We start from the raw sequence: 72,089 nt of genomic DNA on the forward strand, positions 1-72,089 counted from the left end.
ACCGCCACTGTTGTCAATGGCGGCGCCACTGTCACCGCCACTGTTGTCAATGGCGGCGCCACTGTCACCGCCACTGTTGTCAATGGCGGCGCCACTGTCACCGCCACTGTTGTCAATGGCGGCGCCACTGTCACCGCCACTGTTGTCAATGGCGGCGCCACTGTCACCGCCACTGTTGTCAATGGCGGCGCCACTGTCACCGCCACTGTTGTCAATGGCGGCGCCACTGTCACCGCCACTGTTGTCAATGGCGGCGCCACTGTCACCGCCACTGTTGTCAATGGCGGCGCCACTGTCACCGCCACTGTTGTCAATGGCGGCGCCACTGTCACCGCCACTGTTGTCAATGGCGGCGCCACTGTCACCGCCACTGTTGTCAATGGCGGCGCCACTGTCACCGCCACTGTTGTCAATGGCGGCGCCACTGTCACCGCCACTGTTGTCAATGGCGGCGCCACTGTCACCGCCACTGTTGTCAATGGCGGCGCCACTGTCACCGCCACTGTTGTCAATGGCGGCGCCACTGTCACCGCCACTGTTGTCAATGGCGGCGCCACTGTCACCGCCACTGTTGTCAATGGCGGCGCCACTGTCACCGCCACTGTTGTCAATGGCGGCGCCACTGTCACCGCCACTGTTGTCAATGGCGGCGCCACTGTCACCGCCACTGTTGTCAATGGCGGCGCCACTGTCACCGCCACTGTTGTCAATGGCGGCGCCACTGTCACCGCCACTGTTGTCAATGGCGGCGCCACTGTCACCGCCACTGTTGTCAATGGCGGCGCCACTGTCACCGCCACTGTTGTCAATGGCGGCGCCACTGTCACCGCCACTGTTGTCAATGGCGGCGCCACTGTCACCGCCACTGTTGTCAATGGCGGCGCCACTGTCACCGCCACTGTTGTCAATGGCGGCGCCACTGTCACCGCCACTGTTGTCAATGGCGGCGCCACTGTCACCGCCACTGTTGTCAATGGCGGCGCCACTGTCACCGCCACTGTTGTCAATGGCGGCGCCACTGTCACCGCCACTGTTGTCAATGGCGGCGCCACTGTCACCGCCACTGTTGTCAATGGCGGCGCCACTGTCACCGCCACTGTTGTCAATGGCGGCGCCACTGTCACCGCCACTGTTGTCAATGGCGGCGCCACTGTCACCGCCACTGTTGTCAATGGCGGCGCCACTGTCACCGCCACTGTTGTCAATGGCGGCGCCACTGTCACCGCCACTGTTGTCAATGGCGGCGCCACTGTCACCGCCACTGTTGTCAATGGCGGCGCCACTGTCACCGCCACTGTTGTCAATGGCGGCGCCACTGTCACCGCCACTGTTGTCAATGGCGGCGCCACTGTCACCGCCACTGTTGTCAATGGCGGCGCCACTGTCACCGCCACTGTTGTCAATGGCGGCGCCACTGTCACCGCCACTGTTGTCAATGGCGGCGCCACTGTCACCGCCACTGTTGTCAATGGCGGCGCCACTGTCACCGCCACTGTTGTCAATGGCGGCGCCACTGTCACCGCCACTGTTGTCAATGGCGGCGCCACTGTCACCGCCACTGTTGTCAATGGCGGCGCCACTGTCACCGCCACTGTTGTCAATGGCGGCGCCACTGTCACCGCCACTGTTGTCAATGGCGGCGCCACTGTCACCGCCACTGTTGTCAATGGCGGCGCCACTGTCACCGCCACTGTTGTCAATGGCGGCGCCACTGTCACCGCCACTGTTGTCAATGGCGGCGCCACTGTCACCGCCACTGTTGTCAATGGCGGCGCCACTGTCACCGCCACTGTTGTCAATGGCGGCGCCACTGTCACCGCCACTGTTGTCAATGGCGGCGCCACTGTCACCGCCACTGTTGTCAATGGCGGCGCCACTGTCACCGCCACTGTTGTCAATGGCGGCGCCACTGTCACCGCCACTGTTGTCAATGGCGGCGCCACTGTCACCGCCACTGTTGTCAATGGCGGCGCCACTGTCACCGCCACTGTTGTCAATGGCGGCGCCACTGTCACCGCCACTGTTGTCAATGGCGGCGCCACTGTCACCGCCACTGTTGTCAATGGCGGCGCCACTGTCACCGCCACTGTTGTCAATGGCGGCGCCACTGTCACCGCCACTGTTGTCAATGGCGGCGCCACTGTCACCGCCACTGTTGTCAATGGCGGCGCCACTGTCACCGCCACTGTTGTCAATGGCGGCGCCACTGTCACCGCCACTGTTGTCAATGGCGGCGCCACTGTCACCGCCACTGTTGTCAATGGCGGCGCCACTGTCACCGCCACTGTTGTCAATGGCGGCGCCACTGTCACCGCCACTGTTGTCAATGGCGGCGCCACTGTCACCGCCACTGTTGTCAATGGCGGCGCCACTGTCACCGCCACTGTTGTCAATGGCGGCGCCACTGTCACCGCCACTGTTGTCAATGGCGGCGCCACTGTCACCGCCACTGTTGTCAATGGCGGCGCCACTGTCACCGCCACTGTTGTCAATGGCGGCGCCACTGTCACCGCCACTGTTGTCAATGGCGGCGCCACTGTCACCGCCACTGTTGTCAATGGCGGCGCCACTGTCACCGCCACTGTTGTCAATGGCGGCGCCACTGTCACCGCCACTGTTGTCAATGGCGGCGCCACTGTCACCGCCACTGTTGTCAATGGCGGCGCCACTGTCACCGCCACTGTTGTCAATGGCGGCGCCACTGTCACCGCCACTGTTGTCAATGGCGGCGCCACTGTCACCGCCACTGTTGTCAATGGCGGCGCCACTGTCACCGCCACTGTTGTCAATGGCGGCGCCACTGTCACCGCCACTGTTGTCAATGGCGGCGCCACTGTCACCGCCACTGTTGTCAATGGCGGCGCCACTGTCACCGCCACTGTTGTCAATGGCGGCGCCACTGTCACCGCCACTGTTGTCAATGGCGGCGCCACTGTCACCGCCACTGTTGTCAATGGCGGCGCCACTGTCACCGCCACTGTTGTCAATGGCGGCGCCACTGTCACCGCCACTGTTGTCAATGGCGGCGCCACTGTCACCGCCACTGTTGTCAATGGCGGCGCCACTGTCACCGCCACTGTTGTCAATGGCGGCGCCACTGTCACCGCCACTGTTGTCAATGGCGGCGCCACTGTCACCGCCACTGTTGTCAATGGCGGCGCCACTGTCACCGCCACTGTTGTCAATGGCGGCGCCACTGTCACCGCCACTGTTGTCAATGGCGGCGCCACTGTCACCGCCACTGTTGTCAATGGCGGCGCCACTGTCACCGCCACTGTTGTCAATGGCGGCGCCACTGTCACCGCCACTGTTGTCAATGGCGGCGCCACTGTCACCGCCACTGTTGTCAATGGCGGCGCCACTGTCACCGCCACTGTTGTCAATGGCGGCGCCACTGTCACCGCCACTGTTGTCAATGGCGGCGCCACTGTCACCGCCACTGTTGTCAATGGCGGCGCCACTGTCACCGCCACTGTTGTCAATGGCGGCGCCACTGTCACCGCCACTGTTGTCAATGGCGGCGCCACTGTCACCGCCACTGTTGTCAATGGCGGCGCCACTGTCACCGCCACTGTTGTCAATGGCGGCGCCACTGTCACCGCCACTGTTGTCAATGGCGGCGCCACTGTCACCGCCACTGTTGTCAATGGCGGCGCCACTGTCACCGCCACTGTTGTCAATGGCGGCGCCACTGTCACCGCCACTGTTGTCAATGGCGGCGCCACTGTCACCGCCACTGTTGTCAATGGCGGCGCCACTGTCACCGCCACTGTTGTCAATGGCGGCGCCACTGTCACCGCCACTGTTGTCAATGGCGGCGCCACTGTCACCGCCACTGTTGTCAATGGCGGCGCCACTGTCACCGCCACTGTTGTCAATGGCGGCGCCACTGTCACCGCCACTGTTGTCAATGGCGGCGCCACTGTCACCGCCACTGTTGTCAATGGCGGCGCCACTGTCACCGCCACTGTTGTCAATGGCGGCGCCACTGTCACCGCCACTGTTGTCAATGGCGGCGCCACTGTCACCGCCACTGTTGTCAATGGCGGCGCCACTGTCACCGCCACTGTTGTCAATGGCGGCGCCACTGTCACCGCCACTGTTGTCAATGGCGGCGCCACTGTCACCGCCACTGTTGTCAATGGCGGCGCCACTGTCACCGCCACTGTTGTCAATGGCGGCGCCACTGTCACCGCCACTGTTGTCAATGGCGGCGCCACTGTCACCGCCACTGTTGTCAATGGCGGCGCCACTGTCACCGCCACTGTTGTCAATGGCGGCGCCACTGTCACCGCCACTGTTGTCAATGGCGGCGCCACTGTCACCGCCACTGTTGTCAATGGCGGCGCCACTGTCACCGCCACTGTTGTCAATGGCGGCGCCACTGTCACCGCCACTGTTGTCAATGGCGGCGCCACTGTCACCGCCACTGTTGTCAATGGCGGCGCCACTGTCACCGCCACTGTTGTCAATGGCGGCGCCACTGTCACCGCCACTGTTGTCAATGGCGGCGCCACTGTCACCGCCACTGTTGTCAATGGCGGCGCCACTGTCACCGCCACTGTTGTCAATGGCGGCGCCACTGTCACCGCCACTGTTGTCAATGGCGGCGCCACTGTCACCGCCACTGTTGTCAATGGCGGCGCCACTGTCACCGCCACTGTTGTCAATGGCGGCGCCACTGTCACCGCCACTGTTGTCAATGGCGGCGCCACTGTCACCGCCACTGTTGTCAATGGCGGCGCCACTGTCACCGCCACTGTTGTCAATGGCGGCGCCACTGTCACCGCCACTGTTGTCAATGGCGGCGCCACTGTCACCGCCACTGTTGTCAATGGCGGCGCCACTGTCACCGCCACTGTTGTCAATGGCGGCGCCACTGTCACCGCCACTGTTGTCAATGGCGGCGCCACTGTCACCGCCACTGTTGTCAATGGCGGCGCCACTGTCACCGCCACTGTTGTCAATGGCGGCGCCACTGTCACCGCCACTGTTGTCAATGGCGGCGCCACTGTCACCGCCACTGTTGTCAATGGCGGCGCCACTGTCACCGCCACTGTTGTCAATGGCGGCGCCACTGTCACCGCCACTGTTGTCAATGGCGGCGCCACTGTCACCGCCACTGTTGTCAATGGCGGCGCCACTGTCACCGCCACTGTTGTCAATGGCGGCGCCACTGTCACCGCCACTGTTGTCAATGGCGGCGCCACTGTCACCGCCACTGTTGTCAATGGCGGCGCCACTGTCACCGCCACTGTTGTCAATGGCGGCGCCACTGTCACCGCCACTGTTGTCAATGGCGGCGCCACTGTCACCGCCACTGTTGTCAATGGCGGCGCCACTGTCACCGCCACTGTTGTCAATGGCGGCGCCACTGTCACCGCCACTGTTGTCAATGGCGGCGCCACTGTCACCGCCACTGTTGTCAATGGCGGCGCCACTGTCACCGCCACTGTTGTCAATGGCGGCGCCACTGTCACCGCCACTGTTGTCAATGGCGGCGCCACTGTCACCGCCACTGTTGTCAATGGCGGCGCCACTGTCACCGCCACTGTTGTCAATGGCGGCGCCACTGTCACCGCCACTGTTGTCAATGGCGGCGCCACTGTCACCGCCACTGTTGTCAATGGCGGCGCCACTGTCACCGCCACTGTTGTCAATGGCGGCGCCACTGTCACCGCCACTGTTGTCAATGGCGGCGCCACTGTCACCGCCACTGTTGTCAATGGCGGCGCCACTGTCACCGCCACTGTTGTCAATGGCGGCGCCACTGTCACCGCCACTGTTGTCAATGGCGGCGCCACTGTCACCGCCACTGTTGTCAATGGCGGCGCCACTGTCACCGCCACTGTTGTCAATGGCGGCGCCACTGTCACCGCCACTGTTGTCAATGGCGGCGCCACTGTCACCGCCACTGTTGTCAATGGCGGCGCCACTGTCACCGCCACTGTTGTCAATGGCGGCGCCACTGTCACCGCCACTGTTGTCAATGGCGGCGCCACTGTCACCGCCACTGTTGTCAATGGCGGCGCCACTGTCACCGCCACTGTTGTCAATGGCGGCGCCACTGTCACCGCCACTGTTGTCAATGGCGGCGCCACTGTCACCGCCACTGTTGTCAATGGCGGCGCCACTGTCACCGCCACTGTTGTCAATGGCGGCGCCACTGTCACCGCCACTGTTGTCAATGGCGGCGCCACTGTCACCGCCACTGTTGTCAATGGCGGCGCCACTGTCACCGCCACTGTTGTCAATGGCGGCGCCACTGTCACCGCCACTGTTGTCAATGGCGGCGCCACTGTCACCGCCACTGTTGTCAATGGCGGCGCCACTGTCACCGCCACTGTTGTCAATGGCGGCGCCACTGTCACCGCCACTGTTGTCAATGGCGGCGCCACTGTCACCGCCACTGTTGTCAATGGCGGCGCCACTGTCACCGCCACTGTTGTCAATGGCGGCGCCACTGTCACCGCCACTGTTGTCAATGGCGGCGCCACTGTCACCGCCACTGTTGTCAATGGCGGCGCCACTGTCACCGCCACTGTTGTCAATGGCGGCGCCACTGTCACCGCCACTGTTGTCAATGGCGGCGCCACTGTCACCGCCACTGTTGTCAATGGCGGCGCCACTGTCACCGCCACTGTTGTCAATGGCGGCGCCACTGTCACCGCCACTGTTGTCAATGGCGGCGCCACTGTCACCGCCACTGTTGTCAATGGCGGCGCCACTGTCACCGCCACTGTTGCTACAGCACCACCAACAACCACTACGACTATTACTACTACTACTACTAATAATAATAATAAGTAATAATGAAACGATATGAAAATATCGAAGATTATCATTAATTATTATTATTTTCATTATTATCATTATCAATATAGTAATGATAACGATGGTAAATAATATTAATAATGATAATAGTAATGAAACGATATGAAAATATCGAAGATTATCATTAATTATTATTATTTTCATTATTATCATTATCAATATAGTAATGATAACGATGGTAAATAATAACAATAATGATAATAATAATGAAACGATATGAAAATATCGAAGATTATCATTAATTATTATTTTCATTAATGTTATCATCAATATAGTAATGATAACGATGGTAAATAATAATAATAATAATAATGAAACGATATGAAAATATCGAAGATTATCATTAATTATTATTTTCATTATCATCAATATAGTAATGATAACGATGGTAAATAATAGTAATAATAATAATAATGATAATAGTAATAATAACACCAGGAGTTTGAGGGGGAAACGATAATATTACTTATCTAATACTACTACTAGTAATAACAATAATAATAATAATGATAATACTGAAAACATTAGAATAAGCTATCTTCAATGACATCAATATAAACTATTTTTTTTTCTCTTACAGTGAAGGTATCAATCAGCCTTTAAGAACGACAGCACGTCTTCATCCCCCGCCAGGCCTCAAAATACCGACTGTCGACGGGCGGCAGATCTGGTAGAAGCAAGCAACGAAAGAGACAAAAACTCAAGACTCCTGAGGAAAGAGGAGTAAATCCCTCTCTCTGAATAGGATCAAGTCTATGGCTGTTAGGAGAGGGCAGAGAGTATCCAGCAACCTCCTAGTAGAGAGAGAGAGAGAGAGAGAGAGAGAGAGAGAGAGAGAGAGAGAGAGAGAGAGAGAGAGAGAGAGAGAGAGAGAGAGAGAGAGAGAGACGCATCACAGCGGCCTAGCCTAGCCTGTCAAGCTTGGCGACGACCGATGAAATAGATCTATGCGAGGGTGTGGCTTTTGCCGTTGGAGTATCGGGGTGGGGCCTAGCTCATTTAGGACGGGGGGGGAGGGACACACACAAGCCTCCATGTCTCGTAAGTAGAGACAAGCAACATGTACACAGTAGGGATAAGATATACACAAAACATAATACTACAACGAATGAGAAGTTCCGAGATCAAAGTCGCAGTCTGACTGGCTGCTTCGCCGCCTGGACGCTGTCGGGCGAGCGAGTTTCGAGCCACTCGGAACCCTACACAAGACGTGAGGGCGGCAGTACTCCTCCATACGAGAACGGATCGATAACCCTATCAGTTGGGGGTTAGCTGCTCGTAGGAATGGAGTTCATGGATACTGTGGTGAAGAGAGAGAGGTGGAATTGTGGCTAGAGACATACATACCAGGAGTTTGATGGGGGGAAAAAAAGAGTTCTGAAGGTGTTTTTGGGAAAAATAAGTGGGAATGTATTCGGTTTTAGAGTGTTGAAAGGACCTAGATCGCGTCTTTATTAGATAATGACAATGTTAATGGTAATAATGGTAATTATAATAATAATAATAATGATAATTGTTGATGAGTGTTTATGGAAATAATACGAGTTATAAGAACGATTATCATTATGATTATTATTAGTAGTATTATCATTATATTATCAGTAGTTTGTAGTAGATGTAGCAGCTACAGCTGATGCCGCTAAGGTTGCAGCTGCTGCCGCTGTTATCGCCGTCATTACTGCCGTCACGACCGTTGACAACACTGCCGCCGCCGCTGCTGATGCCAAGTGCCGTAACCTCTGCTTCCTCCTCCTCCTCCTCCTCTTCTTCATCATCATCGTCGTCGTCCTCTTCTTCTGTCAGCGTCGCCGACGCTGATATCGCTCGTATTACCAACGCTGTCGCCACTGTCGCCGCTACCGCTGTCGACGGCGGCGCCACAGTCACCGCCAATGTTGTCAATGGCGGCGCCACTGTCACCGCTGCTGCTGATGATGACAACGGCGGCGCCACTGTCACCGCCACTGTTGTCAATGGCGGCGCCACTGTCACCGCTGCTGCTGCTGATGACAACGGAAGCGCCACTGTCACCGATACTACTGTCAACGGCTGTGCCACTGCTACCGTTACTGTTGTCCACGCCGTTGCCACTGTCGCCGCTACCGCTGTTAACGGCGGCGCCAATGTCACCGTGACTGTTGTCCACGCCGTTGCCGCTGTCGCCGCTACTGTTGTCAACGGCGTCGCCACTCCCTCTGTTCTCGTTCTGTTTCTCTCCCTCATTCTTTTTTTTTACAACCAATCATTTTGATCATGAGGCTCCATCCCTCACAGCGACCCTCCTCACTGTCCTCCTGAAAATGACCGTTCCTCCTCCTCCTCCTCCTCCTCTGTCGAGGCGTCTTGTGGGCCTTCAATGTGCACGGCAAGTTTGGGCGAGATCGACCAGGTAGTTGGCTGTGCTTTGGCAAGGTAGAAGCGGACAGCCGCGAGCAACGACTGCCAAAAAATACGCTTGTAGCCAAAACTGGCAAAGAATTTGAAAGCTACATTTCCTTTCATTAATAAAACAGCCCAATAATAATAATAATTATGATAATAATGATAAGACGTTAATAACAAATATAATAGCAATAAGAATCATTATCTTTACTATTATTACTATTATCATTATCACTACTATGAGCACTATCATTATTGATTCTAACTTTCTTTTAACATTCCAATCGTCGCAACTCACCATCACTACTATCACAGTTACGGTTTTGTTAGTCATATCATCCACATGGGTTACGTTCCTGTTATTGTGATTTAACTCGTCTAACTTCGTACTGTGCTCATCATCTTCCCTATCAGCACTGTCATCACTGCTCTTCCCTATCAGCACTGTCATCACTGCTCTTCCCTATCAGCACTGTCATCACTGCTCTTCCCTATCAGCACTGTCATCACTGCTCTTCCCTATCAGCACTGTCATCACTGCTCTATTACCGTTTTCACTGTAACTCTTCACAATATTGGCCATTATCAGTACTACAAATCATTATCAATGTAATTAGCAAGAACACGATCTAATTGGATTATACATGGTAGGATGTCATTGAGGCTACGCTTGAGAATATTTGAAAAAAGAAATATATATATATATATATATATATATATAACATACAAACCTCCAACAGCCAGGATCGAACCCGGGACCCCTGCGCAAGAGGCAGGCATGCTAACCGCTAGGCTATGGGCCTAGCCTAGCGGTTACATGCCTGCCTCTTGCACAGGGGTCCCGGGTTCGATCCTGGCTGTTGGAGGTTTGTATGTTCTATGAAGGTGCGCGTTCATACGCACTTTATTCGTGTATATATGTATATATATATATATATATATATATATATATATATATATATATATATATATATATATATATATCTTTCTTTTCTTTCATACTATTCGCCATTTCCCGCATTAGCGAGGTAGCGTTAAGAACAGAGGACTGGGCCTTTGAGGGAATATCCTCATCTGGCCCCCTTCTCTGTTCCTTCTTTGGGGAAAAAAAAAAAAAAAAAAAAACAAAGAGGGGAAGATTTCCAGCCCCCCGCTCCCTTCCCTTTTAGTCGCCTTCTACGACACGCAGGGAATACATGGGAAGTATTCTTTCTCCCCTATCCCCAGGGATAATATATAATATATATATATATATATATATATATATATATATATATATATATATATATATATATATATACATATATATATATATATACATATATATATATATATATATACATATATATATATATACATATATATATATATATATATATATATATATATATATATATATATATATATATATATATATATATATATAAAGCAAAACGGAATTATAGATGGCAATGGACTACTGGATGCTTTTGAGGCTGTCTGCGATAGTGGAAGATATCAGAAAAACAGGGCATTAATGTGGTAAGACAACAGGAGTATTCAACCCAGCAGATGACAAAAGCAGGAATACTTGTAACTAAAAAAAAAAATCGCACATGTCACTAGTGTACTTTAAAGCAAGCATTTGCCAAGTTCTTTCCCTTCCACATCTATGAAGCTGCTTTCAACCACTAAATGGTAAATCTTTCTCTATGTTAACAGTCTTGCGGAACACACACATACACACACAAACACACACACACACACACATATAGATAGACAGACATAGATTGATAGGACAAACATACAGATGAAGAACATGATTAAATTATGAAAGTCACGTTCGAGACCCGAAGGTGGCATCTCTAGAATACAAGGATAGCAGATCATAATGATAATGATGCAAGATAAATACCGTAACGATATTTTGGTCTTATTATGCCCCGAGTTCCAGAATTAACTCATATGACCCCGAGATCATCGAAACTCAAAATTGATGATGTCAGGTGAATGATGATGTCAGGTGATGTTATAAGCCTGGTATTGCCCTCCACCACTCAATAGGGTCCAGAATGTATCGTTTTCCCATGTAAGGCAGCTCATATCTACTCCTTAATGCAGGGCAGAACACAAGAAGAGTTCATATACTCCTTGTGTGACGCTTTCTCTCACAGCATCTCCTCTGCACTTCAGTACTTGGAGAGCTATTGATGTTTCTATCGAATACAATGGAATGTACAGAGCATCAGATCACCAGAGCATTCCAAGGGTGTGATAGCACAAGAGATATAACAGTAAAGTATGTGAGAACAGAAAGAGGATAGACAACACAGAGCATAAAGTGGGAATAGAGAATAGAATAGATAACAGAGGATAATGTGCGAATAGGAAACCGGACAGATAACAGAAAAGCTTGATATCTAGGAATAGAATAGAGGATAGATAACACAGAGCATAATGTGTGAAAATGAGAACAGATAACACAAAGCATAGTGAGTGAAGATAAGGAGGAAGACAGATAACACAGTATAATATGTACGAGCAGAAAGGGAACAGAGAACCTGAAGGGAAATGCCGATAGATAACTACAGAGGCCCCCCAGCCCCCCAAAAAAAAAAAATGGTTGTCGATTCCAAACAAAGTATTTGTCAATCTAGTTTTAAACGCTTTTTATGGTGACGTTTTCATTTACTTTAACCGGCAGATCATACCGTACGTTAGTAATCATTTCAAAGAAAAAGTACTTGGCCTCGTCGATTAAAACGCTGGCCAACGAGCTAACATCCATCAGTACGGGATAAAAGAAAGAAAAAGAAAATCAGGAATGAGCCAGCTAAGATTAAATGGTTGCTTAGCTCAAGACGGTCGAAGCCTTTGATGAACCTGTATGAGACCATCTCTCCACCCTTTCTTCTCTAGGCTGGATAAGTTCGGTTCGTCTGGAAGGCTCTACTAGGATATGTTTCTTAGTCCAGCAGTGGTCTCCAGTACCTTGCTGTTTCCCCTCTAGTCAGTCTTATAATCAAAGTCCGTTGACCAGCCATGAACACCATATTCTGGGTGGGAGGACGCACCAGTGAACAACGAGGTATAATGATTCGTTTCCTTGACTCGACTTCATTTGGATTGTCTACGAGGCATTATTATCACCAATGAAGCATGATTACTACCTTCGAGGCATCATCACCATCCTATGAGGCATTATCATCACTTTCTATGAAGCATTATCATCAACTGTGAAGCATCATCACCAATGAAGCATTTTCACTACCTATGAAGCATTACAGTTTTTTCTTAATTTTACTGCTTCTTCGCACCACTTAACTGGATCTAAACGTTTTATCACACCTAAGTCTTACACCTACGTCTTTCCTCCTCCTCGCGTACATGAACTGGTTCAACAAAGAATACAGTCCTGATTATCTTTTGTTTTTTGTTCGTCTCGTTATCGTAGATACACGAAATCGTTTGCTGTTATCGGGATTGAAATGCATTTGCCACCTGCGACGCCAATCCATCAGTAGGGTTTCTGACAGGAGAGACACCTGCGGACGCTCATTTTTACTGGCGAGGCTTTCTGTATTCTCCGAAGCCTCGAGTTGCCTGCGAGTTTTCCCGATATCTTACTGCATTAGCCCATTAACAAATGTTATCAGTATTCGTCAAGAAGAGAACCGGTCCAAGGATTGATCCCAGCGGCACTCCCTTTGTTCCGTCCAAGTATACTGAGACTTGAACTGTTCATAACTTCCCTTGGTTTACGGCCGGTCAACCCGTTGTCTTGAAAGCCAGAGCACAACACCCATCCATGTGACTTCACTTTTGTCTGGACGATCTCTCATGCGGGACACTTTTTTTTCACCAAATGCTTCTTCCTGAAAATTTCAGTCAATGATCGACGGCCTTCAAATTTCACCATATAGGTTGACTATGTCATTAAGACAAATCAATTCAGATTAGTCAGACATGAACGGGCACGTCGGGCAAAGTATGATGCAAACCGTTACACAAACGTTCATCGAAAGGGATGTATATGATCTCGTCTCGAATGCTGGTTTCCATAAGTTTTACCATCTACTGACCTCGAGAGAGAGAGAGAGAGAGAGAGAGAGAGAGAGAGAGAGAGAGAGAGAGAGAGAGAGAGAGAGAGAGAGAGAAATTATGATCACAGATCTTTACCTTTGGCTTCATCGTCTAGAACCAAGTCGTTCTTTTCCAGGCCAAATGAATCGGTTGACTAGCTTTATGAATCTCTTGATTAATAACTTAATTATCGACTTAACACAAGAGGTTATTGTTTCTGGACATAAAAAAAAATCTACGTCGTCTAAGAGAACAGTCAAGATGGCAACGACTTTCAGCGTTTCTCGTGTGCTGTTTTCTGCGATAAAGGGCATGACATTATTTCGGTGTTCCTCCATACGGGTTTACCAATTGAAAAAAAAAAAAAAATGACAGTCTGCCGCAAGATGGAGCAAATGGTCCCTTTGCTGTTCATGTCGATCACATCTCAGATGATCCTCTCAAGAAGAATGCAACTTTCAGCATGATTTAAGAGTCTGGCGGATGATATTCGAAGCAACATTGAAGGCTACCCTAAATGTAATGTGTCAGTGATCCCCTCTTTATCAAGCCTCACTCCTACCAAGACATTATCAATGTGATCTTCGATCGTTTTTACCAACAAATCGTCTGCAGGTTTTTCTAAACGAACTGGCTTTCGAATACCATTACGAAAGATCCTCTTTTGTATATCAGTTTATACAATGAATTACGCACTGCCATACACATATATTTCAACATTGTCATTATCATTGCTATTATCATTATCATTAGTAATGTCATCAGTATCATTCATAAATCGAAGATAAACTTCGTAAGAAAATAGCCAAGACTAGTTTATAGGCACAGACATCAGAGGTAGACGAGAGATTTTATTATCAGTCAGGAGAAATCTGTAATTAACAAGATTCTAACATACTTATCTAAATGGGGAGAATCCATTTCTAGTTGCTCTGGGCGTGGACTTCTACCTCAATTTGCTTCATAGTTCCTTAATCCAATTAGTCGAGGAACCTACTCGCCATGAGAATATATCAAATTTAGTGCTAACTACAAATGAGGATCACGTTCATAATGTTGAAGCCGGGTACAAGTGTTCACCGACAAAGCAATTCTGAGGTCGCTTTCAACACTGCACGTAATGTTGCTGAACTTGGCAGTCGCGAAATAATACTCTGTCATAAACCAGCAAATTCCCCTGATCTTCGTATTGCTTTTGACAAAAAACCAGGGATGATATCGTCAATGAAGATGACACGAACGTAGTTTGGAAAAGCTTCAGTAAAACCTTCAAAGCAGTGGAGGGAACTTCTGTGCCAGTGCGTAGAAGGCGGGTTTTTTTTTCCCCACCTCCAAGGTGGTAGAATGTTAGAATGAACATAGCGCCGGTTGTATAAGAAGGCAGCTCCTAAGAAACTCAGAAGAGAATCCAATTACCAGCATGATGAAATTATGCAGATTTCCTTAGAGAAAATTAGAGCTTTATATGACTGAGTAAACGGAAATATGAAGCGGATATTGCTGGAAATAGCGCAAGAAACCCTAAGGAGCTTTGCAGTCGTGTTAGAACCAAGCGAGTCATTACACAGCAAATAGGTCCATTAATTATGGAAATCGGTGACTTGGCTCAGGACAACCAAGCCATGGTCAAAATATTAAGCGACTTCTCGCATCTGTATTTACGATCGAAGACAACCCATGTCCCGAAGCCAGCTTCACCGATGAAAGGGGGAACGTTCTTCAACTAAGTAACATAAAAGCAGAGACATGCTTTTAGCAATAAAAGGCAGTACAATAGATAAAACGACAGGAACCTGATAAGCTTTATCTAAGAACAATGAAATGGCGAGAGTTGAGATAGTCAAGCCCTTGACTGCCCCTTTTCATGATGTCACTAGTTACGTGAAATGATCCAGATGAATGGAAGTTTGCCAATGAAAGATATTCAAAAAAAATAGGTAACAAGTTACTACCTACAAATCGTCCTATTAGCTTAACGTTTGTAGCTGGAAACTCTATGGAAACCATCACTCGATACAGAACTGTAAACCATTTAGAGGAGCACCACTTAATACCAGATTCTCACCATCATTTTTGGCGAAATCGCTTACGTCTTACAAAAAATCTGCTCGATTTCTTAATGTGATATAATCAACACGCATGTCAGAAGTAGATGATGTTATCGATCTCAACTTTCAAAAACCTTTCGATAAGACGTTCCTCGTCAAAGAATACCAGCCAAAGTATCTATATACATCGCACTGATGGGGAGTTGGTCCTCAGTGGTGATGAAATTGGTTGACCGGCCGTAAACAAAGACCTGTGATGGATGGTTCAAATGCCTCAGAATGGTCAGACCGAGCAAGGATCAGTCTTGGGACCGGATCTCTCTTTCTCAATATATTAATGATTACTGATACTTGGCTGCATTGCAAGATATCAAAGATCTGCTGATGATACAGAGCTGGGAAATATATCTACTAATGATCTTGAACTTTTACAGCTTCACCCTAGCATAAACTGATGGACGTGAATGAATTCTAATATCGATAAGTACAAGTAAAAAAGAAAACGCGAGTTACAGTATGAATTCTGCTGAACTGCAGAAGGAAAATGAGGAAGATGACAGGCGTAATAATCTCTGGTGACGTAAAATACGTAAGGGAAGCGGTGCACAGAAGCAACTAAAAAGAGTGAACAAAATTCATGAATTCACGGGTGAGACCTCAGAATTTAAGTCTAAGGAAATCATCCTTTCTCTATATTATAAGTCGTTGGTTCGTCCCCATCTTGAATATTACGCTCAGTTTTGGTCACCCATCCTGAAAGGAAAGACAAAATGGAGCGTGTACAGCGTCGCACTCCCCATATGACTCCCGGACTGAGAAACAAATCCTCTAAGAAAACAAATTAAACGACTTGAATCTATTTAGCGTAGAAAAGAGAAGGTGAAGAGGGGATCCAATACGAATAGTTAAAACGATCAGAGGCTTTGATAATCTTGATTAATCAAGTTACTCAAGACTCGATTCGTTCTGATTTTACTCGCAGTGATGGATACAAACCTTGTGGGCGAACGATTCACCTCCGACTGAGGGGATGTTAACATACGGAACAATTTGCCAGTCAAGAGTGGTTGGACGCAGTACTATAAACACGTGCAAGAACAGACACTTCGCTTCAAGTCCATGACTTACATCATTTGCCCCTCCTTAGTCAGTTACAATTTGCAGGTGATTTCAATCATCTGTACGCCTAACTTACCACACTAATCTGCCAGTGTCTGATGATAACTTCCACTATTGCGAACACCCTGGAAAAGATCCAGTGGCCTGTGGATGTTCAAATTCCTCCGAAATTCCTTCGTATTACAATTATCATTACCATTACTGTTATATTACATTACAATTATCATTACCATTACTGTTATATTACATTACAATTATCATTACCATTACTGTTATATTACATTACAATTATCATTACCATTACTGTTATATTACATTACAATTATCATTACCATTACTGTTATATTACATTACAATTATCATTACCATTACTGTTATATTACATTACAATTATCATTACCATTACTGTTATATTACATTACAATTATCATTACCATTACTGTTATATTACATTACATTACAAGTATCATTACCATTACTGTTATATTACATTACAATTATCATTACTGTTATATTACCATTATTGTAATTTTACAATTGTTTTATTATCATCATTATCATTATTATCAGTATTATCTTATCATTAACAATATTATCATCTCAAAATACAAACTCGTATACACAAAACTTTCATGCCAGAAAATTATAGAAAACGAGATGGCTAGACGGAATGCCTGTTCCTGAAATGCCAGAGGGCGTCAGACACCGTCCTTCAATAGAGGCTAGGAAAGCGAACAGAAACAAAGCATCAGATCCTCTATCCGGTATATAAAGTGGAGGAATACTTCGGTTGATCGAACATCATATAAATGGAAGGGAAAGAGACGATTGTACATGCCGGAGGTGCGTTTATTTGTATACCGTTAGGTAAAGTATAAACTGTAGGCGTCCTGCAAGGTTCATCCTTGGGTTCCGCTCTAGTTTCGAAGTTCGTCTAAAAATCTACCCGCCAGATGATGAAGGCGAATCCTTCGTGAATATAACTACGAACATGAGTGATTATGGTTGCGACGACACAGAGAGAGAGAGAGAGAGAGAGAGAGAGAGAGAGAGAGAGAGAGAGAGAGAGAGAGAGAGGTTTCAACATTGTATACATACGCGGTTAACGAGAAACGCCAACATTCGCGAGCGAACGGGGCGAGTTTCCGTCAAACACGGGGTATCTTCGCTTCACCCTCGAAACGCGCATCTTGAACACGTCCTCGATAAACCTAGATGCAAGTATCCCTTAAGAAATGAATTTTCACTTAACCCTCGACAAACATCCACGCTACTTCACCCTTGAACAACGCATCGTCACTACACCCTGAACACCACTTCCCCTCGATCAGCCCCGTAAGGAGTTGGGTCGAAGGTTAATGTTTGGTTGATCATCTGTTCAAGAAGAAATAAAGAACAAAAGCAGTAACAGTGATAATAAGACTCAGTAAGACAAAATGTTCTCCCTCAAACGGTGCAAAGAATAATGAGCTTCAACTCGCCCAGATGCAGAGAGATGAGAAACGAGAGCGAGAAATGAGGAGAGGATATGACTACCATCTCGTTAGGAGCAATGTACAGGAGCCTTCCTGTATGAGGAACTTAAGGCTTGATGGAACAGAGTCAGGAGCCATAAAACCACATTAGGGGAGGATCAAAGAAGGTGGAAACTGCACAAAGGTCGAAGTTAAAAGTGCTTTTAGGTATATTGAAATGAATGTTCAGGAAAACTTACACACACACACACACACACACACACACCTGTGACGCGATCACAACAAAAGTTTTTAAGGCAGACTGACGACGAAAACAAGAGAACAGTCCTTGAGACACAGGCTTTTGGACAACTCGAGGACATAACATGAAATTAGACAAGACACTTGTTCGAAAAGATGCGAGTAAGTACTTTTCTTGTATAAGAGTGGTGAAGGAGTGGAATTACATGAATGAAGTTAGGGTAAATGCCGGCTATATCCAGAAATGTTAAAAGCTCTATGACAGTAGAGCATGTTGAAGAAATGGAGCCCCATGAATGTAAAACTCTTTCTCCATAGAGTACATGAGCCCTTCACACGCACACACACATCACACACACATCTGGTACCTGGTTTAGGCTGGGTTTAGGTGCGTTTACCTGTGTGTGCTTAACAATAAAGACATCGTACAGATATACAAGGTCAAGAGACGGGGCAGCGCGTGTGTAAATCCGTCTCTCCGTAACACACACACACACACACACAAACAGTGGCCACACCCTCGTCCGGACACAGTAGCCGGCCGTGTGGCAAAAGTACCCGACGCAAATATGTTTGTATATGCATAAACAACATCACGACACTTTACGACCTGTGGTCTCGACCGGTGGACATGGCCAGCTTCCCGAGTGCTGCAGGAGTCTCATAAGGATAGAAGAGACCCCTGGGCGGCAGGAAGTAATTATGCACATAAACTTGAAGACGCATTACATATACAAGGCGAAGAGTCCTGGGCAACACGAGTGTTAATCTCTCTCTCTACGAAACACACAAACAGTAATCATATACGAGTACACACACACACACACACACAAAGAAAATATCATACAATATCTATCCTATTAGACAAACATATGACCCAACCACTTCATTTACATAACAAGCAATCTCGTGCTTAAAGACGTTAGGAAATGAATAATTATAAACGGTTATATGCAGATCCATTTATAAATACGTAATGGAATTCAATGATATGCAGAAGACATAAATCATGATAATTATGCCATCACATACGAGATGAGGGAGATGAAATTAGCCTTTAATTACCTCCCAGCAGATTCGCGCTGCCAGTTTTTCCATTCAGTTACACGCCGAATGAACATGTTGCCTCGCTGTTTGAAGACAGGCTTGATGAACGGCCTTCGATCATGAAAAACAGAAAGATCTTATTCGTGCTTCACGGGTCTTTGATTCTTATCAATCCAGACGTCTTTTATCGGCGCCTCCGAATCCGGATACAAATACAAGAACTGGATTCACACATTTCTTGCAGTACCTGATCTCTCATATTCACGGTGACAGCAATGCAAGAATTCCACACACGAACGACTTGATTCGAGTTATTGATTGTTATACGAGATTTATTTTTGTTCCCTTCTGCTTGTGCGAGAGAGTTGGATCGCTCCAGCAATCGCCACCAGTACCTATCTGATTATATATCCCAAACAGTCTATCATAAGTGGCAGAAACTTAATAAAGATTTTTCTTTTCAACAATCTCAAGTTCTCCTCAAGTTCACGGATCAGTTCCTTGTAGCGAGGTTGATTCCATAAGCTGATGACTCCTTTTTCTCGCTTCCAAGACGATCGAGTGGTTCATGCACGAGGCGGTTGGCCCAATGTGGCTCTCGGGGCTTCCATGATGAGGCTTGGGGAAGGAGTGGCTTTTTTCTGCGTTCTGGGCTTCGGATAATGAGGCTTGGGGAAGGAGTGGCTTTTTTTCCTGCTTTCGGGGCTTCGGATAATGAGGCTTGGGGAAGGAGTGGCTTTTTTTCCTGCTTTCGGGGCTTCGGATAATGAGGCTTGGGGAAGGAGTGGCTTTTTTCTGCGTTCGTGGCTTCGATGATGAGGCTTGGGGAAGGAGTGGCTTTTTTCTGCGCTTGGGGTTTCGATAATGAGGCTTGGGGAAGGAGTGCCCCCCCCCCCCCTTTTTTTTCAACAGGTCCGCCATAGCGTGTTCTCGTCCTTCGCAGATAGTCACCATATTTAGATCCCACGACCCAAGAACATACGTTTTCCCGACGCTTGGACTCGCGAGGGTCGAGATGTGACAGTGGCGATAAATGGGAAGAGAACCTTGATCACTCCTTTTTTGAGGACCACCCCGTGGCAGCGCAGACATGCTATCCCCAGCGTAGGGACGGGTCGAGTTCGCGGGAAGTTTATGCAGCCCCTTGGATCTCAGGTTAGTCGACTAATCAGACCCGCAGACACTTGGTCGACAACCCTAGGGTACTTGGGCGAGTTCTGCAGCCCCGGAGACTACTGTTGCTCTTCGTGGAAAAGGTGATGACCCATACGGTTCACACGATCGAAAAGACTTGTTTTCACCAGAAGCCGCTTCAGTCGTGGTGGGACTAGGTAGGGCAGGGAACATTAATGATTAGTAAAATTGTCGATAATTCTTTGATCTCATCTTTCACAAGAAAGAGTCTCGCTTTATAACGAGTGGTGGTTTCTCTGCTGCCTCAAGTTCATCTACCTTTCCTCGAGATTGTGATGCCAAGCCTGGCATGCCTGTAGGTGCCACAATAAATAGGTGGCGTCCATATCCTCTGATTACGTTCTTTATCTTCCTTGTATCGTTGGTGCATCAGGAGGTGTACTGACACCAGTGTCGTCAAGGGGAACTAGGTATGTGTAGGTTAGATGTGGGGGCCCCCCCCCTTTTTTGGAAGCACAGCGTCTGGAGAATTCTTTCCAGTGTGGCTTTCTCTAAGGTAAGGGGGGGGGTCAGACCACCACCAGCCTCCTCCTGCCGAGCGTCACAAGCGGGTAAGGGTCACACGCTAAGGCTGCGTTAAGGTCACCTAAAACCACCAGTGGTATAGCCCGATTTCACACTGCTGTTTTAGTTACTTTTTTGTGTAAGAATTTCTCGAGATGACCTCTCCTTCGCATAAGGATGGTGCCAGTCACAGATAGCCACAGTGACCTTATACCATGTTGGTAATCCGGCCTGACATCAGGGAGACAGGCAGGTATATATATACACATCCAGATCGAGCCGATCAGATGAACGTGCAAGGCCTCAACCCTGAGCCATCAGGAAATCCCCACAGTACTGATTATCATCTAAAACGTCTACACCAAAAGTTAAATGTAAGCTTATAATTCTCTTTTTTTTTCTTCCCCCGCCCTTGTATCTACCTCCCAGCTACGAACGCGTCACTTAAGCCACCTCCGCTAATAGATTAGATCTGCTGAACTCCCGTGGCAAAAATACGACAGCCTCAGGGATGTTTTCATTAAGCAGTGCACACACACACGCGCACACACTGAGCAGTAAGAAGTTTATCGTGTGTGATCAAGGCGCAGTCCATCTCTCACTTGATGTCGATTCCACAGATATCCGTCAGAGGATGTTATCTCACTTCCAGACTTTTGAGACATGGGAGTTTGGATTACAGTTCCCCACTGATTCAGAAGTCGAGCTGTTTAGACGCCCATCAGCTAGGCGAGGTGATTTTAAGTGTGAGGAGGAAGGTAGGTAATGGGTATGGTCTATAAGCTTGAAGGAGGAGGGGGGTCCAGGTCTTTGTACTTCGGGCTGGCTCTGAGATCGAAGGGTGGTGTGCTTACAGCCTAAGATGATGGTAACGTGGTTGGCATCAAGTCTGATCCTATTCAACATCTTCAGTCGTAGGGGACCAAGTACTCCACCTACTCTCACACCGGGGAAAACCAGCATCCCTGAGGCCATTCTGGGAGAGAGAGAAAGATTCCAACTGGAACACGAACACAAATCATTGATTTTCCAACTAGACCACTTTAGCCACTCAGCCACTCCCGGCTGAAGAAAGAGAAAATGAAATGTAAACCTGGATCGAATTCGGGACGTCCGTCTTCCAATGGTCTTGATAAATAGATAAATAAATGAACACACACACACACATATATATATATATATATATAAGTTATTGGACGTCGCAAGCTCGAGGTTACAAGACTAAAAAGTCAACTCAAGCGAGGCTATACCACTCCAGGTACAGTCTCGTCAAAGAACCTCTCAATCCAAAGGAGTCTACATTTCCCTGCTACTGGAAGTAGCTGCAAGACCCTTTGGAAAGGTCCTGGTTAACACCAGGACGCTTGTCCTGGGGTATTCATAAATAATGTATTAACAATTGAAATGACCAGAGATGAAAAGCCATAGGATCGACACATTCAACATCCATGTGGTCTGTGTACATCTGCTAGCAGACATCACCGTCTCAAAACACCAGACATACACCTTTCTGTTCATTACCAGGAGATGACTTCGCTTCTTTGACCAGGTGACCTTTAACGCTAATGACCTTTCCGGTCTGTCCCAAGAGAATGGACTGGAAGCGCTGTGGACGTTGCCTTAAACACAGATGATAGATCTCTGCTAAGCAGAATTGGGTTGTGTTACCCAGCATCAAGCCCTTCACGCTAACATCCGTCAGAGAATGAGCCATCACTAGCCTACTACGATGGAACACCAGGAGGCACCAGATTCAACCTTACACCTCGAAGCTTTGGAATTCTCTACCTTCTCATGTCCTTCCCAATAACTACGACCTGGCGTTTCTTACGTCCTCTAAAATTCGTAAATACTTTCCATTTGTCTCTGGTGTTGCCCTTTTCGTTACCCTCTGCATACTTAGATCAAGGCCCGGCCTTGAAGAAGACTTTCGTCCGTGACGGGAGCCTCCAAAAAAAACTATTCCCAGTCACTTTTTTTTCGGGAGAGTTTGTTCGAAGCATTAGTTCCAGTGACACCCTCACAGCAGGGTGGGCAATCCATCTCTACTTAACGGACAGCGTGTTGATATCTTCCAGTATTTAAGATCGCTGGTTCCTGGCACAATGAAGGTACATTACAGCAATCGGACTGGTTGATGGAAACGACTTCGTAACGTCTGTTGAAATCTTTTGTCTCGACTCGTTCGTACATTTGACGACAGATTATCAGCAACGAAAAAAAAATATGAGATGTATTTTGCAGCTCAGCCATAACCTAATGCCTGCCTACATAAAGCTACTTACAACCTCAAAACCATCACAACCACCTATAAAACCATCCATCATCTGTCTACCGGCGTCCCACTACCCAAAACGTAACAGCTACCAACTAACCCTAACAAGACTTTCAAGTCACCTAAAACCCTACTAATCACCAAACAGTCTCTTACAACCCAACCCATTATCAAATAGTCTACTATAACCTACACCCTAGCCACTACCTACAACCCCAACCATCAAGCAGCCACCTTCATCCCAAACCCTAGCCACTACCTACAACCCCAACCATCACCTAGCAGCCGCCTACAACCCCAACCATCACCTAGCAGCCACCTACAACCTCAACCATCACCTATCATCCACCTACAACCCCAACCATCGCCTAGCCGCCGCCTACAACCCCAACCATCACCTAGCCGCCGCCTACAACCCCAACCATCACCTAGCCGCCGCCTACAACCCCAACCATCACCTAGCCGCCACCTAAGAGCCCAAAGCACCCTAAGGGCCACCCAAAACCCCACTTATCGCCTAGCCGCCAACAACAACAACCAACCACCCTCCCCCACCCACCAATCACCTACGTGTACTATACAACTCACCCACCAGCACCGAAGCAGCAAGTCGGGCCCACCCGCACCCTTACAACGAGCCAGTAACCAGAGAAGCCATATCTCGCGGGCTCCTCATCCCTTCACCCGTACCTCCACGCTGATCACTCCTCCTCTCCTTTAGAGGCGACGATAATTGAGTCCTGTAATCAATACCGTGAGGGTGTTAGGCCGGCCGTGTAAGGCGTTGGTGTCACTTTATAAAAGAGAGTGTGGGGCCCCGGGAGCGTGTAGAGAGGAGGAGGAGGAAGAGAACAGCAACCAGCTGTTATGTTCCTGTTATGTCTCCTGAAGGCCACGTTACGCAAACACACACTCGTCCCAGCCGTATCATCGACTGTGCCTTAAAGGAGGTACTTCAGCTCGAAGTGGCTGACCACAAGAGAAGATTCACTTCAGAATTCCATGTTAGAACGTTAAAGAAAATACGTACACACACACACACACACACACACACACACACACACATAGTTCCCTTTGTATTATCTTTAACATACTTTCTGTCGACTCATTTTGGAGCGAGAAGTTCTTCTACGAGACTGGACACCCAGTGATACAACCTCGTCAAAGGGGACTTTTCATTCGCGGTGTAACCTCGAACAGGCGGAGTCCTGTAACACACACACACAAACACACACGTGGATATAAAGACTAAATAAATACAGCTAAACGCCGAAGACCGAACGCTATGTGGAAGAATCAAAAGACAGGCACGGTCCATATCATTCCTCTTTCTATACTTCCCGAAAGGACGTTTTCCCTAGAGGCAGCACCTCACACTGTGCCTTGGAACACACCACCGGAGGGCAGTACAGCGGTAACCCACAGAGACGGTGCACCACGGGCGGCGTCAACTCAAGCTCTAAAAGATGAAAGGATCACGGTGATGAGGCCCGATGACTCGTAGTGGAAAGAACCCCTCCTAACCCTTCTGGAAGAACGTTCTTGAGGAACTTTAGGGAAAACTGGAACCTGCCACCTCAAGGTGCCAGGAACTATTCAGCGATGAAATAACCACGGCGACAAGAACCCTCCCTGGTGGGCGCCAGGGTGTGTTAGGGTAAGTGAGAGGTGGAACAGATAAAGGTGAGGGAAAAGCCGACGAGTGCTAATTTGGTCAGTCTAGTCGTCCTCGAACGTGAACCGCTGGTAGTCCTCGCTCTCACGGCCTGTTCATCCTCACCATCCTGACTTATGGGTCACTCCAGGGTGCTCCTGCAGGGCTTGACACCTCGCCCAATAATTCCCCGTCGTCTTCCATGCCAGTGTGTGTTGTGCTTGTATACGAGGAAGCGAACCCGAGCCTTGCTTATCACACTGGGCGAGGACGGTCCATGCAGGGGCCACCCAGTGTTGAGTATAGCGCGGGGAGTTGGCTTGGTAGCCAGCTTACCTACCAGGTAGCATCAGCAGGTCCCTCGACCACTACCAGGTCCTCAACCAGGAAGACATAAGTGTAAATGGGGGACAGAGAGACAGACAGAACGACAACGTGCGAGATCGGTCGAGAAAAATGGTTCCAGCACTTACAATAATTCAATCTGACACTTACAACTCTACTCAAGTCCAAGTCCACTGATGGGAAGACGACTCCCAAAAAAGAAAAAGAAAAAATGATCAAAATATAAACGCTTAAAGTTCGTGCTCAAATTCTCAGACCGTATTAGACACGAGTAAAAATTTTCTTTTCTTTTTTTTTGCAAGTCGATTCACTGCCGAATACTTTGTCTATAGAATGTTACGATTCTGATGTGCACATACCTGCACTACAGTTACACAGGGAAATATGCTTATGGCAATGGCCCTCAAGGGGGGGGGGTCGTCGGCAACACATATATTCCGTAACACAAATGAAATTTGATAATAGCATTCTCTTAAATTGTTCAGGTTATCAGTTCTGTTGCCTCCCGTCTGTCTGTTTATGATATCAAGCAAGCTGTTTCTATTCTTTTAATTTCTCTTAAATAATGTGATATGTAAACAAGTCTATAAATGACGTGACTTAATGATATGTGAAAGTTCACAGACACCTACACTGTGATTGTGATGTGTTAAAATTTGTAATAAAAATGAGGCGTTTTACTGTTAGTCGTTCAGGTGTTAGAGCAGACAACACATCGGAATGACTAGGTATATATCTTAACCTCCATATGTGAAGAAATTATCTGTTTATTGGCTTCCTACCTCCGAGGACTATTGCCATAGTCTGGCATCGAGAGGAGAAAAATAAGATAAAGGATGGACAAAAACAAGAAAATTCTCTCAATTCAATGAATTCAAGATGAATCATGTTCAAAGAGGTTCTGTTACACGATATACAATAGTTCATCATAGTTCACGTTCTAGGGCAAGTATCAAGGCCTGGATGTTTTCTGTATATCGTTGTACTGGAAGCCCCAGTAGTTTCCAGACCACTGACTTCAAGCGTCCAGGACTATGATGTCTTCTGAAAAACGTTGTACTGGAAGCTCCACCAGGTTCCAGACCACTGACTTCAAGCGTCCAGGACGATGATGTCTTCCGAGCAACGCTGTACTGGAAGCTCCAGCAGTTTCCAGACCTTTGACTTGAAACATACAGACTATGATGTCTTTGAGTAAGTACCTTTTCCTGGAAGCTCCAGCAGGTTCTTGACCTCCTCTGCACAGATCAGACCACGTGACACACTAGACCAGATGACACACAGGAACCAGCTGACATGGGTGTCGGTGGCAGACCAAGACAAATTATCAGAAGGGAAGAAGGGAGGGAAAATCTGTCTACATAGTTTAGTTCTGATGGAGGGGCAGGTGGAGTAATGGGAGTGTGGGATTGTGGAAGGAGTGGAGCGAGGGAGTGAAGGATGGGGAGGAGTGGAGTGAGGGATGAAGAAAAATGGGGTTACGAATTGTGGATGAGGTGGAGTGAGGGACTGTGGAAGGTGTGGAGTGTGAGATTGTAGGGTGTGCAGTGAGGCACTGGGGGAGGATGAAGAATAGAGTATGTCACCTGTCTGGTCACCCTAAGAGCGGACACTGCTGGAATATCTTCAGAAAGGCCTCACCTTCTTTTCTTTCCACGAAAGGTCTCTAACTTATCTGCCACCTTCCACAGCTCGTAATCCCGCTCTCTCATCTTCCCACTACCTTACGCATCCCTCGCCCACCAACAACTACCTCGTCACCCTACGCCCAAAGTGATCTTGACATCATGCGCGCACAAATACACCTCACACATCTCCCTCCTGCCATAACTCCATCACGCCACCTCAAAGTACAGTTCCTTCTTACCAAGCTCTTCTCCAGCCACGTCCCAATTTCCTACATATATACAGGAGGGTCGGTCTCATATACATACATATATATCTTCATCTTTCTTTCATACCATTCGCCATTTCCCGCGTTAGCGAGGTAGCGTTAAGAACAGAGGACTGGGCCTTTGAGGGAATATCCTCATCTGGCCCCCTTCTCTGTTCCTTCTTTGAGAAAAACAAAAAAAAAACAAGAGGGGAGGATCTTCAGCCCCCCGCTCCCTTCCCTTTTAGTCGCCTTCTACGACACGCAGGGAATACGTGGGAAGTATTCTTTCTCCCCTATCCCCAGGGATAAATATATATATATATATATATATATATATATATATATATGTGTGTGTGTGTGTGTGTGTGTGTGTGCGAGACCGACCCTCCAGCACTCACCTAACGTGAACAGGACGCCTCATGGTCTTTGCTGTGTAGCAGACACACACACTCACACACACGCCTGTGAGACTAGTGACGGGCGTGTAGAATGATAAAGAAAGCGGAACAATCGCTACTTCCTTGTAGAGGCGTTAGGAGAGGCCGGGACACCGCCGCCGCCACCAGCAGCAGCGACAACCCTGCTGGCGAGGCAGACTTTTCTGTAATGTAGCGGACCTCGCTACTCTCCATGACGCAGACGGCGCGGTACCAGCCGCAGAGCTGTGAACACCCAGACATAACCTGGAGTAATGAGTGATGCGTCGAGTTCACAGAGATGGTAAAGTACATACCAAGGTTAGCCAGAGACCTCAGTCGAGAGGAGGATTGGGTTAAGTGAATGCTAATCCCTTAATGGCCACATTAGCATCAGCAGCAGCGAGGTCTACTGGCAAGTGTGGCAAGGGGGAGAGAGATGTGGTAGCAAAATGAACGCAAGAAAGGTATAGAAGATTTATGAATCATCAGTTCTTTCCTTGAATTTATGTTCCCCCTCTGATGGGCTGCTTCGCTCTTTAGCGAGTGATCGCCCATATGTTTTCTAATTGCTACTGTCACAAGCCTTCGTCCCCAATGAACTGTGGAGATAGAGGGCACCAGTGAGAACCTTTACTGTGGCTGTGACAGCAATCACCCAATATTGTGACACTGACATACACAACGTAGGGAATTAGATCATGGCGGTGATACAGAACAACTCAATACAAGGGAATACAAAGGAGTTCAAACACCAATACGCCAATGGGTCCTTTGTGAGGCTATTTGTGAAAGGAGAAGACATCAGAAACTCGCAGATTAGTGTGGCAAGAGATGATGTGGTAAAAAAAAAAAAAAAAGAAAAAAATGCTGTGGTAAAACAAAAAAGTGCTGTTTAAGAAGTGTGGCGAAAAAAGTGTGCTGAAAAAAGTGTTGAAATAAGAGAAAGATCAGAGCGAAGTGGAATATGATTTCAAAGATTCTAGTACTTTTAAAAGCGATCGTCTCATGATACAAAGAGGTATCCCTGACCTCATCCTCGCCTCAATGCGATGATTCAATCTATGATTCAACGTCACCAAGACTCGTACGGCGTCTGGTGACACTCCTTCAACACAGGCATTCATTCCCCTCGAAGACATAACTGTTCACAGTCGACTCTGCTCTGATGTAGAAGTCATCCACCCACCGTCATGATCCACCCACCGTCATCATCCACCCTTGCTATGACTGTCATCACCCACCCTTGCTATGACTGTCATCATCCACCCTTGCTATGACTGTCATCACCCACCCTTGCTATGACTGTCATCACCCACCCTTGCTATGACTGTCATCACCCACCCTTGCTATGACTGTCATCACCCACCCTTGCTATGACTGTCATCACCCACCCTTGCTATGACTGTCATCACCCACCCTTGCTATGACAGATTACCTTTTCGCCATTTTCTTTTTACAATGGTTAGTTGGTTGTTTTGGGCTCTGTGCCAACCTACCAGCTGCCAGTGCCAGCAAGGCCATCACACGTCAAGCTAGGCTAACAGTACATTAACCCACGTACATAATCATTAACACCAATAGCAACCTTCACTAAAAACTATAGTGATGATGTTATCAAAATGTTTAATTACGTATCTTGTATAACCCTCGTTGGCGGTAGTCGAAGTACTGATTCGATCTAGGGAAAAGTAAAATTCATAAGTGAACCACAAACGCAGGGAACGCCACACGTCAGACGATGCTTTGATGGAAAGGATTCGATCCTTTTAAGAAATAAAAAAGCGTCAGAATACTGGACGAGGAGTCCTCCCTGGACAACTTCTTAACACGGGATAAAGTCGTCAAATGGCTACTGCTGATGTCCGTTACTTATAACAGCCTGTCTCGACTCGTAACACTTGTAACAACGTGTCTCTGCTTGTGAGAATCTTGTTTCCATCACTTATAATATCCTGTGTCTATTAACTTGTTAGTAACAGCCTCTTTCCATCAATTGTAACAATTGTCTATTACTAGTGAAATACTGTGTCTACTAACTGTAACAACTTAAGTCTGTCACCTGTAACAACCTGTGTATTACATGTAACAAGCTGTGTCTATTACATAAATAACCCCAGTCTATTACATACAACAACCAGTGTCTATTACATATTACAACCTGCGTCTATTACTTGTAACAAACTGCGTCTATTACTTGTAACAAACTACGTCTATCACTTGTAACAAAATGCGTCTATTACTTGTAACAAGTGTATTACTAGTAACAACCTGTGTCTATCACATACAACAAACCGAGTCTAATATTTGTAACAGTCTGTCTATTACATACAAGAAACAGGGTCTATTGCTTGTAACCTGTGTCTACTACATATAACAAACCAAGTCTAATACCTGTAACAGTCTGTCTAATACATATAAGAAAAAGTCTATTACTTGTAACAACCTTGCGTCTCTTACTCGTAAAACAAACAAAAAAAAAAAAGAAAGTCTCTTTACATGCATGTCCCTCAGGGGTCGTACCTTTCATTTTCTTCTCCTTAAGTTAACAACGTCTTTATGATTAAAAACAATTATGACATCGTCCTTTTACAGAGGAATTCAAACAGCAGCACACCACTGGGTCCTTCCGAGGCCATCTACCACAGTAGCAGACATCAGCAACTTACAGGTTAGCGAAGGTAAGGGTAGATAGTCATACACGTGTGTCGAAGAGAAAGAGAAAAGTATCTAGACTTTCCTTTGCAGTTAAGGAAGCTCAGACAATGTCAATTATGGACCTGATGCAAAATATTCAACAATTAATGACTTATGTTCTATTTACGAATTATACATTCCTCATATTTACATAGAAAATAAGATTATACTTTCAGATATGTTCTATCCACGAATGATATGTTCTTTCCATTTACATGCGAATATTATACTTTCAGACAACGTATCTTCAGTATAATGTCTCAAAAGGAATTTCAATTTGAAGACATTATTTAAGACTTGCATTTCAAAAGGCATTTCCTATGTAAAAATTTTCAGTCCAGTGGCAAGACGTTTTCTTTCTAAGCACAAAAACATGTTAAGAAACATCTCATCTTACACGAAAATCAGGATTTCTTATATCGTTTAGTCAAACTGTCAAAGGGAATCGTGAATGATCCATCTCATTCGTCTTTTGAAAAAAAAGAATCCACGATCTAATATATATATTCATGCATATTCGCCATTTCCCGCGTTAACGAGGTAGCATTAAAAACAGAGGAATGAGCGAGCGAGGAAAAAAAAATCCTCACTTGGCCCCCTTCTCTGTTCCTTCTTTTTCACATGGTTCCCGCAGGTTCGAGGCGGCGCTACAATCAGCAGCAGGGAAGTAATAGACTTCAGAATGGAAACCTCCTGGACGACAGTGCACCGCCTCTGGTCAAATGACAATGATGCAGTCTCGCTTAAGGTAAACTCAAGTGCCATTGTCTGTATGGCGTGGCAGGCTCTGGCATCAGACGATATACATGGCAGCTAGTGTGTGTGTGCGAGTGGCTACGGCTCAAAGAAGGCTGCTGCTGTTCGTATGTCTCATGGGCTACTTCGCTCAGACAGGGAAAGCAATGAGGCACAACGAAAGAATTAAAAAACAGCATAGGAACAGAAGAAGAAACCAAATGAGTGATTTCCCGCGAAGGTTCAATCATCTGCTTCAGACACCAGCTCGTTATGGCCAAAAAAAGCGGAGGTAAAATGGGGTATATATACATATATATATATATATATATATATATATATATATATATATATATATATATATATATATGTATATATATATATATATATATATATATATATATATATATATATATATATATATATATATATATATATATATAATTTAGAAAGGTCTGTGGGGCCACGATGTGGAAAGGGAGCTGTGGTTTCGGTGCATTACACATGACAGCTAGAGACTAAGTGTGAACGGATGTGGCCTTTTTATTCTGTTCCTGGCGCTATCTCGCTGGTGGTGGGGGAGATGCTATTTCCTGTGTGGTGGGGTGGCGACGGGTATGGATGAAGGCAGCAAGTATGGCTATGTACATGTGTATATATATGTCTATGTATATGTATGTATACGGTGAAATGTATATGTATGTATATGTCCGTGTGTGGGCGTTTATGTATATACATGTGTATGTGGGTGGGTTGGGTCATTCGTCTTTCGTCTGTTTTCTTGCCCTACCTCGCTGACGCGGGAGACGGCGGTTAAGCATAATAAAATGTGTGTGTGTGTGTATATATATATACATATATATATATATATATATATATATATATATATATATATATATATATATATATATAATCCATACAATTAAGCAAGAAAGTAACGAGTCTCTCCACAACAGAGACACGATTTATCTCGGTACAATATGCAAGGCGTCAGTTTACACGAGCCAGTGTCGTGTCTTCGCGCCGCACGTTTTTCTCTGATATCCCGATACCAAAGGACGAGACACTTCCTCTCCTTTTGATCGAAGTGGGGGTCGCCTCTCCCTCACTGTGAGTGGGGGAGACATCCAGACTCTCGCCTTCTTTTATCCCTCCCCACCTCCTCCCGTTGACGTTATCCCGCCTCCTACCTAACTCCTACATCTACTTTCATACTCATGATTTTTCTCACTAAAGATGAGGAGGCCATAGCCCATTACCCACACGTGGAGGGAGTGGATTCCCTTTACAACCCTCCCAGCATGGGTTACGAGGGACTATCTCTAATAACCTGGCTTACCCTGATATAGCAGATACAACCCTCCCAGGTTGGGCATTTACAATCATCCCTAATAATCTTACTCACCCACGTTACCGTAGCAGATACAACCTTCCCAGGCTGGGCTGTCACAACCATCCTTAATAACCTGAAATCAGACAGGACTGTCCTCAACCTGACCTACGGTGGCAGGCAGGGTGAGGAACCTCCCTCACTCGACTTCTAAGCAAGACGACGACAACTCACTCTCGGCAAGCAGAAATCCACACCCCCGTCAGTGTAAGCTGGCAAAGAACATTCCCAATTGTGGGTTGGTTTGTCTTCTGATTAGATGGTGGTTATTCAGGGTTTTAGGCCTATCGTCTACCAGGGGGTCGTTAAAAAAAAACCGTCAACGTCAAAATTGTAACACCAATGGATAAATTTTAAACCCCTTTGTGTGTCGATTGACTCGAAGACCATACACGCTCTGTGTGCATGACCATTGTAGGGAAGAATGAAGCCTCGTCTTTGGGTAAGTAAAGCAGGATTCTCCTCTCACAGGTACTAGGTAAACATCTGCCACGTCTCGGCTGCAAGCAGGCAGTGTCCCTCAGCATGAAGAAGCAGGATCTCCGACTACGTAAACAGAACCTCTTCTCATCGCTACAAGCAGACTAGTAATGACACAAGAGGGGAAACCTCTCATCCCTTACAAAGGGGCGAATAGGACTTCTCCCCCTTAGCTAAAAGGAAAAAACTTAAACTCTGTACCACCGTGGGTTGGTGAAGCTACCTTGCCCCACTTTGGGTAGGCATTCATCGCCTCGCTCCCACTGTGGGTATGCAGGCATCACCGTCTCCCTCCCACTGTGGGCAGCCAAGCATCATCGCCTCATTCCCACTGTGGGCAAGCAGGCATTACCGTCCCCCTTCCACTGTGGGCAGGCAGGCATTACCGTCCCCCTCCCACTGTGGGCAGGCAGGCATTACCGTCCCCTTCCCACTATGGGCAGACAGGCATCATCGTATGCCTCCCACTGTGGGCAGGCATCATCACTGTCTCCCTCCCACTGTGGGCAGGCATCACTGTCTCCCTCCCACTGTGGGCGGGCCAGACCACCCACGCCATCCCCTGCGTGTAAAAACCGTCATCCTTGGTGTCGCGTTTCTGTCTTCGGTTCAGATGCGTAACGTGTGTGTAACTTTTCTTTTTCCCTCTCTGCCTCTCACGCCTCCTGTGGGTGGAGGGGGGTAGTGCGCCCTTCTCATTCACACCAGCACCATCCATCCATTCCCTCCTCTTTTCATCCCCCTCCCCTCCAGATCAGATTCTAATGACATTTCCACCCCCATTCTCGGGGAGATGATTACATCTTTACCTACAAAATCCTCGTACACTCTCATGCTCCTTAGCAAATCATAACATCCCCCCCTCTCGAGCCTCCATCCACCTCCCGTCCGTCCTTCCTCCTCCTCCATCATATCATCCCTTCACGTCCCCTCTCCTCCTCCTCCTCCTCTACCCGAATAAACACATTAGCCCTCGTACAAAAACGTCGTGTGGTGGTGGTGCTGGTGGTGGTAGAGTGTGTGTGTGTGTGTGTGTTTGTGTGCGTGCTCTACGAGGCGTCGCAGTGGTCGTTTCGAGGTTTTGTGGGCAGGTTCGTCACACCGACGACCTTGCTCTCCTCATGTCATGGGTCCATGCGGTAACACCTGATGTCAGACGGACCTCGAATTGAACGTGCTTGGTCGAGAGAGAGAGAGAGAGAGAGAGAGAGAGAGAGAGAGAGAGAGAGAGAGAGAGAGAGAGAGAGAGAGAGAGAGAGAGAGACTTTGGCATCTTATTACTACATCTCTATTAAAGAAGGTCTTTTATTATGTTTTCTTTGTGAATAGCCACCTACCCCCTTCACCACTTCTGAAGAAAAAGTATTGTCTGAAATAGATTCACTTATGGTGAATGAATATCAAACTGGCTGTAGAGCCGAAATGTCAAATCTTTAGTTGTCAGTCGTAGAACCGAACGAAAGACGGAAAGAAAAACGGTATTCTGGTTCTCTATAGTTTAGAGAGACATAAGAAAAAAGAAATATATTCTTGCACCGTTTAGTATCCAAGGTAATGGCGAAAAAAAAAGCGGTCTTCTGGGTCTGTACAGTATTGCAGATAACAGGAAAAAAAAGTGGTACTCTTGCTCTGTACAATATGGGAAAAAAAATTTGCTCTGGCTCTGTACAGTATTGCAGGTAGCAGAAAAAAAGTGGTAGTCTCGCTCTGTACAATATGGGAAAAAAAAATTTACTCTGGCTCTGTACAATACAGTGAAAAAACCCGGTATTCTGGCTCTGTACAGTATAGCAAAAAAAAAAATACGGGTATTCAGGCCTTAAGTATCGCGGGTCATATCGGAAAAAAAAAAAACCCACTCTAGCCGGTAATGAAGGACAGGTTATGAGCATAAATACATCCATCCACCCGACCAAAATTAAGGGTTGGCTGCAGAGCACGTCCCGCGTTATGACCTTGGACGATAAACGAAAACACACAATTCGCCTGTAATATTGAAGACTACATAAAACACGCGACTTGAGCGACCAAACACGAGATGCCAATACATTTCTTCTCCAGTCCCCCCCCCCCCCCCCCAGCCCCCCCTCCGCCCCTACCACACCTGGAGGAGGAGCCAGCACCAGCAGGAGTGGTGGTGGTGGTGTTGACCGGGGTCCTCCTTCAAGACCTACGGACGAAGCCATGTGTCCCCAGAGTCCAATTACATCGGCTGGCAGCCATTAATTAATTTCCTGGTCTAAAAAAATTTTTTTTTAGTTAACAGCTCTCTGGCCAGGGAGGCATGAATTATGGCGATGGTCTAGATATCATCAGTCAGTCCCCGGAATTTTCGACGGAAGTTGTCATAATCACGTCATAGCATTTCATCAACGGGTTCTCGGTGAAAGAAACGACCCCGGGAATTATGTGTCTACGTGAAACAAAGAACGGAATTTGGGAATTGGACGAGAGCGTCGGTAGGAACTGTACAGACTTCGCTAAAGTCCTGGGGTGATAAACCTACACACACACACACACACACACATTCTATATATATATATATATATATATATATATATATATATATATATATATATATATATAGATATATATATTGATTGATTGAGAAAAACTGGAGGAAGTAAAGTGTTTTAGATATCTGGGAGTGGATCTGGCAGCGGATGGAACCATGGAAGCGGAAGTGGATCATAGGGTGGGGGAGGGGGCGAAAATTCTGGGAGCCTTGAAGAATGTGTGGAAGTCGAGAACATTATCTCGGAAAGCAAAAATGGGTATGTTTGAAGGAATAGTGGTTCCAACAATGTTGTATGGTTGCGAGGCGTGGGCTATGGATAGAGTTGTGCGCAGGAGGATGGATGTGCTGGAAATGAGATGTTTGAGGACAATGTGTGGTGTGAGGTGGTTTGATCGAGTAAGTAACGTAAGGGTAAGAGAGATGTGTGGAAATAAAAAGAGCGTGGTTGAGAGAGCAGAAGAGGGTGTTTTGAAATGGTTTGGGCACATGGAGAGAATGAGTGAGGAAAGATTGACCAAGAGGATATATGTGTCGGAGGTGGAGGGAACGAGGAGAAGAGGGAGACCAAATTGGAGGTGGAAAGATGGAGTGAAAAAGATTTTGTGTGATCGGGGCCTGAACATGCAGGAGGGTGAAAGGAGGGCAAGGAATAGAGTGAATTGGAGCGATGTGGTATACCGGGGTTGACGTGCTGTCAGTGGATTGAATCAAGGCATGTGAAGCGTCTGGGGTAAACCATGGAAAGCTGTGTAGGTATGTATATTTGCGTGTGTGGACGTATGTATATACATGTGTATGGGGGTGGGTTGGGCCATTTCTTTCGTCTGTTTCCTTGCGCTACCTCGCAAACGCGGGAGACAGCGACAAAGAAAAAAAAAAAAAAAAAAAATTACATATATATATATATATATATATATATATATATATATATATATATATATATATATATATATATATATCAGATGAAACGAGATACTTCAACCGTTTCTGATCATACCAACACCTCGTAAGGAATAAACACGAGAGCTTGGTGCATCTTTTCTCATCCTTCCTGCGAGATGTTAGGTATCTATAGTGTACATATATGATTAGAAGTCCAAGAAAAAGAAGTGAAGGTCAAGATAAGGGTAGGGGAGCTGATGAAAGTGAAAATAAGAAATGTGGGGGGGGAGAGAGAGAGAGAGAGAGAGAGAGAGAGAGAGAGAGAGAGAGAGAGAGAGAGAGAGAGAGAGAGAGAGAGAGCAGTGAAGGTCAAGAGAAGGAGAGCTGATGAAAGCGAAAATGAGAAATGGAGAGAGAGAAGCAGTGAACTTCAGCAGGAACTACAAAATATTATGGAAGGACGTGAACAACGTGCCAGCTGGGAGAGAGGATCAGGAGGTAGCAATACACACACACACACACACACACACACACACACAAACACTTGGATAAAAAGCACGGTGTCTTTGAGGACTAGTGATCATATATGGTCACTCAGCCGGAATTGGCTGAAGACCCACGCGTCCTGATCTTTATTACAAGCAGGTCTATAATACTTTATGAATCTGAGGTGCGTAAAACTCTTTTACAGGTGAAACTGTTTGGGAACATCTTATAATGTTTGGCAAGTTATCTCTCAAGTGAGTGAACGAACTGAACTCATTTTATAACAGTGAAGTATGTGATGTTACAAGGCTGTGGGTATAGCTTTTGTTAACAATACATGGTATAGTATGTGGAGCTTGGCTGTGGGTTGCATTACATTATAAGTGACACTTCGAGAATGGATGCGTAATGCAAACGAGGCCACTGCTCGTTTATTCCTGATTACCTCTGTAGGGCCGGAAAGATATTGACTTTATATATTGGGAAAGATCACAAATGAGAGCGTGCTCAACTAAATTGTTTTTTTTCTTTTCCACAGGGAAATGAAACACGATAAGGTTCCAAGAGCACTTTAGTGGAACGATCACATCAGGAGAGATACAAGAAAAATGCAACAGTCAGTTGATATACAACGAAAAAAACATAGCTAGGACGCCATTTGGTAAACAAGTCACTACTCGAATGGAGGACGGGTGCTTAGTAGTCTGGCAACATGCGAATAGTAAAATTTGTCATACCGACAAGAAAGGGAACTGTTTACAATTCTTAACAATAAGGCCATCCAATTTGTATAGACCTTCACTGATATTGGTGTCGCAGTTCTTTATGTATTGAGTAATAGAAGATTCAGTGATATTTCTCGTGGTACAAGAGTAAATAACAGATGGTATTACTCCAGTTCATGCAATGATCATAATTCTTAAGATGATTAAACAAGGCGTTTGACTTGTCCTGTTCTTATACTATGTTTATGTTGCTTAAGTATAACAAAGATCTTTACCAGTCTGCCCAAAAAGAAACTATCAATTTTTACAAAGTACTCTATAAACACATCCTGCGGAACTTTCTGGCGAGTTCCTGATCATGCTATTCTTTATAATATTGTTGCTGCTGAAGGCAACATTTATATTAAAGGATACAAGTAACTGGGGAAGTAAATTCATTACCAAAAGGGAGAACTAAAAGCGTATGTATATATATATATATATATATATATATATATATATATATATATATATATATATATATATATATATATATATATATGATCGTGTAGGTGGAGGAAGACTAAAAGGAGTAATTTGAGAACTTTATTGCTTTAACGTCTCGACCCCCAGGGTCTTGTTCTCAAAGCTGACATCCAGCGACACAGTGTAGCCTTAAATACAAGCGCGCGTGGGTCACCTCGCGGGCTGCCTGTGAGCAAGACCCTGGGGGTCAAAACGTTAAAGCAATAAAGTTCTTTCATTATTCCTCGTATCCTCCCTCCACCTACACTCACTCACTCTCTCTCATATATATATATATATATATATATATATATATATATATATATATATATATATATATATATATATATATATAAATAACGTACGTATGTGTATATCACATGAAACAAGAGGCACAGAGCCTGACAGTAAGCCGGGGTGAGTGACGGGGCGACCAAGCCAGCGGTCAGCACGCTCTTTAATTTCACGCACTATGACACCACCTCCCCACACTCACTCACTCACTCTGGCTCACACTGCGACGCTCTCCACACCCACCCACACACCCACACTGTGACTCCTCCCTCCCTCCCCCACTCTCTCTGGCTCACTATGTTACTCCCTCACTCACTCACACTGGCTCACAATGTGACTTTTCTCACACCAACTCACTCTGGTTCACACTGACTTTTCTCACACCCACCCACTCACACTGGCTCACATCCGTTTTCGCCCTCACCCTTTCATTCACTCGCTCTGCCTCACTATTAAGTCAATCTCACTCATTCTGGCTTTACCACATTCCCCTCACTCCCGCTCTGTGTAGATAAAGCTACATATAACTTATGCACATACATATATTAATCCTTACCTACGTATGGCTACATATCTATATATGCCTATTCATATATATGTACTTACCCACTTATATATCTTCATATTATCTACCAATCTATTACTATGCAGAGATCAATAGATAGACACACACACACTTGGCAAAGGCGAGTCTCAAAGCTCTAAGACATTGTGCGTTAAATGATAACACGAAATGTGCCCATGAAATTGCTCTTGATGTACATCGTCTTAAGCATTCGAGTGGTTGAAATACGCTTTTAGGAATTCGACCCTTTGGGATAAGCCGCAGTGATGAAATGCTACAAAAAAAATATGATAAATCACAATTACTTATGTAACATTTACTGCACGACACACACACAGATAATCTCAATCACCCATAAATAGTTATCATATTCAAGGTATAGGGTCGACTTTTCGAAATTTATCTCGCTGTTCAGACAGAGAGGGGAAGACGCCCGAAAGACAGACCCGAACAAAACAGAAAACATGCAATATCAAACGAATGAATGTGGAAAACGAAAAAAAGGAAAGTCATGCGCGTCCTTCCGTCATGAAGTGATCATGTCTCATTCATCAACCTCATTATCCTCACTTTACGTATTTTCTCTGGAGAGAAAGGGATAGGTGAGAAAGCGATATATAAATACTCTCTCTGACCCTCATTTCTAAGGAAGTCATCAAGATAACCTAGGTCAGAGTGAGGGCTCCATGTCAGGGCTTAAATCCGTTATGAGGTGGTGTTTCATTCAACCACCTCATTACTTTCACTTTATGTGATCTCTCTGGAGTGAGAGACAGAAGGAGGAAGACAGAGACTCTCCTGTACTCTTATCTTTATCAAGGTTAGCGAGATAACATTGCTTAGAAAAGGGCTCCCATCATAGGGATGAAGGATTAGATATGTGCAATTAGCCTCACGGTCGATACCAGAGTCAAAAATCACTTTGATCTGAGCCAGTCAAATCAGTTAACAAGGTCGACCAACCACGTACCAATTGATATCCCTTCTCGACCAAACACGTACCAGCTTCACTTCCTTCTCGGCCAATCACGCACCAATCGATATCATTTCGTCCAATCGCATAAAAGTTGAAGTCTTTTCTCGACCAATCAACGTACCACTTGATCTCTCTGTTTTTCAGCGTACCTGTTGAGGTACTTTCGACGAATCACATGAAACTTACTCTCTTCTCGAAACAATCACATACCGGTCGATCTCTCGACCAGACTACCAGCCTACCAGCTTATCATCCCTTCTCTATCCGTTACGACTAAAGGCGTCTCTTATATAATACATAAACAGAGGACCTCCTTCGAAAAATATAGTTCAGTAAAACTCGTTCGGTTCGCTCGCTATGCTCTGGTAACGAGTATCATCACCTCCTCGTTAGCTGAACGAGACGCGGGCACCAGACGTCGTCCTCTGGTACGCACACTCGTCGAGCGGCTTCGTCCGTGCTCGTATTTGAAGGCATTTTGACCTGTTGAGTAGGAAGGTACGACACTCTGAGGGGACGAGCGTATTACCCTCGAGGACGAAGGTATGGGGTTCGACGACGCTATGACCCATAAGCCTGACGACGGTACGACCCATGAGCCTGAAGACGGCGAGACCCTTGAGCAGGGTAGGACGACCCTTGAAGGCCAGGTCCATCATACCGAAGGGTCGTACCGTCCTGCTGCTCAAAGATCGGCAGAGAATGAGGCGTCAAATATACATTAAAAGAAAAGAAAAATAAATTGATGAAAGGTTTTTGGTTTAGTGCAAAATGTACGACAGCGCACATCATATATTTCGAGATGTAAAGTCCTAGTTCATAGGAAATGTAAATCTACCACTGTAGCTTCATTGCCAATGACACCGCCTAGCCTTCACGTTTCTTAGTTATACCAAGCCATCAATCATACATCACCTAGCCCTCTGGTCTGGACGGTATACCTAGCCACCAGGCACACTGCCTAGCCCGCCAATCTCCCCCCAGTCCTATTCTAGCACTGAACTCTCCATCCCACACAGCAACAACTTCCGCATCTGTTTCACATGTAACGTCATCCCATTTCATGTACGGTTTAAGAGCTCTCCTCTACTACACCCACCATTCACACCCTACGCTTCTCTCTCTCTCTCTCTCTCTCTCTCTCTCTCTCTCTCTCTCTCTCTCTCTCTCTCTCTCTCTCTCTCTCTCCTCCACACATGAATTCATACATCCTCAGCGTTATGATTCTCCTCCTCCTCCTCCTCCACCCTCCTTCCATCTCGAGACTCATCTAGGACAATCTCTCCCTCTCTCCCTCCCTCACCCAGGAGGTGACAACCATGTCCCCTCGCCAAATCCCTCTCATAAAAGGCTCATTACGGTCTTTTAAGGAATGTACTGTTTTGACATTCTTGTTTGTTTAAGCTCCCTTGACAACAGATGTCATGTTTGGGGGGTCCGTAAATTCATGCATGTTATAATGAGTTTTGCCAAAGGAAGAAAAAAAAAAGATATATGCAACTAGGGTGTGTGTACTCCTCTGATGTGAGAAGTTCCCTGACGAGGTTGTACTCTCTTTCCTCAACGGACGGGGGCGAGATAGAGCTTCCTCACCAAAAGCCACTCACCACCACCACTCGCGGGGTGAACTCAAACACGAGTAGTCAAATAGAATCTGTGACTTGGTGATGTTCAAGGGGGAACCTGCGAACTAGGTGGGAGACTGGTCAACAGAGGACATGATGGAAACTTTTCTATAAAAAAATGAAAAAGTTTGTACATTTCAAAAGGGGCTTTAGGGGATCTTGTAAAGTAGGCACGAGTCTGAAATAAGAGGTGGGTATCTGAGGGGCTTTTTATGGTATGTTGATGGTCCGCTGTGAGACTGTGGTCAACAGAGGACATGATGAAAACTTTATACAAAAAAAAGGTATTTTTACATTTCAAAAGGGGCTTTAGGGGATCTTGTAAAATAGGCACGAGTCTGAAATAAGAGGTGGGTATCTGAGGGGGCTTTTTATGGTATGTTGATGATGGTCCGTTGTGAGACTGTGGTCAACAGAGGACATGATGGAAACTTTATATAAAAAAAAAAGGAAAGTTTGTACATTTCAAAAAGGCTTTAGGGGATCTTGTAAAGTAGGCACGAGTCTGAAATAAGAGGTGGGTATCTGAGGGGGCTTTTTATGGCATGTTGATGGTCCGTTGTCGCTGGGTATTACTTTAAGGGTCTGCGAAATATTTTGAGGATCAGAGCAGTCATCAGAGATTACTTTACGAGTGTGAGAAAAACGTTCAAGTCCTTAATAAGTGAAAAGTTAAACGAGGGGGGAACCATGTAAAGTATGCTGACATCCCTGATCATTCGAGTATATGTATTTTCGGGTTTTCCGAGGTATATCATTGGTGTATGTAATCATCAGGGGGCATGACGGGGTCTTGGAAAGTATGTGGTCGAGTATCATTAAAAAGCATGTCGAGGGGCGTTATAAAGTACGACAGACTATAATAATGAAAAGATATTATGGATGTTTTATCAAGGAAAGGGTATGCTCGGGTGTCCTGTAAAGTAATGCTGGAGGCTGAATTTCATCATATGTTATTCTGTCATCTTCCGTCAAACTCTACATAGAAACCTCATGAAGAGACCTCACATACTGGATAACGTAATACTGATCTAGAAAACCACGAAGGGCACTGCAATAGCTACTATGTCACTCTCCAATTATGGCGAGTCTAGTAATGCCAGGGTTTAATGATGGACCAGCAAGCAAGAGTGGGTTATGGTTGGGGGCCTGAAATTCTGGCAGGATATAGTGGGTTCAAGAAAGCACAGATGGGATATGCTGGAGTCTATAGCTATCATCAGAGGTTCCAGGAGTGCTCGTGAACCAATGTGGTCAAGTAGGTAAGGAAGTATTGGTGATCATGCTGCATATGGTGACCACTAGAGGTCTTCTGTTCAGGTCGGAAGGACCATGGGAGGCGAGAGAAGAGTCTGTAGACGCATTATAATTCTTTTCCCCAGTTTGAAAATATTGGAATGTTGTGTTTTGTATGTGCAAACGTGGTAGACTTATGTTGGACTCTGTGTGTGTGTGTGTGTGTGTGTGTGTGTGTGTGTGTAAGGCCACTGGACGCTAGTGAAATCATGCTAATCAAAGACCCAGTGGTACATACAGTGGCCAACACTGTACACACCGCGAGAAATATCACCCTCTTGGCGGGTAAGAACCCGTGAACTCGAGATATCACCACGCAACCATGCCCAGTCCACCAAGACGACCCACTGACCCACCAGCTGCCCTTTGTAACCCTCCACACACACACACAACCTCAACACTCGGTGCGAGAGGAACAAGTCCATTGGTACATTTCAACAACCCCCCACCCCTCGTCACAGACCACGATGAACAGACAAAAGGCTTGTACTACACACACTCCTGGGGGTTATAACAACAGCAAGTACAACAGCTGTGGTAAAAGGACAGCTGTGGGCTCTACAACAAGAGCTATTGTGCCACAACAGCAGCCGTGGTGCTACATCATCATCTACAACATACAACAGAAACAGCTGTAGTGCCACAAGAGCAGCTGTGGCCCTGCAAACAAGAGCTGTGGCCCTGCAAACAAGAGCTGTGGCACTGCAAACAAAAGCCGTGATGCAGACAACATGTTGTAGTGTTTATAAACAATAGGAACAGCACCACTGACATGGGTCTGAGAGAGAGAGAGCGACATTACCACTTCCTCAAGTGAGGTGTTTCTCCGTTCACCTGAACGTGATTCATTGCTCACGAACTCGACGAAGGGCAGAACGAAAATCTGTTATCACACTTCGCTAGAACAAGACGTCACTCGCTAACCACAGTACTCACTTCTGAAGACTTTGTTTAGCAGGTCTTTAAGTAAATAACCACTTAAGTCTTAGAATTCTTTGATTAGTTGATATACAATTTATGAAAAAAAAAATACGCATCAAAAAATTTATCAGGATGTTGAACATAAATTTGGTGCAACTAAAAAGCGAAAACAATGACTTGACATTTAAATTTGATGTGATTAAGAAGTGAAAAATAAGGAGCAACTTTCTGGTGATAACTCATAAATCAAAAGTTTATTCTTAAGCGAGACATACACACCAAGATGAGATGCCTGTATCACAACCTCACCAAGCTGTAAATGGCGACACACACACACACACATTGTAGGCGTTAGTTTACAATAATTCAAAACGCTTTACCTCCAGACATTTTTCGTTGCTTGTAAGATCTCGTTGAACATCTGATAGGCAACAAAATATAGAACATATATAAACAATTGGTGCTGCTTGTGATGTTCATCTTTAAATTACAATTCCTGTCGAGATTTGAGCCAACACTGCCCATACCAGAGGGCCTTAACGATATATACACACACAAACGTTCTAAATGCAACTCCTTGTCGCGAGCAAACGTTTGGTATGGAGAGTTTTTACCCTTGACCCTTGAGAACGACCCTTGAGGTATGAGGGCAAGGTCTTTCACCTGACCCCTAAGGACTGGGTCAAAGACTGGTACCGTCGCGCTCTCAGGGTCGTACCGTCGTGCTCTTAGGGTTCGTACCGTCGTGCTCTCAGGGGTCGTTCCGTCGTGCTCTCAGGGGTCGTTCCGTCGTGCTCTCAGGGTCGTACCGTCGCGCTTACAGGGGTCGTACCGTCGCGCTCTCAGGGGTCGTTCCGTCGCGCTCTCAGGGGTCGTTCCGTCGCGCTCTCAGGGGTCGTTCCGTCGCGCTCTCAGGGGTCGTTCCGTCGCGCTCTCAGGGGTCGTTCCGTCGTGCTCTCAGGGGTCGTTCCGTCGTGCTCTCAGGGGTCGTTCCGTCGTGCTCTCAGGGGTCGTACCGTCGTGCCCTCAGGGTTCATACCGTCGTGCCCTCAGGGATCGTACCGTCGTGCCCTCAGGGATCGTACCGTCGTGCCCTCAGGGATCGTACCGTCGTGCCCTCAGGGATCGTACCGTCGTGCCCTCAGGGATCGTACCGTCGTGCCCTCAGGGATCGTACCGTCGTGCCCTCAGGGATCGTACCGTCGTGCTCTCAGGGTCGTACCATCGTGCTCTCGGGGTCGTACCAGCGTGCTCTCAGGGTCGTACCGTTGTAACCATACGGCTTACGACGTTCATTGTTACATTTCAGCACACTACAGGATACTGTAATTGCTCTACCAAGGCAAGCCTATAAGCACCATGGCTGTCTTGGACTATCTGGATATGGTAATGACACGACCTGCATCATGGGAGTCTTAAGCTTGTGAAAGAGCAAATAAAAGTGTCTTTTAAGGATGGGACTGAACGAACCTGGCGAGATATGGCACCAACACCTGATCATTGATAAGATACCTGAAAATTTGAGACACTCCTTAGCTCGGATGAATTAACGAAATATTTTGACCTTTTGTAAAAGAAAAAAAAAAAAAAACTTTGTAAGTAATCCTTGGAATGAGTATGCACTCGAAAGGGTCTGATAAAGACATCCTTTGCGACCTCTGTAATTGCTGCTTTTTTTGGTTTTGTTTTGCGCTACCGCTCACAAGATGAGCTTAGGGTGTACTTATACACTACTTGATGGCAGCGGCAAAGAAATAATCAAAATCATACATCGTCATCAACTTCTCTCATCATCTCTAGTAACGTCAAAATGATACAGCATCATCATCTGTACTATCATCTTTTCTGTCATATCAGAATGACACGGCATCATCACCTCAGGCCAACATCATCACTATCCACATACCTCATCATCACTATCCGCATCTTAACTATCGTTTTCTCCACAGCGTTTCATCACAATGTTCCTACCGACCTACCACACACGTCTCCTCCTACCACTACCATCAGTCACTTTATACCACCACCACCAGTCTCTCTCTCTCTCTCTCTCTCTCTCTCTCTCTCTCTCTCTCTCTCTCTCTCTCTCTCTCTCTCTCTAACCCACAATAACCATCTCCCAGCTCACTCTCCCTCCCTTTACAATCCTCCAGTACTCTTTAAGGTGACACTATTATAACCAATTATACTTCCCACGTCACCACTATTGGAAACTCGATTTCCACCACAAATGTCCGTCTATTACAACGAACACTACCACCATCAGCCAACCACAATGAGCACCACCCAACACCAGCCCGATTCACCATCAAACTACCACAACCAACACCACTAACCACTCATTAACCTGGTCGCCAACAACTATCTACCCTAACTAGTACTACCACCATCTGCCTGCCACCAGCCTCCATACGACTGATACCCCCCACTTCACCACAATCACCCTACCACCACCACACCACATCTGCACGCCTTGTAACGTTGACAGGCGGACGCATGGGTGGGGCCGGCGTACGGTTACATGTGTGGGGTAGGGCTAGGAGGGGAGTTGTTATGGTGCTGGTTATGGTTGGTGGGGGCGTAACAGGGTCGGGGGTGTTGGCGGGTGAGAGAGAGATAGATAGAGAGAGAGAGAGAGAGAGAGAGAGAGAGAGAGAGAGAGAGAGAGAGAGAGAGAGAGAGAGAGAGAGAGCGGCGTCCGGACGTTTTATAGCGTGGAGGGTGGAAAATAGGGGGGTAGTGGGGAGCGTGGGTGGCAATGTGGTGGTGGTGGTGGGGGAGGAGTGTGTGGTGGTGGTGGTGGTGGTGGTGTCGCGTTTTGGAAGTGATGTACGACTAGTCAAGGCTTTTGTCTATTGGTGGCTACCGTGGAGCCCCAGCCTTTATGCCCACGTCAACTAGATCATAGTGACCTGATTTAAACGAGAGCCTTGACGGGGAGATGAGGTGGTGGTGGCTGGGAGGAGGAAGGCTTGGCAAGGAGGGTAGGGAAGACGGGGGGGGGGGGGAGGTAACAGGGAGGCTTGGCGAGGCAGGGGAGAATAGGGTAGGTGACAGGAAGGCTTGGCGAGGCAGGGGAAGAATAGGGTAGGTGACAGGAAGGCTTGGCGAGGCAGGGGGTACGGACGTTAGGTGACAGGGTAGCTTAGCAGGAAGGAGAAAGGTAGGGTCGGGAAGAGGGAATACCAGACAGGGAGGCATGGCAGGAAGGGTAAGGGAGAGAGGGAGGAGCTGACAGGGAGGCTTAACAAGGAAGGGTAGGGAAGAGGGAATACCTGACAGGGAGGCTTAGCAGGGAGGGTATAGGAAGGTAATAAGAAGGCTTGACAGGAAGGGTAAGGAAGAGGGAATACCTGACAGGGAGGCTTCGTAAGGAGGGTAAGAGGAGCTGACAGGGAGGGTAAGAGGGAGGATATGACTATACGGGAAGACGAAACACCTGACAAACGTCAGACATGTAGTTTACAATCAAATTAGTCTTCGTAACCCTCGAGCGACCTCTTTTATTTCTCACCATTACCAGCAATGTTTCAGACCATCTAATACAGACGTAATGGTCCGATCTGGCCTAATCAACTTCCATCGATGGTGTAAGGACCCACCTACGCATTTACGTGTAAAATCCCCGAAATGCTGGTGTAGCTAGTGTAGCCATACGATGCAAGATGAAGTGCCCAGGTGCAAAGCCTACATGAAATGTATCATTTGGGAGACATCACAGAATTCGCAACGAGAGTTCCTGTACTCAGCTGGTGGACGATGAACTCTTATTCACACACACACGCTATAATATCCTCATTATGCAACTCAACACAAAAAAAGAGGTGAAAATCTGACCTTTAAACTCAGAGAGAGAGAGAGAGAGAGAGAGAGAGAGAGAGAGAGAGAGAGAGAGACTCGAATCTCAATAGAATATTTACACAGATCTGAAATGTAATAGGATATGAGCCTTGATAAGAGACCAAACGTTTCCACATTTGAAGCTCCATAGAGCAGCGCCAGTACCACTCTCTCTCTCTCTCTCTCTCTCTCTCTCTCTCTCTCTCTCTCTCTCTCTCTCTCTCTCTCTCTCATGCCTCACTTGCCCTGCGTGAAGGTGTTTTCCAAACCCTCACGTCCACAATTCCCTCACGGTAATAATTCGTCATGGGAAGTGTGAGCGATCTGTTGCTTACGTGTGAGCCCGCCCCGTCTCTTCACAGGCACCTAACCTGTCCTGTATTACAAGTATGATCTAGTGGTGGAGTCGCGTCCTTCAGGCACCACCTAGCAGTGTACGAAGGATGAAGGACGGGTCGTAATAGCATCTTTACCCACACGGTATGGAATACACCAACAGTGTCAAGGCCAACGTGCGCCAATTCGAAGAGATTTCTTCTGTGTTTAAACCCTGGTGATTACAAATCTAATGACCTCTTAAGATGGCATGATAGTTTCTATGTACAGAACGAATACGAAGGAATACTTAGCAGCAACAGACCCCCTGGGTCCTTTCGAGGCTGTTTGTGATAATGGAGGAGATGAGAAACGCAAAGACTAGTGAGGGAAGAGTAAAAAAAAAAAGAAGATTCGAGGAGAAAATATCCTGCAAATTGTGCATTTGACTAAGGAGGCGCCATTGATCTTAATGATGACTTAAAGCGAGTCTTAATCTTAAACGTATCTATACGATTGCTTTCAAACACTCTTAATTGGTAAGTCATTCTATACGTTAACCTTGAAGAGAAAATGACATCGCTTCAGTCGAGGTAAAACCTTGATTTTAGATGAAGCGGTCAAAGACATGCTGTATCACTGGTGTGTGTGGGACTTGAACATGGATGATGGCGATACCTGGTTTCGATGAGTCACATGTGACAGCTACAGAATAGATGTGGTTACCAAATATTCCTAGGCTCTTGCTTTTCGTCTGTCCCTTGCCCTACGTCGCTAGAGAAAACGGCGAAGACATATATATATATATATATATATATATATACATACGAAAATTACTCACTGTAAAAGTGGTTGTAGCCATGTGTATGAAGACATCATACGGAGTTCTTCATGTAATTAGAAACGGCTTCAGATGCAAGAGTTCTAACTATAATGAGAAACCACTGGTAAGAGTCTTGTGTTCTGAGGTCATATGTATTTCCATACATATGTAAACCTATATCTGTTGCACTGTCGAGAGGTATGTGCATATGCCTACAAAACACACACACACACACACACACACACAGCTCATATGGCAGTCTGGCAGTAAACTGCTGACAGACCCACCCCTCTCGGTCACGGAGGCCTTCACCAACTTGCCACGCCCCCCTGACACGGACCATCGTTCGTCCTCATAATCGAAAATTGTTCCAAGTACAGCTATTACAGAGGAGAACAATCCTATACATACATCGTGCACTTGAAATATAATCCATGAACAAGATATACTAGTGAACAGCTCGGTTTTCTGTTCGTTAGGCTATGTGGTCGGTGAACTACTGCACAAGTGTAGCTGTTCATCACTTATGTTCGATCAAGTTTAACTATTCATCACTGATGTTCAACCAAGTATAACTATTCATCACCGATGTTCAACCAAGTATAACTATTCATCACCGATGTTCAATCAAGTTCAACTATTCATCACTGATGTTCAATCAAGCTCAACTCTTCATCACTTATCAAGTCCTCATGTATAAAACATACCATTTACTCTCTCAACATCCCTGTATAAGTAGTGAACCCTAGCTATTCGAACCCTAGCTATTCAAATGTACCTCACCCATATGCTTATCCAAAGTGTGAATATATCCAGCTCATTCTAATCTTAAGCTCTAGTATGAATAGTTAAATAGTGACGATCATGACCCCTCACCAATTCTTTTATATCTGTAATACCTGAACTGCGTAGTTTCAGCACCATGGCTGCCTAGATCCAATAAACCGATATCTATCTATTATTCATTCATTGTGTGCAAGTGATTAACTCTGTATTCTATTATTTATTCATCGTGTGTAAGTGATTAACTGTGTATTTATTCATTGATTTGTATATTGTGTATAGGTGGCTGTGTGTGTGTGTGTGTATAGGTGACTGTGTGTGTGTGTGCGTGTGTGTTCAAATGCACGTTCACATGTCCCTCATGACGCTACTTCGTCATGGGAAGTATGAGCGATTTGTTGTTTACATGGGGCCCGTCTCTTACAGATAACCTGTCATATATCACGAGGATGATCTAGTGGTAGAGTCATGTCCTTCATGCAACATCTGGCATGAGGGATGAAGGACCATTTGTAATTGCTTTACACACACACACACGTTAACGAATATATACCACATCACGGAGGGGGAAGGGTCTGACGAAAAGATAGCAACTTGCGTTTTTTTCGTTGTATCTTTTAGATACAAGTAGAATGCTATCTTTAGGCTCAATACATTTCTTACATTCTCATTCTATAGACTGGTATGAGGAAGTGTTTCTCTTGCTATGATGTGGTAGATGTAGGATTACCTCCTCCAAGAGTGCTTATGAGATTCGTTCCTCATATACATTCGCCATTTCCAGTATTAGCGAGATGGCGTCAAGAACAGATGACCGAGGCTCAAAGGGGAGTAAAAAAAAAAAAAATATCCCTCACTTGGCCCATGTCTAAATTCCCTCTTCTGACGTAGTAATTTATTCGACACGTTCAAGCATCGAGCGTGTTTGTATGCCAATAAAGCCTCGATCAGTATTGCTTCGTTAAAGGTTTAAGCAGTTTATCTCTGTGGTAGAGGAGTCGAGTGATCATAGGCTGTGTGTGGTACAGAGGAATGTATCTATGTGGTTTTGGTGGAGTGTCGAATGCTAAAGCGACGTCGATCTTTTGCTTGTGGTGGGAACATTTTGAATCATGACGTTATGTTCATAAAAACGTCGAATATTCTTGAATGATAATGATAAAAGTTTTTGAGTATCAAATGCTCTGGTAATCAAGTGTCAATTATCTTCGAGTGTTATGGCAATAAAGTGTCGATCATTATCTTGAGAATTAACGTGCTGTGGTAACGAAGGGTCGACTGCTTATGAGAATGAACGTGGTGTGGTGGTGAATGTGTCGAGTGTGTGGGTAACTGTAACGTACTGAGGTAAAGACTCCAGTAGCTGGCACTGCTGTACCATGGGGAAATGTACGGGTTCGAGACGCTTTCGAACAAAGGTTCAAAGACTGTATTTGTTTTTGTACTCCACTGTAATTTACTGAAGGCCCCCCAACCTTTTTCTTTTTCTATACGTTGGAGGCTCCATTCACGGACAAGACAAAATTCCACTTCGAGGCCGGCCTTCGTGGTTCCTGGGCAAGGGAGTCAAACAATGAAAAAGAATGGAGGATTTCGAACACTCTTGCGTATACACTGCTGAGCTGGTAAATGAAACAGTTCATAGCGCATACTCCGAGACTGAAAGATGTGTGAACCGTACTGGTAGGCGTTACCCTGAGTACACGTAGTTCGTTTATGAAACGAGTAAATGTAGTTTATGAAACTAGTAAATGTAGTTTATGAAACTAGTAAATGTAGTTTATGAAACTAACTTACATGAACTTTTATCGATGTTGAACATGAAATTGAGAGGCACCATCTCATTGCCAAGCGCCAGCGATAAGATTACTGTAGAATGAAGCTCACTGGTAAAATACAGAGAAATCAAACGACTTGGTGAATGTGCGTCTCAGAACAGCGACTGTCGGTAAACTTCAATCTGAGGATCTGTTGTCTGCAGATGAAATGTGCTAGGGACACTCGTCAACATCTGTCTGTTCCATCTTTGGATGTCTATACCGAGTGGATAGTCGAAAATCATTGACACACACACACACACACACACACACACACACACACACAATAGTTGGTACGCCTGGCAAAGCAAGGTATCGTTCAGCTAAACTTACCGAGTGTATCACGATGAAGATTATAAGTATTCTTAGAGACACCAGAATACCAAGGAAGTCTTCGAGCCGTCGTTCGATACACGTCTCAGAAGATGGAACTTGGTCGAGACGTAATTACCATCTAGCAAGGTGCATACTGTCGGCTAAAATGCAAGGATACATCGAGCCTAAGACATATGGAGACAAGGTTTTATGTACGTCTCAGAAGGTCGGACTAGGTCAAGACATTTGTACCAGCATTTGTGAGGATACGGGACTCACTAGATTCTTCCACCGTATGAGGTCTCATATTTGCACTCGTTACGCGTCTGTTAGCTATAATCGTAATGGCAGGGAACAGACTAAATCAATGGCTACACCTCATTGCTATTTATGCTATTGGCAGGGCAGCAAAACTGGGATGAATGGATATACAGAACAGCTTACAGATGCGAGCACCTCTCAACCGAATAACTGTCGAGTTACATATTCTCTAATTCCATCACATATTTACAGTGTGCGCGAGACCTCATGTCTTGCCCAGGTATCCGAAGCAAGTGGATAAAGAACGACGCGTAAAGCTGTGCGGACAGGAAGACCGTGGGGTCGAAGACTACGTTGTGATCCTAACAAATCCAAGAAATGATACTGGGAAACGATCGCTTATACTGCTTTCTGACGAAGAACGGAACAACCGAGAGACTTCGATGGCCGCTCATGGGTAAACCCACTTGGAGATGATGCACACCATCCCAAAAGTAACACGGGTGATGATCATTCCTCCCTGCAACTAGGGATGATTGGATACCTCTCAACCCAATGGGGTCTGACTAACACCCTTTGTGACCCGTGTAATTCTTTTGCGCTACTGCTCACAGGATGAGCAAGGAGTGCACAATGAATTTGCCTTGGTTACCGGCACAAATCAATCGCAATGTATGGAGGCAGTGAGCATCAACCCGGACAATAGTGTGGATGATACTCGACTGGCGAAGAGTGGCTGACCAGTCGACGGCTGCCGCCGCAGGAGATAATGTTGTGCCTTGGCGGAGGTGCGGGGCGTCGGGGGGTCGCCGCGGGAGAAATGGCTACTTACGCATCCGCCAACACTGCTCCTGTGGAGATGATGGCGAGGAAACGGCGTCGAAGGTGATTGTTACGGTGGCCGCCCGTGTTACGTCTGCTTTGGACGCTACCTGTGTTACGACTGTTGTGGACGCTGCCTGTGTTACGACTGTTGTGGACGCTGCCTGTGTTACGACTGTTGTGGACGCTGCCTGTGTTACGACTGTTGTGGACGCTACTTGTGTTACGACTGCTGTGGACGCTGCCTGTGTTACGACTGCTGTGGACGCTGCCTGTGTTACGACTGCTGTGGACGCTGCCTGTGTTACGACTGCTTTGGACGCTGCCTGTGTTACGACTGCTTTGGACGCTGCCTGTGTTACGACTGCTTTGGACGCTGCCTGTGTTACGACTGTTGTGGACGCTGCCTGTGTTACGACTGTTGTGGACGCTGCCTGTGTTACGACTGTTGTGGACGCTGCCTGTGTTACGACTGCTTTGGACGCTATCTGTGTTACGACTGCTTTGGACGCTGCCTGTGTTACGACTGTTGTGGACGCTGCCTGTGTTACGACTGCTGTGGACGCTGCCTGTGTTACGACTGCTGTGGACGCTGCCTGTATTACGTCTGCTGTGGACGCTACCTGTGTTGCGTCTGCTTTGGACGCTACCTGTGTTACGACTGTTGTGGACGCTGCCTGTTTTACGACTATCGTGGACGCTGCCTGTACTAAAACTGTAGAGGCTGTTGTTGCTGGAAGTGACCAACGTCCCGGATTTCTACCTCAGTGAAGAGAACTGAAGCAAATGCTCGCAACACCTCTCGCACGTCACTTGTCGCTCGTAAGATCAAAGATCCGTGTCTGATGCTCTGCACAGGATACGAATTTCACCCCCAGGTGAGAACCAAGTTAACCTCAGGGGCCCCACTGTGCCATATGAGGTTCATTAATGGCAGTGTGAACAGGAGTGGAGGTCCTGGAGATCACATGGGTGGAGCAGAGAATCCAGACTCTCCTACTGATGGGGAACGACTGCCCTACAAACTGCTCTGCGCTTGGAGACACGGAAGATAAACCCGGCCCTCCGCTGTGGACACGGATGCAACATGACTCCACGACAGGGAGATGAGTGTCGACTCTTTTCTTTACACATAACCTTTATATCTATCACACTCCAGATATGGACACGAGTAGCCATGAACTTAAACGGTGCAAGACAAGATCCCTCAGCTGCTAATGGCATGATGACGGATGAAACGCGTCGGATACAACGCCCAAGCAAGTCGGAGTTGCTGCGCAAAATGATTTTCCGATAATCGGATGGGAGGGATTAAGAGTCCGCCAGTTGATGACATAATCCGAGACGTCAGAGAAAACGCAGTGCAAGACGTGATGCTAAATAGAGCGATTAGGAATTTCCAAAGGGTCAGAAGGTGGAAATGCAAGAGGGACGTAATATTACGATATATAAAACGAGTCACATACGACGCAGAGCAAGACGGACGAGTTCCCAAATAGACCGATTGTGAATTGTATAATGATCAGAAGGACGATATATATATATATATATATATATATATATATATATATATATATATATATATATATATATATATATATAATAGGTCCGTCTTACATATTACATAATGACATTACAACTTACGTCAAACGTGAACGGATTATGTAAAATCAATATGCCAACGAAATCCAATCATGTATTTTTAGCAAAAAATAACCGACGTAATGTTTCTCCAAAAACACAGTCGTGAAGGTAAAGACAGTAATGCATTTCCAAACGATTACCAAGGCATAGGGAATGCCTCTATTAACAATAAAGGTGGAAGATCTTTAAGTCTTTACAGGTTCATGAGAGAAATGTCAAAGATTTTACAATAGTTGTGTTCTCAATGCAGAATACAAGGAGTGAATTAAATTTCCTTAGTGTAAAATATATTTCCTCAGTGGATATGCACTAATTTGTTACCAGCTAATTTGGCAAGGAAAGGGACTCCGGGTTTTGTGGGGTACCATGTGTATTGCCGGAGAGGAATGGAACACCGTCACCACAGTACTGGGCCGTGGAATGGAACGACGCGTTGAGTCCAGCTTTTGATGATGATGCCTCGAAGATTCACTCCGTTGTTTCCTGATCACTCCTCTACACACACACACGTCACCTTATGCGAGGCTGCGTCACTGGGAGGACAGTCTCGTCAAATAACGTCACAGTCCAAGGGAGTCTGCATTTCTTTGCTACTGGAAGTAGCGCAGCCTTTGAAGAGAGATCCTGGGTAACACTAGGACTCATAACTGGCCCCGGGGTAATAAATAAATTATCCATTTATCAAGCTAAATATCTACCTATCTTTATACACATCAAGTCACTAGGGTAACGAGTGCACCTCTCCACATGAAGCCCAACCCAACACATCCTCACCCTACTTTCATTAAGAATATTTAAGCATACTCACGAAACATTACTCGAAAATCATCCATAAACTTACCACTAGGTATCCTTGACATGAGAATCATGGCAAATCTACACTAACTCCACTTTATTGCAACTGCTTTCCCCACTTAATGACACTCATAACTTAATCTTAAAGGTCTTTTTTGCACCTGGGTCTGACGACAAATCATCCTTACACACAGGCCTGGGTGGCCTAAGAGCAATGAAGTATTCAGTGACATCGTCAACCACTCCTGGCCATTACAACAAAATCCCTCGCATTTGGAAATCTTCCTGCATAATACCCACAGTGATAGTGTCCAAACCCCGACTGCTCCTTCCTCTTACCAACCCACATGTCATACTATCCAAACCAGCGGTGGCCTTTGGGGAAGACAAACTGGGGTACTACCTGGAGCCCCAGACTCGAAGGGCGCCACAGAAACTACGTACACTTTGCATTATCTGAAATTCTTATCATTCTATTATCAATACTGTGTTAAGATTGTAACACTGCAGTTTCGTGATTGGGGTATAGTGGTACCAAAAAAAAGGGCAGACTTGCTTACAGATTTTCAAAAGTACTCCTCAAAGGGGCCTCAGGTGACCCTTTCCCAAGGCCCTAAATGATTCTCTTGTCCAAAGCCCCAACATCACTATGGTCACCTTTGATCCAAAAACGTCCTAAACCTAATTCAAGCCAAAATCAGCCAGAGCATTCCACTCACCCACACTGTACGGCTTCAGACTCGCACACTCCACCACCACACCCAATGAAAACCTCATACAACTCACTTTGGAGGCCTTCAACGAACCATCACCCGTCTCGCATACTACTACTGGCAATAGGAATCAACCAAACATTACATACCATCCCCAGGTTATCCTCACTCAATAGATAAATGTATTGGCAACAACCTCCATGAAAATGACAAAACTGTCGTCCAGTTTTCAAAGCCAGCTGCCCCAAGCTGCGTCCATCTACAAAGGCTACACTACAAAAACTCTTAAGTTCTACCATGGAGTCACCCATGGAGCTGTTCTTTCTCCAACCCACTTCAATCTCTTCCAACATGACCTCAGCCTCTCTTCCCCCCCTCACAAACCACAGTGAAAAAGGTTCCCGTATAAGCAAACTACCATAGAATTACATCACAGCATCAAAACACTACACAAGTAACAGTAAATATATAGAAGTACATCAAGCAATTAGAAAACGGGCTTGTTCAAAACAGGATCTCTGCATCCCCACAGAAATCCACGTCCTAAGGGACATGAGCCCATACTGGACATTTTTACATCCCCTTAATGATCAACAACTCCCACTCAAAAAAGCACTAGCTACATTAAGCATGACGCACGGTACGACACGCAAAATCCACTCTCCACGTAAAAAAAAAAAAGCACAAAGTCCTTACACAAACTAGCTGCCCCGAGGACACTCACAGACGAAAGCTTGAATAAGAATAAGAATCTCTTGGTAACCTCTCTGTCAACAAATCTATCCACAACACTTCAAACTATTCCTGGCCACCCACTCTTTCGGACGCAATCAAAATAAGACCCGTAAGCCATATAAAGACCACACAAAACAATCAACAGCTGTTTAGCAACCACTAACACATAGATCCTATACAACAACTTAAAAAAGATACTCTTAGTACAATCCAAACTTAACGTGTTCATCACTTTGATCTACACGGCATTTGTCCCTCCCATCTGAGCCATTTTTCAACCGACCATCACACACACACACATATATATATATATATATATATATATATATATATATATATATATATATATATATATAATATATATATATATATTTTTTTTTTTTTTTCTTTTTTCATACTATTCGCTATTTCCCGCGAAGCGAGGTAGCGTTAAGAACAGAGGACTGGGCCTTTGAGGGAATATCCTCACCTGGCCCTCTTCTCTGTTCCTTCTTTTGGAAAATTAAAAAAAAAAAAAGAAAAAAAAAACGAGAGGGGAGGATTTCCAGCCCCCCGCTCCCTTCCCTTTTAGTCGCCTTCTACGACACGCAGGGAATACGTGGGAAGTATTCTTTCTCCCCTATCCCCCTATATATATATATATATATATATATATATATATATATATATATATATATATATATATATATATATATATATATATATTTCTACCTAAATGTTTCTCCAGCCTGAGAGAGATCACGTCAGTAACAAACCATCAACGGTGTCATTTGTACGTTGCGTATATTGTCGAAAGCAGCTCCTATCATGCACAGCCAAGCCCTAGTGAATATCTTATGGACTGGATTATAGAATTTAGGCTTACAAGACAAAGACAGGAGCAGTTTCTAAGGCTATTCAGCGCTCTTAATACAGATAAAAATACTCCATCTTAGAATCTAATTCTAATACAATATATATATACAAAAATATACATATAAGCACACACACATATATACATATATATACACATGCATAATATACAAATAAAAATCGTTAAAATTAACAATAGAATCCAATTTGCTTTAAAAAATTCCTTTAACCTGTCAATATGACAGTTGTCGCCAAGCAATTCAGTCATGGACCTGCCATGTAATGAATTTGCTCTGCGAACATTTCATGGTTCACTTCGACCGCTTCACATGCCCTGGTTGAGCCCACTGATAGCAAGTTGCCCATCATGTACCACACTATATCCAGTTCGCTACGCTTTCTGTATGCCTCTCTCTCTCTCTCTCTCTCTCTCTCTCTCTCTCTCTCTCTCTCTCTCTCTCTCTCTCTCTCTCTCTCTCTCTCCTGTAAATGTTCAAGCCCTAATACCCCCAAAGCCTTCCATCTCTTATCTTTTGGTCATTTCCTAATGAGCCTCGGATTGATATGTATGCAAGGTGTGTGGTGGCAGGAAACAGTGTCATTCATCAGGCAAGACGGTGTGGTGAATGCCACGCGCTACCCTGGCAGAGTCTAGTCGAAGATGCTCCCTCTTTTCCACTTCAGCTTCCTAGACCCCATTAAATCGTTCTTCCCACATGTCCAAACCAGATCAGCACAACCTGATCAGTTCTTTCAATCATACTAGGCATACTGCATGTCTCTCCTTTTCAATCATACTAGGCATACTGCATGTCTCTCCTTTTCAATCATACTAGGCATACTGCATGTCTCTCCTTTTCAGTCATGCTAGGCATACTGCATGTCTCTCTTCTCTCTCTTACAATGCAATTCCTTATACAATGTCTAACCTGCCTCCCACCATATCATCCTCAAGTGCTTGTATCTCCAACATGTCCATCTTCCTTTCTTTTGAATTCAAGGCAGAGACTTTTACCTCTCCAACAGCCGGGGTTACCGTCCCTTCAATCATTCTCACTAACCTCACCTCCCTCGAAACCCTAGATGGGCCCAGGACATCAGCCGTCTCTTTCAACTTAGGACTTGGTTTAGTCCTCCCATGGTTCTACGTGCTGCAGTGTCCATTCCGAAGTACCAAAAGCGCTCCAGCTCCTCCAGCTAATGACCTGAAGATTCGCCCTCCTTCCATCTTTTCAAGGCCAGGTCAAGTTAGGTTAGATTAGGGTAGGTCTGCTTAGGTTAGGTTACAAGAAATCGAATGTAACCTAACGTTAGAAAAATACTGAAAGAAAGGGGACTAATCTTCATTTTTCAAGTGATCCCTTCCACGTTCTCCTCGTTCAAACTTGCACCCAAACTGTACTTCCTCATATCTCTGCTGCACCTCATTATTATAGTTTAATTCACACAGTTGTCTCTCCCTTTACACACACTTCCAAACTCTCATCATATTCTGGAGTTCCCTGGAGTCAGCCACCAGTCCTGGCATCTACCTACACCAAGTGATTCACCTCCTGTGCCCTTTCCCTTCCTCTCCTCATTCTTTACTCCAAGATCCTTGCTATCACCCACCCTCATCAATCCAACCATACACAGATTAAACAACCGTGATAACATCATACATCATGAACGCAAACTCATATTCACCGGGAACCACTCACCATCCTCTCTTCCTACTCGGAACTATGCCGTACTTTCCCATTAAGAATAGAGCTAGTTTCTATTTACCGTATATATTCGTAGAACCTGCCACAAGGCCTCTCTGTCAACGCTCTAACACGCTTCCCCTGGATTTATTAATGCCAAAAGCAACTCGCACCATTTCCTCAAGTATTTCTGACGCATTCTTCCGAGCAAAGAGCTAGTACACCCATCTTCTCCCTCTCCTGAAGCTACATTGTTCCACCCCCAGTCAGATGTTTTGTTGCATGACACCACCCTCTTCATCACCGCACTCATACACACCCTACCACACACACTCAACAGACTTGTATCTCGGTAATTCAAGCATATACTTCAAGTCCCTCTTGCCATTATACAAGAGCAGTATATTTGCTAGTCTTCTGGTACCTCAACCATGCCATATAACTGTCCGTGATATCCTTGTTATGCACAACGTATGACAAATTTTTTCCTTGCCAATATCTTTCTAAAAACGTTACGTCGACTACAGGCAAACGTTACCGGGAAAGAACTATTTACTCTGAACAGTGTAGAATGACGAGACGTATGTTGATAATGGAAATCTTCGTTGAACAGCTGTTACGTTTACCATGAAGCACTTATGACAAATCTAGATGGTCTATGACTGGGATATATATATATATATATATATATATATATATATATATATATATATATATATATATATATATATATATATATACAGAGAGAGAGAGAGAGAGAGCGAGAGAGAGACAGGGAGAGAGAGAGAGAGAGAGAGAGAGAGAGAGAGAGAGAGAGAGAGAGAGAGAGAGAGAGAGAGAGAGACAGAGAGAGAGAGAGAGAGAGAGAGAGAGAGAGAGAGAGAGAGACAGAGAGAGAGAGAGACAGAGAGAGACAGAGAGACAGAGAGACAGAGAGAGAGAGAGAGACAGAGAGAGAGACAGAGACAGAGAGAGACAGAGACAGAGAGAGAGACAGAGACAGAGAGAGACAGAGAGAGAGAGAGAGAGAGAGAGAGAGAGAGAGAGAGAGAGAGAGAGAGAGAGAGAGAATCTGCTTCCAAGCTTTGGCTGGTGATCATCTTCAATGTCTGTCGAAGCTGGGATTCAGTGAGGAGCGACTCGTCTCTTGCCTAATGACCTCCTAGGTAGAGCAGGTGTTTTGTGGACGAGAGACCAACCTCGAGAACAGATGGCTGGCGGGTTCCTGGGCGGAGGCACAGGTGTGCTGAGGTGTCAAGTGTTAAGACTTGCTTACGTTTATGCACTGTGGTAAGTGTGTCGTGGCGAGGAAGTGTCGTTCATCTCTACGTGTCGTGGCGAGGAAGTGTCGTTCATCTCTACGTGTAGTGGCGAGGAAGTGTCGTTCGTCTCTGCGTGTCATGGCGAAGAAGTGTCGTTCATCTCTACGTGTCGTGGCGAGGAAGTGCTGTTCGTCTCTACGTGTCGTGGCGAGGAAGTGTCGTTCGTCTCTACGTGTCGTGGCGAGGAAGTATCGTTCATCTCTACGTGTCGTGGCGAGGAAGTGTCGTTCATCTCTACGTGTCGTGGGGGCGGGGAAGTGTCGTCGTGGCAAAGAAGTGTCGTAGTGGCGAATTAGTGCCGTGCATCTCCACATGTCGTGGCGAAGTGTCGTCGTGCATCTCTACATGTCGTGCTGAAGTGTTAACCATTTCTGTTTCATGAGAGTGTGTCGGGCATTCACATGTTGTGGCAGAGAGTGGGATGTTTACGACCCGCGGGAGAGAGAGAGAGAGAGAGAGAGAGAGAGAGAGAGAGAGAGAGAGAGAGAGAGAGAGAGAGAGAGAGAGAGAGTCAAAAGTATTTATGTACCGTGGTAAAATGTCGAGTATTTTATACGTCTTGTGTTGAAGGTACGAAGTCGCGTGCTTAAACACAACGAAGATGGCAGTTCCCAGCGTCACCCTACCACACACACACACACACACATTCGGATGATATACTTGCCATCGAACACATATCATAGCTCTGAGCCCTCTTAACACCAAGACATGATATGTTCGATTGGATGGTAGAGAATTAAATGGCCTTGACTTCACGGAGGTGACAGACATTTGTTCACAATTCCACTCATTTCTCAGTTACTTAGAGGATCGAACCCGAGAAGGCAAGCTATAAATCTCTTAAATGTACTTGATCTTCCTTGTTTATATACGCTACGGGATGACACACAAACGAGAGAATGGTATTGAAACTCTTATCATCGCAATCGTTTGTTTCAAATAGGACGATAGACGCAACAAAAGAGAAAAAACAAGGGGGTTGAAAACGGTTAAGTAATCTACAAGAAAAAGAAAAGGAGAGCGAAGATTCTTAACGAAGGCTATATTTATATAAGGAAGACGACCATCAAGGTCTTGCCTTTTTTTAATCTGAACAGCCACACGCATCCGAACAAATATCTAACAACACAAACCAAGCGAGGACTTCTTCCCCTTAACTTATTCTGTCTTGGTTGGGTGAAGTGTATTCGAGGTTGTCTTCTGCTGGAGGGAAAGAAGGAAAAAAAGAAAAAAAAAGTTCAACTGCCTGAGTGATTAACCATCAGCCAATCAACGCTTCGCCTACAAAGAGAACCTTCACATTTGGTTAGCCACAAGACGAGGGGTTTTCCTTTTTTTTTCCCCCCACACACTGTCGTAAACCTTCCTCGATGCTCGCTCTGTGTGTGTGTGTGTGTGTGTGTGTGTCTGTGTGTCTGTGTGTTGCGGGTGCGAGGCTGTGTCGGCGCCCCTCGGGGCACACCCCGCCACTGCCGGGGCCTCCTCGACAAGATGATACCCTAACAATTCACAGATTAAATGGTCTACAGCGGAAATGTTTCGGGCGAGTTCGACATGGGGCATTTAACATGCATGAGAAAAGGGAGGGGCTTGGGAGGGGAGGAGGAGGAGGAGGAGGAGGAGGAGGGAAGAGGAGGAATAGAGAGGGAGAGAGACGGGCTGGGGGTTGAGATGGTACCAACACCCCCAGAGAGACACCGTAAGTCAGAGGCCTGTCATAGTCTTTATATAGAGGTGGCCACCGTGAACACCACTCCATTTTATCTTCTGCGTGGCTGAGAACCCAGGCGCGACCGAGGAGACGGGGTGGGTAGCAGTGTTGGTGTGTAGTAGGGTGAGGGGAGGGGAGAAGCAACAGACTGGGGAGGAGGGAAGACTTTACTGGGGAGAGACGAGTGGAAGGGGAGGTATGGAGAGTGAGGCAGTTGAAATAGGGGATAGAGCATGGAGGAGAAAAATTGAGTGTAGAATGAGAATGGCGGAGTGCCGCTAGGGAGAGAGAGAGAGAGAGAGAGAGAGAGAGAGAGAGAGAGAGAGAGAGAGAGAGAGAGAGAGAGAGAGAGAGAGAGAGAGAATTAAGAGTGAAAGAGGAAGAAACAGTATTTGGTAGTATGTAGACGGGCGGACAGAGTGCCAATCCACCTTTGACACACCCGCCCGGGGGTCACGTCCGCGAGGGTACGAATCCTGGGCGCGGCAGTCGGCCCACACCCAACCCAGGCGTTCCTCCTCCCCTCAAGGCTGATTGGTAAATGGGTACCTAGCTGAGGGATGGGACATGTATCTGTCTTTGTGTCTGTACACATATGTACACAAGAGTCGAGGCAATACGAGTGTAAATCTCTCCCCATAACACACAAACAATAATAAACAATTTTTCAGTCGAGTGAAAATCATTTTCATACGCCTTCCTTGAAAGCACAGGTATATTATATATATATATATATATATATATATATATATATATATATATATATATATATGCTTGCACTTTGGTATTGTGCCTTTGCCTTGAACAACTCTCACACTTGTATGTTGTCTGTTGTCGAGAAAGAGGAGGACACCTCGTCGTCTAGGTTCTCCCAGGAACACACATTCATACCATCTCTATACCTTCTGGTCTCCCTCCTCCCCATTCCTTCGTCAGGGTAACGTAGGCACCTGGATGTACCGGTCCCACGCACCAACTGACCACCTACAACGTGAGGCGAGGTATAGACCAGACCAGGTCTCCTTGGGAGCTCCATCATCAATAAAGTCGATGGAGTGTATAATCCAATGTTTGTCAGCAAATTAGAATGCAACACAAGATCTCCCCTCCCCACCCCCAAAGGTCGTGTACAGGAACACATTACTGTCGTAGCGCATATTCGTCCGGCGTGTCTCAAACTGCTAACACACTTCAGCACTCGAGACTATCTGATTACAGGGGCCACCGTGGCATCGTATAATTTAATGCAAATGAGACCAGACGTTGGGATCTCCCTCAATAGAAAATGCAATTCCTCTCATACTCGTAAAGATGGACTCTTGACATCATTACGCTAAACGCCGTTAATAATCATCCCAAAGACGACAGCTCCGTGTCGGCCTTGAAGACGTTGATACCCTCGTCCGGCGACGCTAGTGAAGACATAGTGCGATTATCTGATAATGGAAAAATGATGTAGCGACGGGACGGCGTGTAGAGCATCGGAGAGCGTCGTCCATCGTAATCCCACGACAAAATTAGACTCAGGGGGGGAAGGATTTATGGCGATGATGATGGTAACAAGTTGAGGTGAGGGGGACGGTGTTGTGGAGGTGGGAAGTGGAGGATGTTGTGTGTGTGTGTGTGTGTGTGACTGTCGCCTGCAACCCGTGTGGAGCTCTGGAACCCACTGTGGAGGTGCTTGCTGTTGCTTTTGCTGCAGTCGAGCCTGAGGATCCTGGTGCTTTGTCAGGGTGGTGGAGGAGTATAAATAGAAGACAAATCATCCTTGCTGGGAAAGATTTATCATTAGTACTGGTTCTAGCTTGAGAGAGAGAGAGAGAGAGAGAGAGAGAGAGAGAGAGAGAGAGAGAGAGAGAGAGAGAGAGATTTTTCATACTCATAAGTCAAGCACTGGAGCATCTAAAGCTGTTCAGCGCTCTTAACACATTTAAAAAGAAATTAATATATATAGAAATATATACATATACACATTCATATATATACATAAGAGGGACTGGTCTTCCCGACAGTGGCTGGAACCAGGAACAAAATATGATAAACCATGTACCGATGGTACAATCCACTAGGATTTTGCTACTGCATCTGCACGTCAAACTGGGCCTCATAAAGAATTTCGTTAAGGCTTTAGATAGAGAAAAAAAAAAAAACAGGCCAGTGTTTAGGTACCTCGGCGAGAACTTCCGAAGGCTTGGTGGGGTAAAAAAAATCACGAAGGGCGTCATGGTCGTTCTAAAGACCCGCGAGCTCTTCTCAGACGAGCAGTTCGACCGTATCCTCAGTGGTGACGAGAAGCCAGTGTGGGTGGAATGTTCTCCGGCTGGTAGCAACCAACGTTTTATAAATGATCGAGGCTGACAACGAAGTGGAGTTTGAGGACAACCCTCGAGCACGACGTTACAACCCTTGATCACGACGGTACAACCCTTGAGCAAGACGGTACAACCCTTTAGCACGATGGTGCGACCCTTTGAACACGAATGTACAACCCTTGAGCACGACGGTACAATTCTTGAGCACGACGGTACAACCCTCGAGCACGACGGTACAACCCTCGAGCACAACGGTACAACTCTCGAGCACGACAGTAAAACCCTTGAACACGAAGGTACAACCCTTGAGCACTATGGTCAGACCCTGTGAGCTCGAAGGTACAAGCCTTGAACACGATGACACAACTCTGAGCACGACGGTGTAACCCTTGAGCACGACAGTACAACCCTCGAGCACGAGGGTATAACCCTCGAGCGCGAAGGTACAACCCTTGAACACAATGACGAGACCCTTCAAGCTCGACGGTACAACTCTTTGAACACGACGGTACGACCTTTGGGTATGATAAAGTTTGGGGCTGCCCTAGGTCACTAACCAGGACATGCTACACTAATAGGGTCATCGTAATCCAAGAGGTCATATCTTCGTTTTCGAGGGTCGAACCGTTGCCTACAAGAGGTCAAGAATGATGACCACGGGATAACTACCAATTGGCACTTGTGCCACCATGAGCATGCGGTGATGGCTCTTATGTAATGGGAGATAAAGGCGTCAAGAGATATCGTCACGTGGCGGGTCTTGCATCCTCACTCGTCGAGGTAACGTAATTAACTCGCGATAACTAGACGCTTATCTAACACGGAGGGAGACTCCTGCACTGGTGTAATGTACGACGTAGGATTACGATTCATTGTGAAGCGTTGGGGACGACCACCAGTCACTTTGGATTCATATATTTGGATATATCATGACCTATACAACAGTCTGGTCATTATAAAAAGATTAAGAATACTTTTCGTCTTGATGAAAGGCCATAAAATTTTGTGTAGACGTGTGAGTGTCTAACATTATGTACGATTCATCTCAAGTATCTGAAGAAGAGGGTAGTGTTAAAGCGATAAGGACAAGAATACGTCTCATTGCTCGCTCAGGATTCCACCACAATGGCAGCGCGTGAGTCAACAGCATCCACTACGACAAGGACGTGTGACGCTCCTCTTTAGTATCCTGTGAAGAAATGCTGTTTGCCACTCAAGAGGATTAAATCCAACTTAATCAGTGTCCGTGTTCAGGGCGACACGTCCCGTCTTGATGCTGGGGTCACTGCTAACGCAGGGCGTATATACACACACAAACACGTATATATATATATATATATCATACATGATCTCCATTTCCCGCGTTAGCGAGGTAGCTTTATGCGGTAAGAACAAAGGACTGATCCTAACAGGAAAAAATCCTCACTTGGCCCCCTTCTCTGTTCCTTCTTTTGAAAAGTAGAAAATATGAAGGGGAGGATCTCCAGCCCCCGGCTCCATCCCGTATTAGTTTCCTTTTACGACACGCAAGAATACGTAGGAAGTATTCTCTCCCCCCCTATCCCCAGGGATTTATATATATATATATATATATATATATATATATATATATATATATATATATATATATATATATATATACACACATATATGGCTAGATGGTAAATGAAGGTAGAATCTGAACTTTACATGTCGTACACAGTAGGTTAACCTATCGCTTGAGGTCTTCGCTGTGTCTTTTATGGAATCTTTGCATCACTTCCTGGATCTGTGAGCTTGGCGTTACCCGGACCCGAACTGCAAGAGTGACCAGGTACTCTATCACCAGGAGTACGATCTCGTCAAAGACTCTCCCACTCCAAAGTAGTTCAGATTTCCTTGCTGCTAGAAACAGCTCAGCCTAGAACTTGCAGGAACCTCTGGAAAAGGGTCCAGGACCCTCTCACAGAAGGTGTTCCCGAGGCAATTACATCAATAAATGCAATAGATATGTCAGTTATCATAGCCTTGGTGCTGCAGGAGTTTCTGGAAAGATATTCTGGAGGAACACCATGGATCTCTTAGAATGAGGTCCTTGGAGTTGACTATAAACAAATGTAATGAATCTTTGAGCTTCGAGGTTGAAGGCGTGAGCTCTTCTTGGACAGAGTTACGCAAGTCAAGTATGTATCTGTAGATCTGCATCAAACGGAAAGCTTGGAGGATTAACATTTTCCATTTCTTTATAGCTTCCCGACAACTGAAGGATTTGCACATCTCTTTTCCTCCCTATAATACTGTGCTATCAGTACACGGACTGACGTGGATTCCCTTCAAAATCTTAAGAAAATCTAGTCTGCAGGTTTTATGCCCTCGGCTCTAACCTTGTACGAGGAAATTCAGATCAAGGTAATATAATAATGAACTGGGAAAGAATGTATTAACAATGTCTGAAAAAATAGGGCTGACAGTTCGATAAACCTACACCACACACTTCCACAAACCCACACACACTTCCACAAACCACCACACCACACACACGTCCACAAACCAACACACTCCACACATTTCCACAAACCCACACACACGTCCACAAACCAACACACTCCACACATTTCCACAAACCCACACACACGTCCACAAACCAACACGCTCCACACATTTCCACAAACCCACACACACGTCCACAAACCAACACACCACACACACGTCCATAAACCAACACACCACACACTCGTCCACAAACCAACACACCACACACACGTCCACAAACCAACACACCACACACACGTCCACAAACCAACACACCACACACACGTCCACAAACCAACACACCACACACACGTCCACAAACCCACACACTCCACACACACGTCCACAAACCCACACACTCCACACACGTCCACAAACCCAAACACCACACACAAACCCACACGCCACACTCACGTGTCTACAAACCCCCCCACAACACAAACGCGTCCACAAACCCAGACGCACGCTAACAAACTCCCACACCACACACACGCCAACAAACCACCACAGCACCTATCTTCACACCATACAGATTTCCCATGTTTCCCTTACCAATCTCTGCCTAGCCTCCTCTTTCCCCACCTCACCAAAACCTTCCAGATAATGGAGTCTGAGCGAACGCTGCCATATTAAACCCTACACAGTCATCCTTGGTCGGCGGTACTGCCTGAGCCCATCTTTTACAACTCAACTCAAAGAGAAGTTATGCCTTAAGCACGATTACACATATTCAACAGTCTTAATTGCTTTTCACACGCACATTACACATGAAATATTACACTTTTAATGGACTTCGCACTTGAAACTGTGCTCGCCAGTGGAATAATGGCGCAAATCAGGCTTGCCAACCGTACGTCATTACTATATTAATGGATAGTTAAGCCATAACCAGTGGATATCTAATTGGATATTACGTCAGAGCTTAGACTAACGTGGCGCAAACAGACGATGCTGCTGCTGGTGTCTTAATGTACTGCGCTCAACATGGAGATTAATTTCTAATGCACAAGAGGACAATTTCGGTAGATAAGGAGTGACTTAGTGAGCCAACAAGTCGCACTGTTTATATCGTCTGCTGCGCGTAAATTACGAGCAAAAAAAAAAAAAAAAATGTAAAATGAATATTAAGTTTTACAGTGTCCGATTTACCCACTCTAGGGAAACAACGTCGGGAACAGAGGAACGTCGAGCCTTCAAGAGAAAACGAAAATAATCCTCGTTTGGCTCTTTCGCCTATTCCTTCATCGAGTGATAAGGATTTTTTTTCCCCCCTCCGCTCCACCGCTCTCGCCTCGTGTAGTCACCTCCTCAAATACAACGTAGGAGATAACGTGTGTGGCTGCATTCCGCCCCCCTTCTAACCATCATATCCTCAGCCATACGGACACACAAATAAATCCTCCCGAAGGAAAATATGACGACCCAGATATGGACCAATTCACTTCCCGGCTACGTAAACCAAGTGCACATCTCATACTGGTCAAAAGAAAAACATGCGACCAAAGAGATTTCTGGAAATCGTTTAAAAAAAAATTCTCTCTCTCTCTCTCTCTCTCTCTCTCTCTCTCTCTCTCTCTCTCTCTCTCTCTCTCTCTCTCTCTCTCAGTAAATTTCCAACATAGCCCGAGTCGGCAGACGGCAAATAAGGCAAACAGAGGATTATCAGGTTCCTATGTAAAGGCAGACCATGTTGAGCAGTCTGAACTTAGGATGTTACACCTGTAACGCACACCAAGTAAAGCAGTCTGAACTTACGATGTTACACCTGTAACGCGCACCAAGTTAAACAGTCTGAACTTAGGATGTTACACCTGTAAGGCACACCAAGTTAAACAGTCTGAACTTAGGATGTTACACCTGTAACGCACACCAAGTAAAGCAGTCTAAACTTAGGATGTTACTCCTGTAACGCACACCAAGTTAAAAAGTCTGAACTTAGGATGGTAACGTTAACCCCTTCAATGCAATTATCCCATCCTCAAGCACGACAGCACGTCCCGTCGACTCTTCTGGAACTGACCAACTTGAAGTCGAAGGCCCGTCGTGCCACCGCCGTACCCAAAGATCGTGCTTTAAGGTTACGATATACCGCTGTGCTTGAGGTAATCGGGGCTCGGGCAGTCACCGAAGGTGGCACACTGATCTGTTTGCATTAAGAGGAAAAAAACACACAGCTGCTTTCAGATCTACGAGATGATTGTCCTCGTTTTTTTTTCCTCCTCCTCCCCCTAAACTTCACACCAGTGGAAAAACGCAGCTTCTTTCAGATCCATGTGATAACGGTCTTCGTTTTTTTTTTCCCCTCCGCTTAAACTTCACACCTGCAGGAATGACCGAGTATCTTCATGAAAAAAAAAAAAGAGGAGCTTATCAGTGATCCATCTCTGCAGTTCTTATACCATTGATATAAGTAACATTGATGGCTCTCTCTCTCGCCTCCACAGAGGTACATCTGTTGCAGTATCAGCAGAAGAGGTGGAAATGTACGATACTGAAATGCTCTGTCGTACATCCTTCGGCACTTATTAATGTACCGTCCTAATGATGAGGCTTCACGTACCCACACTAATGATGAGGCTTCACGTACCCACTAATGATGAGGCTTCACGTCGTACCCCCCCGATGATGAGGCTTCACGTCGTGCCCCCCCGATGATGAGGCTTCACGTCGTACCCCCCCGATGATGAGGCTTCACGTCGTACCCCCCCGATGACGAGGCTTCACGTCGTACCCCCCCGATGACGAGGCTTCACGTAGCCCCTGACAAGGCTTCACTGATAAAAGTTCATGAACCCCAGCGTAGAAACCACAAGAACGCGTCCCTATACCTTACCTATACCGATAACCAATTGGTCGTCCTTTCTTACCGTGTATTCTAACACATTAAGTTTGATAACGTACTGTCTCCTCCTGCTGTCTCCCTCAATCTGGAGCTTATCTCCTACACTTTGCAAAGGAGACCACGAGTCTATGAGAGATGACAGCACGATCTCATCGCTATCATGCTAACACATCTTCTTATGCTACCGACAAGATGCATGGCCGCTTTTAGATATCGCACATCCTTTAGCATCTCGACATACCAGTGGTGGTTATGTAAGACATTTTGCAACCGTTCACATTGACGTCAAGATATTAGCGCTCTCGGCTCTCTGTAGCGAAAATAAATTTTGCTCTCATTCCCCACCTGCGATGGAATCAGTATAATAATTATACTGGACCAATATACTCATGATCTTGTGATAATTATTCTCCCTGATGGCGAATTACCGTAACGTGTACGTGTGTGTGTCGTACGGGTGAGGAAGGATCTATAATCCTTGCTAAAAGTCATTAGTGCCAATACTCTAAAAGCAATTAACTACCATATAATGAGTCTCCTTGGCGGAAAGAGCGAGAGAGAGAGAGAGAGAGAGAGAGAGAGAGAGAGAGAGAGAGAGAGAGAGAGAGAGAGAGAGAGAGAGAGAGAAGTTCCTTAATCACTGATAAAAACTCGTTATTTCGTACGAGTTATTTGATGAGAGACTTTTCAATTACAGTTGGTCAATGATGTGTTGCTTCGCCGATATGACGTCAAGAAATTAGACTGCATGGTAATTACAGGTCTCGTTTACAAATGGCCTCTCGTTTGATAATCTATATCAACTTATGGTATACGATTCTAAGCATGGACCGATGAACATATTGATCAGTTACGTATCTATTGTTCGATACAAGACTGGATTTGTATAGTCTTTTCTTATGGGTAAGTCAGGCAATCTATATAGACTATATTATGAAATCAGAACATCCGAACCTAAAATTCTGCAGTGTCCCGCAATAGCTGACGTAACATTCATGAACTCTACGTTAGGATTATATAGAGAAAATGATTCTAAACCAGAATGGCAGAGTGATACAAACTTACCACAGTCAGGTATTCTTCTGTTTCTAAAACACGGTCAGTTGAGGTTCTAGAAACTGGCTCAATGACGAAAGAGGAAAGAGTTCATCTGCATGTATAAGAATGATTAATATTCATATGGCTTATCCTCCAATGGTCAATTCTTCTTTATCATTCTCTCTTTATGCATGATATGTACCACTCATTTCGGCACATCCTCCTGGTCGGCATGGTGAGGTACGGAGTAAACTCTGACATCATATTCTTTTCACACATTCAACTCGTCTCATTTCACGCGTAGTCCTCTGCATATTTCCCAGCACATCCACCCGCATCCTTTCGTACGTGTTCAAAGTCCATGACTTAAGAGTGACTACTGTTCTTTCAAACGTACCAATCCTCACGCCTACAGACACTTGCATTTAATTCCACACACTCCTTAAAGTGTGTAGGACCTTACCCACCCTCCCTCTTCCACCCCACTGTGATTCACTTCAACCCACCCATTATATTCCTTTTATTTCTCCCTTCCTTTTCCAAATCCTCCTACAAGCCTCGGGAACTTCTTTCTCTAGAGTGTCACTAGAGATGTGCGTGTCATCTGCAAATAAAGAGTTGAATTGCATCCCAGATCTTCCCTCGACCCCAAGCATACTGAAGGTGTATTTCTTACTCCAAGACCCTCGCAAATTCATCTTCCTCAATCCCCCGTCCATGAACGAGTCGAAAATTCAAAGCAGCATTACGTATTCTCGACACAAACCCATCTTCACCGGACACCACTCACCCTCCTCCCTCCCTATTCGCACACAAGACATTCTTCCGGTAAAATTGTCTTATTGGATAAATCTATTTTCCAATTACTGTTTATACCCCAAGTCATTCGTCACCCAGTCATTCCTCCTGTTACGTCTGTACACGGGGCACCTATTCTTACTAGGGTTACTCATTTATGAACCTGAACACTTAAAACGTTTCCTTTTCAGTAAATGTGCCATTGATTTTCACACTCGCCTACACCCAGAGGTGATCATATATTTAGTGGGAGGTAATATAAATCGTTTGAAGAACCACTACATCTTGCAGTTTCTGGGGAACAGTATCTTTCAAGTGTTCCACAGCAGGTTCATACAGCTGCGATGAACCAAAATATGTGCACTGGTTCATGGGGGATGAAGACTATATTATCTTCGATGCGGTGATTGGACATGGGTACGAGTAGGTAACGGTAGATGTAAAGCTGAAATATGATAAACCTTTGAGGATGGACCAAAGAAGTGAAGGTAGATATACCGTGTGTTTTCACATCAATGTGTTACAGAACCTGGAATAAAAGAAGCGTACCTCCAAGTACAATGGTTATTGTTTCTGTTAAGGTAAGCAAG

This window comes from Panulirus ornatus, chromosome 4 (assembly GCF_036320965.1).
Source record: "Panulirus ornatus isolate Po-2019 chromosome 4, ASM3632096v1, whole genome shotgun sequence".
Classification (NCBI taxonomy): Eukaryota; Metazoa; Arthropoda; class Malacostraca; order Decapoda; family Palinuridae; genus Panulirus; species Panulirus ornatus.